The sequence below is a fragment of the Bufo bufo genome, chromosome 1 (genome assembly GCF_905171765.1).
Source record: "Bufo bufo chromosome 1, aBufBuf1.1, whole genome shotgun sequence".
NCBI lineage: Eukaryota > Metazoa > Chordata > Amphibia > Anura > Bufonidae > Bufo > Bufo bufo.
Genome location: NC_053389.1, coordinates 824,004,830 through 824,076,918, shown reverse-complemented (window position 1 = coordinate 824,076,918; position 72,089 = coordinate 824,004,830). Strand labels below are relative to the sequence as shown.

The following is a 72,089-nucleotide window of genomic DNA, read 5'->3' as shown; positions in this document are numbered from 1 at the left end:
TGTCAGATCTGTAGACAGTTCTCCTTACTGCAGCAGGAAATTGCATTTTTGAAAGCTGAAATATTTAAATTATCTGTTAAACAAACTCCAGCTAGGACTGCTGCAATGCCACTGCCACAGAGGACCCCCAGAAATGGCAGATGGGTTAATGTAGGTTCTGGAAGTCTTAGAGTGGTGGATAGAAGACATGTCCCACAGTCGGTGGTTCTCCATAATTCATTTGCAGCACTCTCAGAATGTAAGGACAACATGGATATGGACTCAAGCACAGAGGGTGAGAAACCATCGACTCCTATGTCTAATGTATGCAACAAAAAAGATAAAGTGAAGTCTCAAAGGATGCAGCTGTTGCTGGGTGATTCAATCATAAGAAGTGTGGAGCTTAAAGAAAATGCTTTTGTGAGATGTCTTCCTGGGGCTACTGCTAGAAGAGATAGAAGACGTATTATTAATATTGTTAAGCAAGCAAAGCAGGAAGGGGACGTGGATGTTCTTGTCCATCTAGGGACAAATGACCTGGCTTGCAATGAAGTGTCAGAGGTGAAAAAATCTTTTATCACACTTGGTAATGACGTACAGGATTTTGCATCTACCATTTCATTTTCTGAAGTTCTGCCTGTGCATAATGCTCAGAATGATAGGCAGAGGCGCATAAAGGAGTTCAACATATGGCTTGGTAAATGGTGTCAAGAGCAAGGATTTGGCTTTGTTTCTCATGATAGCTCTACTTGGAATAGAAAGGAACTGTACAAAAAAGATGGCTTGCATCTTTCTCTCAAAGGAACAAATGTACTTAGTGAACAGCTCCAAGAATTTGCGAAAGAGTATTTAAACTAGGAAGGGGGGGCAAAAGAGTGAAAATAAAAGAGTCCAATTGCCCCCCGAAACAATGCCAGAACAGGTCAGAAGCACAGAGGTTAAGAAATGATAAGCTCAGAGTCCTGTCTACAAATGCTCGCAGTTTAGGTAAAAAAATCAATGAACTTGGGTCAATAATGGCATCTGAGAATGTAGATTTAGTGGCTGTTACGGAGACATGGTTTAATGAAAGAAATGACTGGGACATAACCATACCAGGGTACTCTTTATACAGAAGAGACAGAGAAGGCAAGAAAGGAGGAGGAGTGGCCCTGTATGTGAAAGATAGCATTAAATCTAACCTAATACAAGTTGGTGAGGCCAACATAGAGTCAGTTTGGGTTACTTTGCAGTTTGCTAACCATGCAGTAACTCGTGTAGGTGTGATATATAGACCACCTGGTCAAGTTAAAGAAAGATGATCTACTAGTTGAAGAAATAGCTAAAATGACAATGAAAGGAGAAGTTATCATTATGGGAGATTTCAATCTTCCAGATATAAACTGGAAAACCAAAATAGCAAGTTCTACCAGGAGTACAGATATTCTAAATTCCCTACTGGGGTTATCTCTACAACAAGTGGTTGAGGAGCCAACCCGGAGGGAGGCCATTTTGGATTTGGTATTCACAAACGGGGATTCGGTATATGATGTCATTGTAGGCGAAACCTTGGGATCTAGTGATCACCAGTCAGTGTGGTTTAATATAAGAACTGTGAAAGAGTCCCACCACACAAAAACAAAAGTTTTAGATTTTAGAAAAACAGACTTTTCAAAAATGAAATTAGTCATAAATGAGTCCTTATCAGACTGGAACGGATTACATGGAGTCCAGGAGAAATGGGACTACTTAAAAGGTGCATTATTGAAGGCAACAGAAAATTGCATTAGACTCGTCAGTAAAAGCAAAAAAAGGAGGAGACCAATGTGGTACTCAGCAGAAGTGGCCCAAATCATTAAAAATAAAAAGCTAGCATTTTGTAATTATAAAAAAACCCAGAGCAATGAAGATAAGGAAATCTACAAGATTAGGCAGAGAGAGGTCAAGCAAGTTATAAGAACTTCTAAAGCGCAGGCAGAAGAAAAACTAGCTCAGTCTATGAAAAAAGGGGATAAGACATTCTTCAGATATATAAATGAAAAAAGGAAATTAAAACAAGGAATAACTAAATTAAAAACAAAGGACGGAAGGTATGTAGAAGAGAATAAAGGGCTAGCCGACTGCCTTAATGAATACTTCTGTTCAGTTTTTACAAAAGAAAAAGGAGAAGGACCTCCACTAGAAAGAATGACTATTAAATCGTTTGATGCATGTATCTTTACAGAGGAAGATGTTCTAAGTTTGCTGTCTAAGGTGAAGACAGATAAGTCACAGGGGCCTGATGAGATACACCCAAAATTATTAAAAGAGCTTAGTGGTGAGCTGGCAAAACCGTTAACAGATTTATTTAACCAATCATTAGTAACAGGAGTCGTCCCGGAAGATTGGAAATTGGCAAATGTCGTGCCCATTCACAAGAAAGGTAGTAGGGAGGAATCGAGCAACTATAGACCAGTGAGTCTGACATCAATAGTAGGCAAATTAATGGAAACCCTATTAAAGGATAGGATTGTGGAACATCTAAAATCCCATGGATTGCAAGATGAAAAACAACATGGGTTTACTTCAGGGAGATCATGTCAAACAAATCTTATAGATTTTTTTGACTGGGTGAATAAAATAATAGACGGTGGAGGTGCAGTAGACATCGCATATCTAGATTTTAGTAAGGCTTTTGACACTGTCCCACATAGAAGACTTATCAATAAACTGCAGTCATTGAGCATGGACTCCCATATTGTTGAGTGGATTAGGCAGTGGCTGAGTGACAGACAACAGAGGGTTGTAGTCAATGGAGAACATTCAAAACAAGGTAATGTTACCAGTGGGGTTCCACAGGGATCTGTACTGGGACCGATTTTGTTTAATATCTTCATAAGTGATATTGCAAAAGGCCTCGCTGGTAAGGTTTGGCTTTTTGCTGATGACACAAAGATATGTAACAGGGTTGATGTTCCTGGAGGGAAACGCCAAATGGAAAAGGATTTAGGAAAACTAGAAGACTGGTCAGAACTCTGGAAACTGAAATTTAATGTGGATAAGTGCAAGATAATGCACCTGGGGCGTAAAAACCCAAGGGCAGAATATAGAATATTTGACACAGTCCTGACCTCAGTATCTGAGGAAAGGGATTTAGGAGTAATTATTTCAGAAGACTTAAAGGTGGGAAGACAATGTAATAGAGCAGCACGAAATGCCAGCAGAATGCTTGGATGTATAGGGAGAGGTATAAGCAGTAGAAAGAGTGAAGTGCTTATGCCGCTGTACAGAACACTGGTGAGACCTCACTTGGAGTATTGTGCGCAGTACTGGAGGCCATATCTCCAGAAGGATATAGATACTCTAGAGAGAGTTCAGAGAAGAGCTACTAAACTAGTACATGGATTGCAGGATAAAACTTACCAGGAAAGGTTAAAGGACCTTAATATGTATAGCTTGGAAGAAAGAAGAGACAGAGGGGATATGATAGAAACTTTTAAATACATAAAGGGAATCAACTCGGTAAAGGAAGAGAGCATATTTAAAAGAAGAAAAACTACCACAAGAGGACACAGTTTTAAATTAGAGGGGCAAAGGTTTAAAAGTAATATAAGGAAGTATTACTTTACTGAGAGAGTAGTGGATGCATGGAATAGCCTTCCTGCAGAAGTGGTAGCTGCAAATACAGTGAAGGGGTTTAAGCATGCATGGGATAGGCATAAGGCCATCCTTTATATAAGATAGGGCCAGGGGCTATCCATAGTATTCAGTATATTGGGCAGACTAGATGGGCCAAATGGTTCTTATCTGCCGACACATTCTATGTTTCTATGTATTTTGGGGTGTCTTTTTACACATGCCCATGCTAGGTGAGATAAATATCTCTGTCAAATGACAACTTTGTATAAAAAAATGGGAAAAGTTGTCTTTTAGAGAGATATTTCTCTCACCCAGCATGGGTATATGTAAAAAGACACCCCAAAACACATTGCCCAACTTCTCCTGAGTATGGCGATACCACATGTGTGACACTTTTTTGCAGCCTAGGTGGGCAAAGGGGCCCATATTCCAAAGAGCACCTTTAGGATTTCACAGAGCATTTTTTACACATTTTGATTTCAAACTACTTCTCACGCATTAAGGCCCCTAAAATGCCAGGGCAGTATAACTACCTCACAAGTGACCCCATTTTGGAAAGAAGACACGCCAAGGTATTTCGTGATGGGCATAGTGAGTTCATGGAAGTTTTTATTTTTTGTCACAAGTTAGTGGAATATGAGACTTTGCAAGAAAAAAAATAAAAAATAAAAATCATCATTTTCCGCTAACTTGTGACAAAAAATAAAAAGTTCTAGGAACTCTCCATGCCCCTCATGGAATACCTTGGGGTGTCTTCTTTCCAAAATGGTGTCACTTGTGGAGTAGTTATACTGCCCTGGTATTTTAGGGGCCCTAATGCGTGAGAAGTAGTTTGAAATCAAAATGTGTAAAAAATGCTCTGTGAAATCCTAAAGGTGCTCTTTGGAATGTGGGCCCCTTTGCCCACCTAGGCTGCAAAAAGGTGTCACACATGTGGTATCGCCGTACTCAGAAGAAGTTGGGCAATGTGTTTTGGGGTGTCTTTTTACATATACCCATGCTGGGTGAGAGAAATATCTCTCTAAAAGACAACTTTTCCAATTTTTTTATACAAAGTTGGCATTTGACCGAGATATTTATCTCACCCAGCATGGGTATATGTAAAATGACACCCCAAAACACATTGACCAACTTCTCCTGAGTACAGCGATGCCACATGTGTGACACTTTTTTTCAGCGTAGATGCGCAAAGGGGCCCAAATTCCTTTTAGGAGGGCATTTTTAGACATTTGGATCCCAGACTTCTTCTCACGCTTTAGGGCCTCTAAAATGCCAGGGCAGTATAAATACCCCACATGTGACCCCATTTTGGAAAGAAGACACCCCAAGGTATTCAATGAGGGGCATGGCGAGTTCATAGAAGATTTTTTTTTTTTTTGGCACAAGTTAGCGGAAATTGAATTTTATAATTTTTTTCTCACAAAGTCTCCCTTTCCCTTTCACAAAGTCTCCCTTGGGACAAAAAGTTCAATCTTTCATGGACTCAATATGCCCCTCAACTAATACCTTGGGGTGTCTTCTTTCCGAAATGGGGTCATTTGTGGGGTGTGTTTACTGTTCTGGCATTTTGGACGGGGCTAAATTGTGAGCAACCCTATAAAGCCTAAAGGTACTCGTTGGACTTTCGGCCCCTTTAAGCACCTAGGCTGCAAAAAAGTGTCACACATGTGGTATCGCCGTACTCAGGAGAAGTAGGGCAATGTGTTTTGCAGTGTCTTTTTACATATACCCATGCTGCGTGAGAGAAATATCTCTGTAAATTGACAACTTTGTATAAAAAAAATTAAAAAGTTGTCATTTACAGAGATATTTCTCACACACAGTATGGTTATATGTAAAAATACACCCCAAAACACATTGCCCTACTTCTCCTGAGTACGGCGATGCCACATGTGTGACACTTTTTTGCAGCCTAGGTGCGCAAAGGGGCCCAAATTCCAATTAGAATCATTACGATTTCACAGGGCATTTTTTACACATTTGGATTCCAAACTACTTCTCACGCTTTAGGTCCCCTAAAATGCCAGGGCAGTATAAATAACCCACAAGTGACCCCATTTTGGAAAGAAGACACCCCAAGGTATTCCGTGAGGGGCATGACGAGTTCCTAGAATTATTATTTTTTTTGGCACAAGTTAGCGGAAAATTATATATATATATTTATTTTCTCTTACAAAGTCTCATATTCCACTAACTTGTGACAAAAATTTTTATTTTACATGAACTCGCCATGCCGCTCACGATACCTTGGGGTGTCTTCTTTCCAAAATGGGGTAACATGTGGGGTATTTATACTGCCCTGGCATTTTAGGGGCCCTAAAGCGTGAGAAGAAGTCTGGAATATAAATGTCTAAAAAATTTTACGCATTTGGATTCCGTGAGGGGTATGGTGAGTTCATGTGAGATTTTATTATTTGTCACAAGTTAGTGGAATATGAGACTTTGTAAGAAAAAAAATCTATTTCCACTAACTTGTTCCAAAAAAATGTCTGAATGGAGCCTTACAGGGGGGTGATCAATGACAGGGGGGTGATCAGGGAGTCTATATGAGGTGATCACCACCCTGTCATTGATCACCCCCCTGTAAGGCTCCATTCAGACGTCCGTATGTGTTTTGCGGATCCGATCCATGGATCCGTGGATCTGTAAAACACATACGGACGTCTGAATAGAGCCTTACAGGGGGGTGATCAATGACAGGGGGGTGATCAATGACAGGGGGGTGATCAGGGAGTCTATATGGGGTGATCACCCCCCTGTCATTGATCACCCCCCTGTAAGGCTCCATTCAGACGTCCGTATGTGTTTTGCGGATCCGATCCATGGATCCGTGGATCCGTAAAACACATACGGACGTCTGAATGGAGCCTTACAGGGGGGTGATCAATGACAGGGGGGTGATCAATGACATGGGGGTGATCAGGGAGTCTATATGGGGTAATCACCCCCCTATCATTGATCACCCCCCTGTAAGGCTCCATTCAAACGTCCGTATGTGTTTTGCGGATCCGATCCATGGATCCATAAAACACATACGGGAGGTCTGAATGGAGCCTTACAGGGGGGTGATCAATGACAGGGGGGTGATCAATGACAGGGGGGTGATCAGGGAGTCTATATGGGGTGATCACCCCCCTGTCATTGATCACCTTCCTGTAAGGCTCCATTCAGACGTCCGTATGTGTTTTGCGGATCCGATCCGTGGATCCATAAAACACATACTGACGTCTGAATGGAGCCTTACAGGGGGGTGATTAATGACAGGGGGGTGATCAATGACAGGGGGGTGATTAGGGAGTCTATATGGGGTGATCATCCCCCTGTCATTGATTACCCCCCTGTAAGGCTCCATTCAGACGTCCGTATGTGTTTTGCGGTTCCGATCCATGGATCCGTAAAACACATACGGACGTCTGAATGGAGCCTTACAGGGGGGTGATCAATGACAGGGGGGTGATCAATGACAGGGGGTGATCAGGGAGTCTATATGGGGTGATCAGGGGTTAATAAGGGGTTAATAAGTGACAGGGGGGTGTAGTATAGTGGTGCTTGGTGCTACTTATTACAGAGCTGCCTATGTCCTCTGGTGGGCGATCCAATCAAAAGGGACCACCAGAGGACCAGGTAGCAGGTATATTAGACGCTGTTATCAAAACAGCGTCTAATATACCTGTTAGGGGTTAAAAAAATCGCATCTACAGCCTGCCAGCAAATGATCGCCGCTGGCAGGCTGTAGATCCTGTGTGCGCGCGTTCACAGGAAATGTCGCGTCTCGCGAGATGAAGCGTATATGCGTGACTCTGCCTGAGTGAGCCGCCTCCAGAACGCGATCCTGCGTTAGGCGGTCCGGAGGCGGTTAAAAGGACTTTTGGGTCTTTGAAACGTCTTTAAAATGAGTCATTTGTGATTACAGTCTCCCTACACTCGCTCTGTCCCTTCCTAACAGCAGCTCTTCCTGACTCGCAATGAGCCGAACCCGCGTGACCGGGTGCTATATAGCACCCGATGACGTGTCTTGGCCAGGCAATCACTGTAATGCCAGTAGAAAACATGGCTAATGGCATTACAGTTATGGCAATACTTACCAGCATGTGTATTGGCTGCTTAGAAGGTGCCAAACGTGCGGGGAGGAGACTAGAGCATGGCGCTCGAGCACATGTGGTACTCGGCCAAGTACCGCCATGTGCCGAGCATAGCGATGTTCGAGCTGAACCGGTATTCGGCTGAGCATTCTTGCTCATCACTACTGCTTACGCAAAATGTATTCCTGTCTGTCATTATGTAATTGCATTTTTGTGCTACACGTTTTATTTTATTTCATATGTATCTTTTAGACTTGAAAAAGAAGCTTTGCTGCTCCGAAACACGTTGTCATCTCTTAGAAATAGAAAAATATTCTTATTTAATCCTGTGGTTGTCAAGTTGCGCCAAAGAAGTGTCAGCGTCAGCGTCTTCTGTTACTATTGACAAATTGTGTCACGGATGTCTCATGATGGAGTGTAGGACAAGGTAGAGGAGTCTGAGAAGGAAAAGAAGCAGCTGATGATGACAAAGACACTGTACTACTAGGGTATGCGGGCTGGCTGCCACAAAGAAGACCAGGAGAAGGAGGATAGACTTGTATTGATTGAGAATGCTGGCCAATTTTATTTTGCCACCGGATCCAATAATGTCACCTAATGAGCTGCAGTAGAGCTCTGGTACCTACAATATGTTTGTCTTTGAATTCCCATGGCTTATTTGAATCCTAGCAGAAGGCTGTGGTTTTGTGTGTCCGCCTTGTGTAGAAAAAAACTATTTCATTTTGTTATTCCAAAAGATTAAATGTGCCAGAAAGATATACGTCCTCATTAAAGCCAAACACTACCCCTAAATTCCTCTCCCCACCACAATATCCACCAGAAGTAGCCAAAAATAAAAAATACATTTCACCTTAAAACAAAGATCACAGGCATAGGCGTGTCTGTCTCTTATTATCTTCTGGATCTATATAAGCTGGAGTCACGTAGCGCTGCACGTCACTCTGCTGTGCTTAGTGTAGGGATAGGATGCTGCTGCTGTGAGGGAGAGAATAGGACAGAATCTTTAATCTGAAGTGCTTGTTAACTCAGCGATCTACATAGATTTTGTTGTGTGGGTGCAGTGCACAATCTTTTTACCCTGCTCTGAGCCCAGTGACAGAGAAAAATAACTTTTATCCGTCTGTTAGTTAGGTGGGCGGCGGCGGACATTTTTTGCAAGCATATGTGCTTTTGTGACATTCAAATCCTACCTTGAAATACTGCAATAATAATCTGCTGTGGACCAAGTGTGGACAAAAGAACCAGGATGGCGCTACCCCAACGCGCGTTTTGGCGTGCCGGCGTGCCTGACGAAGGCACGCCGAAACGCGCGTTGGGGTAGCGCCATCCTGGTTCTTTTGTCCACACTTGGTCCACTCTAGGTAAGTTTCAGATCTTAGTCTCCCTCCCACGGCTTTGTGCTGCCGATGCTGAGACTCCTCACTTGGCTTTTTTCCATTGCTTTGCTGATCCTACACAACTTTTGTATTATTATCCTGGTCAGCATACTATGCACTACAGCTGTGGTTGGTTCTCTCACTAATCTTTACTTACCTTATACCATCTTATATATATATATATTTTGTTATATTTGGCCCATGAGTTGGTCATTGTACCTCATACATATATTTTTCTCATGACCCTACCATTATTGCTTTATGTACTTTGTGACCAGTGTGTTCATCCAGGGTGGCGCTTGTTTTCTCCTTCCCTGTTCCCCCTACCCTGTCCTTGGCATCAACTGTATGTGTGTTTTTAATCATGTTCTTGACTCAATAAAATATTTATTTAATTATTATTTTGGTACTCTGAGCTTCCTTCCTTTTTCCTTTTACATCTGTACGTGTGAGATACAGCGTTTACATACTGTGGTTCTATTCTGCTATTAATAAAACACACATTTTGGGCAAAAATCTTTAATTGTGGCCTAGTCTGCATCTGTATGTGTGAGATACACCCTTTGCATACTGTGGTTCTATTCTGCTATTAGAAAAACACCCATTTTGGGCAAAAAAAAATAATTTTGCAGCCTTTGTTGCATATGTCATTGTAAGATACACCCTTTACATACTGTGGTATATTCTGCTATTAGAAAAACACCCACTTTGGGCAAAAAAATGTAATTGCTGCCTAGTCTGCATATGTACTTGTGAGATACACCATTTAGATACTGTGGTTCTATTCTGCTATTATAAAAACACCCATTTTGGGCAAAAATCTTTAATTGAGGCTTAGTCTGCATCTGTACATGTGAGATACACCCTTTACATACTATGGTTCTATTCCACTATTATAAAAACACCCATTTTGGGCAAAAATATTTAATTGAAGCTTAGTCTGCATCTGTACATGTGAGATACACCCTTTACATACTATGGTTCTATTCCACTATTAGAAAAAGACCCATTTTGGGCAAAACTCTTTAATTGCGGCCTAGTCTGCATCAGGCTCAGAAAAGAACATCGAAAGTTGATAGAGAAGATATTCAAATGGATGGTGGACGTCACAGGGACTTGCGATCAGGCAGAAGTTACCTAGAGTCAACAAAGCGGCAGCAGGGCCTCTCCTGGCTAACGTTTTCAAATCTAAAATATCCCAGTGACATTGCCTATTATTTTTTATTAATCATTCAAATAACAAGGCATCTTAAGAGTCCTGTTTTGTTTTTTGTCGTCACTACCTCCCCGAATCGGGAGTGGGTAATTGCCGCGCGCCCCCACCTTTCCTTAAATTCTTCCATTTTAATAGCTTCTCCCACATTTCCACTCAATCACAATTAAATTTCATCCATTGACCTCCCTTCCATGTGGTCTCCCTTTCTCATGCTCCCTCTCTGGGGTGGAAGCCTGATTCGCCGCTAACCGTGATCAACATGGTAGGCACAGAAAAGAACATCGAAAGTTGATAGATTGGATCGTGAACATCACAGGGATGTGTGACATGGTGGTTTTCACACGCCTACACGAACTGACTGATGTATCTGCCCCCTGCAACTTTTGGGTCTCCAAATTGGGCACATGGCCTGAGCTTGCCCTTTTTCGCCTTGGAGGTGCTGGCCTGCCCTGCAGCCAGTGTATTGTCTGAACGTATGTTTAGCACTACTGCAGGGGGTAATCACAGGTTATATTTCCCAATGTTTTGGGGTGTACCCTAATTTAAAAAAAATAAAAATACATTTAAAACCGAAAAGCAGTGTAGGCTACCTCCTCCTCCACTGCCGCTTCCACCTACACCGCCACATCCACCGCCTCCTCAACCTCCTACTCCATATGGACCTCGTCCTCCTAGATCAAGATTATCATTTTTTGTTTTTACGTATTTTATGTTATTTAAAGTCATTTCCCTATCCACATTTGTTTGCAGAGCACTTGCCATGCTCTTAACCACATTTTGATGCCATTTGCAGCCCTCTAGCTCTTTCCATTACATTTTTACAGCCATTTTAGTGCTCAAAAATTTGGGTCCCCCTTGACTTCAATGGAGTTCGGGTTCGGGGTCAAGTTCGGGTCAAGTTTGGGTCCCGAACTCGAAATTTTTTGTGAAGTTCGGCCGAGCCTGTCAATCCCAAACATGCAGGTGTCCGCTCAACTATAGTACATTGGAGTGAAATAAATACATTCTCAAAAAATCCCCAAACGCACAATAGTTCACATTTAAAGGAATATAAATACCACCGTTTATCGACCGTTATTAAACCAATTTGGGGCATCAACATTAGTGATGAGGGAATCAACTTCGGATGAAACATACGAAGTAGATTCGCATAAAACTTTGTTTTAATACTGTACGGAGCAGGAGCTCCGTACAGTATTAGAATTTATTGACTCCGATGAGCCAAAGTTATTACTTTGCAAAGTCTTGCAAGACTTCGCATAATAACTTAAGAAATTGATTTATACAGTAAAAATCTATTTCCTGAACTCGGGTTCGGTTCCAAGGTTTTTTACAGTATAAATCAATTTCTGAAGTTATTATGCAAAGTCTCATGAGACTTCGTGAAGTAATAACGTCAGCTCATCGGAGTCAATACATTCTAATACATTTAGGCTAATTTCAGATGAGCGAGTGTCACGCTGCAGACTCGCAACGCAGCATCTGTTCTGAACTTTCAGCACTGTTGAAGTCGCATAACATTATATTGATTTATGATGGTATGCAACCCCGGCAGTGCGGGAACTTCAGGACGGGTGCTTCGCTGCAAGTCTGCATCACGACACTCGATCGTTTGAAAGCGGCCATAGGACATTTAGATGAGTCTCTCATATTAAATGATTTTCAACCCTACAGCTGGACTTATCCATCTTTCCTCTAGCGCTGTCCCTGGCTCTCCTACAGCAAATATCTATTGTGTCAAATAACTCCCACTGAAACGACTAAAAATCCCCCACAATAAATAAAAACTTACATCAGATGTTATGGATTTTCCTGACAAACCAGTTCTGTATTGATGAGAATCATGTTGCATTCTTTTGTTTTCTTGAAAATAATCCTCTCAAAAAAGAAAAACTGATAAAGCAATGGATAAGATTTACAACACAGCAGCTTTCCGGTGTAGAGAACCTCTGTGAGATTAACAGGAGCAATGTCACTGCCTGTATATATACAGTATATAGTATATAATTACTCTAAAGGGAATGGACTGTGTGTCTCCAGTGTTCTACTGTAGATCTCTGAGGAGGAAAACATCTAAGCATCATTTGTTGTCGAGATATCACAAAAATATCCAAAGCAAAACTTTATCAAATACAGATAATTTTAAAAAGTACAAAGTTAAAGTGTACCTGAACAATTAGATAACTTTGATAACTTTTTAGAATAAGTTGCCATGTCTGCAGAGGCGCACTGTCAGTGAGGTAAAGTGAGGCAGGTGCCACAGTTGGTACAATGTAGAGGAAAGTTAAGGCAACGTTGAGATGTGAGCAATATTTTCACAGTGAAAGCGCATAGAGTTACTGTACTGTACAATACTCTACTGTATGTCTGTGCGTAACCAGCTCAGGACTACCGCCTGAACCGCTCTATTGAGGGCCATGATGTCCTGACTAAACCACCTGCAAATCAATTACATTAGTGAGTGACGGAGCACGGGGCGCCCACAGGACACAGGACTTTTGAGTAGCAGGAAGAAGGTCTGTGCAGCTGAACCTGATGCTCCCATCGTGGTGATGTCCCATGTTCAGGGATAACTATTAGACCAGTTTGGGTTCCTCCCTTAGAATGCAATGTTAAATCATTGCAGTCTAGAAGCGATCAGACAATCACATGTTACAATCTCCTTGGGGAACTTAAAATAAGTTAAAAAAAAGTTAATAAAAATTTTGAAAAGTAAAATATAAAAATTCACCCCATATTAATAAAAAATAAAGATAATTGGTATTATTGGTACAGTATTAGTCACATACCAAAAATTCCCAAACGATTGGAGGGCATTGCTACTACTGGGGGCACTCTTGGGGAACATTGTAGCTATTAAGTGTACTGTAAGTAAATCTGTATGGCACTTATTTTGCAGTATTGTATTTGGGGGCATTAGGGAGAACAGTGGGCACAGTATTGGGGGTAACTACAGGATGACAATGTTGGGGAACTAGGAAGAAAAGGATTATAGAAAAGTGAGGAACCTAGGATGTCGTCTGTTGCATCTGACATTTAGCAGACTTCCCTTCTACAGGATCCATCTTTAATTTTAAGTTATCATTGATTTGGCGGGTGGAGACTAGCTGATACAGTCCTGATCAAAAAATCATATTTTACATTGTTGGATCTTAAAAAGGTTCCAAGTAGAGCTTCAACATGCAACAAGAAGAAATGAGAGTGAGACAAAACATTTTTTGAGCATTCAATTAATTTAAAATGACGATTAAACTGAAACAGGCTGTTTTTCAGCTGATTTTTAGGACCACATGCCTTTAACCACTTCAGCCCCCAGTGCTTAAACACCCTGAAAGACCAGGCCACTTTTTACACTTCTGACCTACACTACTTTCACCGTTTATTGCTCGGTCATGCAACTTACCACCCAAATGAATTTTACCTCTTTTCTTCTCACTAATAGAGCTTTCATTTGGTGGTATTTCATTGCTGCTGACATTTTTACTTTTTTTGTTATTAATCGAAATTTAACGATTTTTTTGCAAAAAAAATGACATTTTTCACTTTCAGTTGTAAAATTTTGCAAAAAAAACGAGATCCATATAGAAATTTTTCATTAAATTTATAGTTCTACATGTCTTTGATAAAAAAAAAATGTTTGGGTAAAAAAAAAATGCTTTGGGTAAAAGTTATAGCGTTTACAAACTATGGTACAAAAATGTGAATTTCCGCTTTTTGAAGCAGCTCTGACTTTCTGAGCACCTGTCATGTTTCCTGAGGTTCTACAATGGCCAGACAGTACAAACACCCCACAAATGACCCCATTTCGGAAAGTACACACCCTAAGGTATTCGCTGATGGGCATAGTGAGTTCATAGAACTTTTTATTTTTTGTCACAAGTTAGCGGAAAATGATGATTTTTTTTAATTTTTTTTTTTCTTACAAAGTCTCATATTCCACTAACTTGTGACAAAAAATAAAAACTTATATGAACTCACTATGCCCATCACGAAATACCTTGGGGTCTCTTCTTTCCAAAATGGGGTCACTTGTGGGGTAGTTATACTGCCCTGGCATTCTAGGGGTCCAAATGTGTGGTAAGGAGTTTGAAATCAAATTCTGTAAAAAATGACCTGTGAAATCCGAAAGGTGCTCTTTGGAATATGGGCCCCTTTGCCCACCTAGGCTGCAAAAAAGTGTCACACATGTGGTATCTCTGTATTCAGGAGAAGTTGAGGAATGTGTTTTGGGGTGTCTTTTTACATATACCCATGCTGGGTGAGATAAATATCTTGATCAAATGCCAACTTTGTATAAAAAAAATAGGAAAAGTTGTCTTTTGCCAAGATATTTCTCTCACCCAGCATGGGTATATGTAAAATGACACCCCAAAACACATTCCCCACCTTCTCCTGAGTACGGCAATACCAGATGTGTGACACTTTTTTGCAGCCTAGGTGGGCAAAGGGGCCCATATTCCAAAGAGCACCTTTCGGATTTCACAGGTCATTTTTTACAGAATTTGATTTCAAACTCCTTACCACACATTTGGGCCCCTAGAATGCCAGGGCAGTATAACTACCCCACAAGTGACCCCATTTTGGAAAGAAGACACCCCAAGGTATTCCGTGAGGGACATGGCAAGTTCCTAGAATTTTTTATTTTTTGTCACAAGTTAGTGGAAAATGATGATTTTTTTTTTTTTTTTTTTTCATACAAAGTCTCATATTCCACTAACTTGTGACAAAAAATAAAAACTTCCATGAACTCACTATGCCCATCAGCGAATACCTTGGGGTCTCTTCTTTCCAAAATGGGGTCACTTGTGGGGTAGTTATACTGCCCTGGCATTCTAGGGGCCCAAATGTGTGGTAAGGAGTTTGAAATCAAATTCTGTAAAAAATGACCTGTGAAATCCGAAAGGTGCTCTTTGGAATATGGGCCCCTTTGCCCACCTAGGCTGCAAAAAAGTGTCACACATCTGGTATCTCCGTACTCATGAGAAGGTGGGGAATGTGTTTTGGGGTGTCATTTTACATATACCCTTGCTGGGTGAGATAAATATCTTGGTCAAATGCCAACTTTGTATAAAAAAATGGGAAAAGTTGTCTTTTGCCAAGATATTTCTCTCACCCAGCATGGGTATATGTAAAATGACACCCCAAAACACATTCCCCAACTTCTCCTGAGTACGGCGATACCAGATGTGTGACACTTTTTTGCAGCCTAGGTGGGCAAAGGGGCCCATATTCCAAAGAGCACCTTTCGGATTTCACAGGTCATTTTTTAGAGAATTTGATTTCAAACTCCTTACCACACATTTGGGCCCCTAAAATGCCAGGGCAGTATAACTACCCCACAAGTGACCCCATTTTGGAAAGAAGAGACCCCAAGGTATTCGCTGATGGGCATAGTGAGTTCATGGAAGTTTTTATTTTTTGTCACAAGTTAGTGGAATATGAGACTTTGTATGGAAAAAAAAAAAAATCAGCATTTTCCACTAACTTGTGACAAAAAATAAAAATTCTAGGAACTCGCCATGCCCCTCACGGAATACCTTGGGGTGTCTTCTTTCCAAAATGGGGTCACTTGTGGGGTAGTTATACTGCCCTGGCATTTTCCAGGGGCCCTAATGTGTGGTAAGTAGGTAAATGACCTGTGAAATCCTAAAGGTGCTCTTTGGAATATGGGCCCCTTTGCCCACCTAGGCTGCAAAAAAGTGTCACACATGTGGTATCGCCGTATTCAGGAGAAGTTGGGGAATGTGTTTTGGGGTGTCATTTTACATATACCCTTGCTGGGTGAGAGAAATATCTTGGCAAAAGACAACTTTTCCCATTTTTTTATACAAAGTTGGCATTTGACCAAGATATTTCTCCCACCCAGCATGGGTATATGTAAAATGACACCCCAAAACACATTCCCCAACTTCTCCTGAGTACGGCGATACCAGATGTGTGACACTTTTTTGTAGCCTAGATGCGCAAAGGTGCCCAAATTCCTTTTAGGAGGGCATTTTTAGACATTTGGATACCAGACTTCTTCTCACGCTTTGGGGCCCCTAGAATGCCAGGGCAGTATAAATACCCCACATGTGACCCCATTTTGGAAAGAAGACACCCCAAGGTATTCAATGAGGGGCATGGCGAGTTCATAGAAATTATTTTTTTTTGGCACAAGTTAGCGGAAATTGATATTTTAAATTTTTTTCTCACAAAGTCTCCCGTTCCGCTAACTTGGGACAAAAATTTCAATCTTTCATGGACTCAATATTCCCCTCACGGAATACCTGGGGGTGTCTTCTTTCCGAAATGGGGTCACATGTGGGGTATTTATACTGCCCTGGCATTCTAGGGGCCCTAAAGCGTGAGAAGAAGTCTGGAATATAAATGTCTAAAAAATTTTACGCATTTGGTTTCCGTGAGGGGTATGGTGAGTTCATGTGAGATTTTATTTTTTGACACAAGTTAGTGGAATATGAGACTTTGTAAGAAAAAAAATAATAAATTCCGCTAACTTGGGCCAAAAAAATGTCTGAATGGAGCCTTACAGAGGGGTGATCAATGACAGGGGGGTGATCAATGACAGGGGGGTGATCAATGACAGGGGGGTGATCAATGACAGGGGGTTGATCAATGACAGGGGGTTGATCAATGACAGGGGGGTGATCAGGTAGTCTATATGGGGTGATAACCACAGTCATTGATCACGCCCGTGTAAGGCTTCATTCAGACGTCCGTATGCGTTTTGCGGACCTGATCCATCTATCAGTGCATCCGTAAAAATCATGCGGACATCTGAATGGAGCTTTACAGGGGGGTAATCAATGACAGGGGGGTGATCAATGACAGGGGGGTAATCAATGACAGGGGGGTGATCAGGGAGTCTATATGGGGTGATCACCACAGTCATTGATCACGCCCGTGTAAGGCTTCATTCAGACGTCCGGATGCGTTTTGCGGATCCGATCCATCTATCAGTGCATCCGTAAAAATCATGCGGACATCTGAATGGAGCTTTACAGGGGGGTGATCAGGGAGTCTATATGGGGTGATCACCACAGTCATTGATCATGCCCCTGTAAGGCTTCATTCAGACGTCCGGATGCGTTTTGCGGATCCGATCCATCTATCAGTGCATCCGTAAAAATCATGCGGACATCTGATTGGAGCTTTACAGGGGGGTAATCAATGACAGGGGGGTGATCACCACAGTCATTGATCATGCCCCTGTAAGGCTTCATTCAGACGTCCGGATGCGTTTTGCGGATCGGATCCATCTATCAGTGCATCCGTAAAAATCATGCGGACATCTGAATGGAGCTTTACAGGGGGGTGATCAGGGAGTCTATATGGGGTGATCACCACAGTCATTGATCATGCCCCTGTAAGGCTTCATTCAGACGTCCGGATGCGTTTTGCGGATCCGATCCATCTATCAGTGCATCCGTAAAAATCATGCGGACATCTGAATGGAGCTTTACAGGGGGGTGATCAGGGAGTCTATATGGGGTGATCACCACAGTCATTGATCATGCCCCTGTAAGGCTTCATTCAGACGTCCGGATGCGTTTTGCGGATCCGATCCATCTATCAGTGGATCCGTAAAAATCATGCGGACGTCTGAATGGAGCTTTACAGGGGGGTAATCAATGACAGGGGGGTAATCAATGACAGGGGGGTGATCAGGTAGTCTATATGGGGTGATCACCACAGTCACTGATCACGCCCCTGTAAGGCTTCATTCAGACGTCCGGATGCGTTTTGCGGATCCGATCCATCTATCAGTGGATCCGTAAAAATCATGCGGACATCTAAATGGAGCTTTACAGGGGGGTGATCAATGACAGGGGGGTGATCAGGGAGTCTATATTGGGTGATCAGGGGTGATCAGGGGCTAATAAGGGGTTAATAAGTGACGGGGGGGGGGTGTAGTGTAGTGTAGTGGTGCTTGGTGCTACTTTACTGAGCTGCCTGTGTCCTCTGGTGGTCGATCCAAACAAAGGGGACCACCAGAGGACCAGGTAGCAGGTATATTAGACGCTGTTATCAAAACAGCGTCTAATATACCTGTTAGGGGTTAAAAAAAACACATCTCCAGCCTGCCAGCGAACGATCGCCGCTGGCAGGCTGGAGATCAACTCTCTTACCTTCCGTTCCTGTGAGCGCGCGCGCCTGTGTGCGCGCGTTCACAGGAAATCTCGGCCATCGCGAGATGACGCATATATGCGTGACTCTGCGCAGGGCTGCCACCTCCGGAACGCGATCCTGCGTTAGGCGGTCCGGAGGTGGTTAAAAGGCCAAATCTGTGCAAAGATGTGGATTCATTGTCATTTTCTGTCAGGTAGTCACACGTTGTGATGGAAAAGTCAAAAAAACTCTCCCTTTTTGAACGTGGTCGGGTTGTTGAACTGCATAAGCAGGGTCTCTCACAGCGCACCATCACTGCTGAGGTGGGACGCAGTAAGACAGTCATTTGGAATTTCTTAAATGATCCTGAGGGTTATGGAACAAAAAAGTCAAGTGGAAGACCCAAAAGAAATTAATCAGCACTGAGCCGGAGGATCCAATTGGCTGTCCGTCAAGACACTGGACGATCCTCAACCCAAATTAAGGCCCTTACTGGTGCTGACTGCAGCCCCATAACCATCAGATGGCATCTGAGACTGAAGGGCTTCAAAAACAAAAAACGTCTTCAAAGACCTCGTCTCCTTGAACGCCACAGAACTGCTCGTTTGGACTTTGCAAGAGAGCACCAAACATGGGACATTCAAAGGTGGAAGAAAGTTTTATTCTCTGATGAGAAAAAATGTAACCTTGATGGTCCTGATGGTTTCCAACGTTACTGGCATGACAAGCAGATTCCATCTGAGATGTTTTCTACGCGCCACAGTGGAGGGGGCGCCATAATGGTCTGGGGGTTCTTTTTCCTTCAGTGGAACACTGGAGCTTCAGGAAGTGCAGGGACGTCAAACGGCCGCTGGCTATGTCCAGATGTTGCAGAGAGCATTCCTCATGACTGAGGGCCCTCGTCTGTGTGGTAACGACTGGGTTTTTCAACAGGACAACGCTACAGTACACAATGCCCGCAGGACAAGGGACTTCTTCCAGGAGAATAACATCACTCTTTTGGCCCATCCTGCGTGTTCCCCTGATCAAAATCCAATTGAGAACCTTTGGGGATGGATGGCAAGGGAAGTTTACAAAAATGGACAACAGTTCCAGACAGTAGATGGCCTTCGTGCGGCCGTCTTCACCACTTAGAGAAATGTTCCCACTCACCTCATGGAAACGCTTGCATCAAGCATGCCGAAACAAATTTTGGAAGTGATAAACAATAACGGCGGAGCTACTTATTACTGAGTTCATGTTTGGAAGTTGGATTTCTGTTTTGGCGGGGTTTTGTTTTTTTTTTGGAGGTGTGGTCCTAAACTTTTGATCAGCTGAAAAACAGCCTGTTTCAGTTTATTAGTTGTTTTCATTAAATAGAATGCTCAAAAAATGTTTTGTCTCCCTCCCATTTCTTCTTGTTGCAATTGTTAGTTTTGGAAAAAGGGGGTCGAGGCAAATTATAAAAATGTAACAATGCATTTTTCTCTGATAATACAGTATATGATAATATATATTGCAAAGTTTTTTCCACAAGCTATCTCTGTCTACTACCACACCCCTTTATCCTCCAGATATGCATGAAATCCTCTCTTTTACACACTTCCCTAAAAAATGAAAAAACTTGATGTAGTTACTGCACAGATAACCTGGATGTCACTAAAGGGGTTCCATAGCCTTCCATTCTTTCTCTCACCTACATCTTAAAAATACAGCTAAAATTGTGATTGGCCCTGCCTAAAAAAACAATATGTGTCTGTTTATCATGCAAGTACACACAGGCATACTTTGCTCTCTATAGTATCATACAGGTTAACATCTTCACACTGGCATACAGATGGTTAACACAGCTAGGTGATTCTGTACTCTTCAGATTTGTGGGTACCTTGGGTAACAAATACAACTTGTTACATTTAATATACAATAGTCCGGTAGTGATTTCACTGTAAGATCATTCACATCATGGAACTGTACGTGCAGTCTCATTATGGCCTTCTCTACTGTAAGAGCAGTCACACTATGGAGCTATCTTCTGTAAGGGCAGTCACACTATGGAGGTATCTTCTGTAAGGGCAGTCAAACTATGGAGGTATCTTCTGTAAGGGCAGTCACACTATGGAGGTATCTACTTTAAGAGCAATCACATTATGAAGTGGCTATTGTAAAAGTGGCCACTAGAGATGAGCGAATCGAAGCTGACTAAGTGGAATTAGATCAGAATTTCCGGAAAAATTAGATTTGTACCGAATGCGAATTTCCTCGCGCTTCGTGGTAACGATTCACATTTTTTTTTAAATGGCTGCTGCATGTGTGAGGACATGGAGAAAGGAAGTCTGGGATGGCGGGATCACCCAGATTGACATGCATGCAGCCAATCAGCAGTCATCCAGCCCTGTGATGTCACAGCCCTATAAATACTGTGGACATCTTAGATTCAGACATTTTCCAGCGTTCTGAGTGCAGGGACAGAGGTGAGAAGGCGCTAGTGACAGCAATAGGAAAAACCTCATTGTGAGAAAAAAAACAGAAAAAATAACAACTATGTATAAATGCAGAAAAAAGGATAGGGGGTAATCATTTCACAGCATCTTAGTGCAGGGAGAGATGTCAGAAAGCGCTAGGGACAGTGCTAGAAAAACTATTTACAAGTGCAGGAAAATATTATTTGGGGATCCAAATAGCCATTGTAGAGCTCTGTCATTCCAGCTATATGTTCTTTTTATTGGAGTACAAGTGCTATGTTGAAAAGCCTTTAGTGACCTATTTTAGAACAAAAAGAAAAAAATACATGCACTTCACTGTTGCAGTTATTTGTGGTGATAGCGTATAGTGGCCTATTTCAGTACAAAAAAATATATATACGCAGTTCACTTTTGCAGTGAGTTGCGCTAAAAGCGTTTACTGGCCTATTTCTGTGCAAAAAGAGAAATATATATGCAGTTCATTTGTAGAAAAGAACTGATTGACACTCAAAATATATGGAATCACTTGTGTAGATACAAATATATGATTTATTATGATATAAAAATATATATATATGCAGTTCACTTTTGCAGTTCTGTGCCAAAAGAGAAACAAATATGCAAGTTTCCTTTGCAGTTATTTGCACTAAAAGCATTTAGTGGCCTATTTCAGTACAGAAATAAAAATATATACAGTACAGACCAAAAGTTTGGACACACCTTCTCATTCAAAGAGTTTTCTTTATTTTCATGACTATGAAGGCATCAAAACTATGAATTAACACATGTGGAATTATATACATAACAAACAGTAGCCACCTTTTGCTTTGATTTCTGCTTTGCACACTCTTGGCCAGAAACATTTATATAATCGTCGCTTTTAGGGGTTTTTTAATTTGCTTTTGATTTATTTAGTTCAGCTAAAAGTATGTCAGACAGAGAAGTGCCAGGCCATGCACAGAGGAGTGGCAGAGGCCTAAATGTTTCTGGCTCAGGCAGAGGTCTCAGCAGTGTAAGGGGGCGTGGCAGCAGGAGTCGCAGCGAGAGGCCCGAGCTCCAGGTGTTATCTAGCGGTCGTGTCTTGATCAGCAATCCAGCGCTTCTTGATTGGTTAACTCGGTCATCCACTTCATCCCAAGTGACATCCGACACCCCAAGCCAACAGTCGGTGGGTTCATCAGACACAACCCTTATTTAGGATGGCCCGGGAGCAGGTCCTGTGCCCTCATCTGTCCTTAAACTGCCTCTGTCCTTTTCTGTTCCCTCACTCACAGAAGTATTGTATGCTGTGGGCTCAGCTCCACTATATAGCGAGGACGAGCAACTAGATGACAGTCAGCAGCTACTGCCCAGCCAAGATCTGAAGAAGACATCCACCGCTTCCTCCGCTAGGTGGCAAGTAGTGATGAGGAGAGTGGCGTGGGAGCTAGTGTTGCGAGCGGTCAGGCCCCTGACCCAGAGACCGTTGAGGAGGACATCAGTGACGTGCAGACACTACTTGATGATAATGTAGCCGATAGCACTTAGGAGCTGGGTGCAGAAGGGGCTTCATCATCATCAGTAGAAGAGGATGACAGCTTGCCCATGAGGCAGTGGCTGAGCCAGCAAGTTGGTAGCATGGTTGGGAGTCAGCAGGGTGGCAGCAGTGGGAGGTCGGGAGCCAAAAGTGCCCGGGGTAGACCACCTGCTTCGCAGCAGCCTACCTGCTCGGGAAGTAGTGGAGCAGGGGTTCACGGAGGCAGCGACGGTAGCAGTCAGTCAGTGCAGACTGTTGGGGGGAAAATCACCTGCTCGGCAGTGTGGCAGTTTTTTGTCAAGCCGCCGGAGGAGGTTAACATGGCCATATGTATAATATTTGGTGAGAAGGTGAAGCGTGGCCAGAGTGCCGATGTTGGCACCACGGCCCTGCGTCAACATATGCAGCGTCACCATAAAGTGGCCTGGGAAAACCGTGGCTCTGATGTGGTGGTCCAGCCTGCCGCAGCAACCGTTGCATTGCTCAGTGGCAATCATCCGGTTTCAGGCAGTTAATGCTTCACCAACTCAGCCGAAGGGAGCTGTCTGTCATTCCCATCTGCTGTTGGTCCAGATGCTCCTGCATCTCCTTCTCCAACTCCTCGTCAGTCATGCTGGCAGCAATCGATCACCGAAGCGATTGCCAAGAGACAGCACTATGTGTGCACTCATCCAAAGAGGCAGAAGTTGAATGTGCTCCTAGCAAAGTTGCTGTAGCTGCAGGTGCTGAGTGGTGGACTCTGCACCTTTCAGAGAACTGATGGCTTGTGCCGAGTTGAGGTGGAGAGTTGCAAGCTGTCATTTCTTTGCGATAAAGGCAGTACCAGCCCTGCACAAATATGTAGAACAGAAAGTGGGACAGTCCTTGAGCCTGTCAGTTTCTGGCAAAGTGCAAGGCAGCAACAACGTGTGGAGCTGTAACTACAGTCAGGGACAATATATGTCCTTTACCGCCCACTGGTGAATGTTGTTCCTGCACAGCCACAACAGTAACTTGGCCAGGTCACACGGCTTCCGCCTCCACGTTGTCAGGCCATTTGTCCTGCGACAATGTCCGCCTCTGCCTCCTCATCCTCCATGTCCTCAGCCTCCACTGCAGGGACAAGTTACAGTGCCCGTCCAGCATATCACATGTGCAGGTCACACAGAGGAGGAACTGCTCTGTGTCCTCCATCAAGAAATCGAATCCTGGCTTTCTCCGCGACAACTAAAAAAATTGGAACAATGGTGACAGACAACGGTAAGAACATGGTGTCGGTGCTGCATCAAGGAGGGCTGAGCCATGCGCCCTGCATGGCACACGTGTTCAATCTGGTTGTCAAGAGGTTCCTGAAGTCTTCTACCCATCTGCAATACATCCGAAAAATGGCCAGAAAACTTTGCATGCACTTCAGCCACTCGTACTCCGCAAAGCACACTCTCCCTGATCTACAGCGGCAGAACAGCATCGCCATCATAGGCTGATATGCGACGTTTCCACTCATTGGAATTCCATTCTTTATCTGATGGACCGACTATACAAGCAGAGAAAGGCCATCAACGATTTTTCTGATGATCCAAGCGGATAGGAGTACTCCCCTGTGTAACATTGATGTCAACCAGTGGCAGCCCATGCGTGACACCTGCTGTTTTCTCAGGCCCTTTGAAGATGCCACATTATTTGTCAGTCGAAAGGAGTATGGGATGAATGACGTCATTCCACTGCTTCATGTCCTGGAACAGGTGGTGGTAGCAATGGCTGGTCAGGGGACAGGAGACGTAACGCCTAGATCTCATGGCCACATGAGGCCTGTGGGGGATGAACTGAATAAGGAGGAGGAGGGGTAGGAGGACATTGGAGCACAGGCAATGTGTATCGAAATGGGTGGTTTTTCTACTCAGCTGACAGGAGAGGAGGACCAGGAGCAGCCAGAGGAGCTACAAGGCGATGAGGAAGACGAAACAGAGGACCCAGAAACAACGTGGCAGTATGCAGTGGAGATGGAGACAGGGAGTCCCTCTGAGTCACTTGCACAAGTGGCATGATGCATGCTCACTTGCTTTCGTAGTGACAGCCGAATTGTCACCATTCGGCAGAGGGATGACTTCTGTCTCTCCACCTTGTTGGACCCTCGCTACTCGTCCAAAATGGGGGCCTTTTTTACACCCACTGAGAGGGAGGACAAGCTGAACTACTACAGAGACATCCTATGTAGTCAGTTAGCCACTGCCTATCTGCGCCATCATCCATCCTCTCGCAGGTCTGTCTGGGGTGGCCATCTGCTCTAACGTTCCACTGCCATGGATGCTGGCGAGGGGTGAGGTGGCAGGAGCAGTACCAACTCCATCAGCAGCAGTCTTAGTCTACAGTCGCTGATGAGTAGCTTTCTTAACCCGCATAGTGAAGAAACTACTCACCAGCAGCAGCAGGTAGACCTGGAGCAGTGCCTGAACCACCAGGTGGTGGCACCCTGCCATCTCACATTGAAGATCCGCTGGAATACTGGGCAGCCAAAATGGATTTGTGGCTGCAACTAGCAGAGTTTGCCCTGGAAAAGCTGTCCTGCCCTGCCAGTAGTGTGGCATCAGAGCATGTGTTTAGTGCGTGGATCAGCCAGGATTTCCAACCTACAATGCCTGATGCATCTGACTAAATCATCCATGGTGCCACACCAACACTTTGACAAAAGAGACTGGTTTCTTCTGGCAACCTGCATTAGCTACTATTCTGATGCTGCCACACGCCGGAGGCCACACATCTGATGCCAAGTGCTCCTTCTTTCGCCCACCTTTGTCAGCGGGTACTGGTATTGCCACCCAAGGCCCCACTCTGTCACTGGGTCACTTTGAGATCTCCTGATGCTGATGCTGCTGCCATCTTCACACTATGTCACCTTGCCACTCTGTGGTATCCTGATGCTGCTGCTGCCATCTCCACGATATGTCACCTTGCCACTCTGTGGTATCCTGATGCTAATGCTGCTGCCATCTCCACACTATGTCACCTTGCCACTCTGTGGTATCCTGCTGCTGCCATCTCCACACTACGTCACCTTGCCACTCTGTGTTAGCCTGATGCTGCTGCCATCTCCACACTATGTCACCTTGCCACTTTGTGGTATACTGATGCTGCTGCTGCCATCTCCACAATATGTCACCTTGCCACTCTATGGTATCCTGATGCTGCTGCCATCTCCACACTATGTCACCTTGACACTCTGTGGTATCCTGATACTGCTGCTGCCATCTCCACACTATGTCACCTTGCCACTCTGTGGTATCCTGATGCTGCTGATGCCATCTCCACACTATGTCACCTTGCCACTCTGTGGTATCCTGATGCTGATGCTGCTGCCATCTCCACACTATGTCCCCTTGCCACTCTGCGGCTTCCTGATGCTGCCACCAACTCCAAACTCTGTTATTGTGCCCCTCTGCGGCCTTCTGATGCTGCTGCTACCTCGACACTCTGTCATTGTGCCACTCTGTGGTCCCCTTATGCTGCTGCCACCTCCAGACTCTGTCATAGTGCCGCTGTGTGTTCTCCTCATGCTGCTGCCACCTCCAAACTCTATCATTGTGCCGCTCTATGGTCTCCTTATGCTGCTGCCACTTCCAGACTCTGTAATTGTGCCTCTCTGTGGTCTCCTCATGCTGCTTCCACATCCACACTCTGTCATTGTTAGTGTTGATCGCAAATATTCTAATCGCAAATTTTTATCGCGAATATCGGCACTACGAGAATTCCTAAAGATGTAGAATATATATAATATATATTCGTAATCGCGAATATTCTAGATTTTTTTTCATCATTAACCTCCCTTCTTGGTTGTGGGCCAATGAGAAGGCTGAAATATTTTTGTCAGAGCTTAGCAACATCCCAAGCAACCAATAGGAAAGTGGCCTACCCTTTTACTATATAAGAAACTCCCCAGCAGCCATTTTCTGCGGTTTTCTTTTACAGTTCTAAGAGAGAGAGCAGTAACATTGCTGTGCTCTATGCTTTCATCTGGATCCTATTCCTTATCCAATTACATTAGATAGTTAGTTAGCTCACATATATAATTAAAGTTGAGCGGACACCTGGATGTTCCTGTTCGACAGGTTCGGTCAAACTTCACAAAAAAGTTTGAGTTCAGGACCTGAAATTGACCCGAACTTGACTCTGAACCCAAACCCCATTGAAGTCAATGGGGACCCGAACTTATGAGCACTAAAATGGCTCTAAAAAAGTCATGGAAAGATCTAGAGGGCTGTAAATGGCATCAAAATGCGGATAAGAGCATGGCAAGTGCTCTGCAAACAAATATGGATAACGAAATGACTTTAAATAACATAAAATCCGCAAAAAGAAAAAATTATAATCTTGATCTAGGAGGACGAGGTCCATATTGAGTAGAAGGTTGAGGAGGCGGTGGATGTGGCGGTGTAGGTGGAAGCGGCGGTGGAGGAGGAGGTATCCAACACTGGTTTTTGTTTTTGTTTTTTATTTAATTTTATTTATCTTTTGCTCAAATTTGGGTTGCCCCCAAAACATTGGGAAATATAACCTGTGATAACCCCCTCCAGCCGTGCTAAACTCACGTTCAGACAATACACTGGCTGCAGGGCAGGCCAGCACCTCCAAGACATAAAGGGCAAGCTCAGCCCATGTGCCCAATTTGGAGACCCAAAAGTTGAAGGGGGCAGACCCATCAGTCAGTACATGTAGGCGTGTGCACACATACTGCTCCACCATGTTGCATGTTCCTGTGATGTCCACGATACAATTGGATATCTTCTATATCAACTTTCAATGTTCTTTTCTGCGCCTACCATGGTGATCACGGTTAGCCGCGAATCAGGTTTCCACACCGGAGAGGGAGCGTGAGAAAGGGATACCACGTCCAAGCGAGGTCAATGGATGAAATTAAATGTGATTGAGCTAAAATTTGGGACAAATTATTGAAGCCAAATCTTCCAAGTAAAGAAGGGGGTGCGAGGGAATTACCCACTCCCGACTCGGGGAGGTAGTGACAATAAATAACAATACAGGACTCTTAAGATGCCCTGGAATGATTAATAAAAAATTATTGGGAATGTCACTGGGGTATTTTGGATTTGGAAACATTAGACAAGAGAGGCCCTGCTGCCGCTTTGTTGACTGTAGATAACTTCTGCCTGATCGCACGTCCCTGTGACTTCCACGATCCAATTGGATATCTTCTCTATCAACTTTCGATGTTCTTTTCTGCGCCTACCATGTTGATCACGGTTAGTGGCGAATCAGGGTTCCACGCCGGAGAGGGAGCGTGAGAAAGGGATACCACATCCAAGGGAGGTCAAAGGCTGAAATGTGATAGAGCGGAAATGTGAGACAAGTGGATAAAGCGGAAAGATCGAATGAAAGGAGGTGGCGCGCATCAATTAAAAATGAATTTTAGAAATTTAAATCCCTGTCACCTATGCAGAGCAGGGGTTTTTCATCGTCAAAAATGGGTTAATGTCACCCATCAATGGAACAGACAATTTTAAAAAATTTCAGTCCCTGTCAACTATGCAGAGCAGGGGTTTATTCACGGCAAAACTGGGTTCATGTCACTCACCAATTGAACAGATGATTTTACAAAAATTAGGTCCCTGTCACCTATGCAGAGCAGGGGTTTGTATATGGCAAAATCGGTAAAATGTCACCCAAGAATGTAACAGACGCTTTTGCACCCTGCTCCCTCTTTTGCTGTGCTGGTGCCTCTGTGCGACCATTAGTGATGAGCGGCAGGGGACATATTCAAATTCGCAATATTTCGCTAATATTTTGTAGAATATTCGTCAAAAATTAGCGATTTTTTTTTTCTTGAAAAATCGGAAAGGTAATGATTGTGTAATATGCAAATTTTCGGAATTCGAATTTTCGGATTCAAATTTTTTATTGAGAATTTTTCAACTCACAACTATTAGACAAAGAAGATTATAGCACTATATTAGCTAAATTGCTCTATATTCGATTTTTTCGAATATTCTCTATATTGCTATAGCTTAGTTTTTTCGAATATTCGTAATATTCTAAAACAAGAATATATAGCAATATAGCGGATGTTCAAAAAAAACGAATATAGAGCAAAATTCGCAAACACTACTACTCCTAAAGTCAAGTATATTGCAGCCTTCTTATTGGCCCACAAGCTAGAAGCAGTGAGGGATCATGTGTACTGATAAAAAAAAAAAATCGAAAAAAAATCGAAAAAAAATCAGAAAATAAATTCGAATATTCGAAATTACGAATATATATAACTATATTCGAAATATTTGCGAATTTTCAAAGTGCCTATATTCGCGATAAAAATTCGAAATTCGAATATTCGTGATCAACACTAGCGACCATCGCCTCTTCCTCCGAACTAGACAGGTCACTTGCATGACCTTGATTCCATGTGGGGTCTAGTATCTCATCATCCTCCACATCATCTTCCACCCACTCTTTACCCCTGCCCTCCTTGTTGGTCTGCATACTGCAGAAAGCCACATCAGTTGGCACCTGTGTTTTGTCATCATCAGAGACGTGCTGAGGTGGTCTTCCAATGTCCTCATCCTGAAACATAAGTGGTTGGGTATCAATGCACTCAATCTCTTCCACTTCTGGTGCAGGGCTATGTGGATGGCCCACGGAAATCCTGCCAGCAGAGTCATCAAAAAGCATAACAGACTGCTGCATGACTTGTGGCTCAGACTGCTTGCCTGATTTGCAATGGGGTGAGTTGAAAGACAGAGGGCCATGGGCTGTAGGTGCCAAATCTGATCTTTCAGCAGGGGACTGGGTGGGAGATAATGCGAAGGAAATGTAGGCACTGTCAGCCCCACAATCTACTATAGTCCATACTTGTTCTGGCCACACCTAATTCGTACTGTCCTAAATGCATTGTAGGCCGCAAATGTACTTTCTAGTTTAAAAGATGAGCATTTGTCACCCAATAATGTAACAGACGAATTAGTGAAATGTATTTCCTTGTCCACTAGGTAGAGCAGGGGTATATCACAGCCAGAAATTGGTGAATGTCACCCAACTATGTAACAAACTAGTGCAATGTATTTACCTGTGTACTAGGGAAAGTAGGGGTATATCACAGCCAAAAATTGGTGAATTTCACCCGACAATGCAACAGACAAATTAGTGAAATTTATTTCCCTGTCTACTAGGTAGAGCAGGGATATATCACAGCCAAAAATTGGTGAATTTCACCCAACAATGTAACAGTCAAATTAGTGAAATGTATTTCCCTGTCCATAATGTAGAGCAGGGGTATGTCACAGCCACAAATTTGGGATATGTAACCCAACAATGTATCAGACAATTTAGTGAAATGACTTAAAATAAAATACGTAAAAAAAAATAAAAAATTCTTGATCTATGAGTTGGAGGTCCATATGGAGTAGAAGGTTGAGAACGTTTATGCCTCACTTCAGGCTCTGATTGCACAGCATGCAAACCACTCGTGTCTTGTCATCAGCACATTGTCTGAAGAACTGCCATGCCAGGGAACTCCTTGGAGCTGGCTTTGGTCTGCTCGGTCCTTTGGTGTGGTCGGCAGTACCAGGCGTACTGTCTAGGGGACGGCAGCTCCACTTTTGCACCCTGCTCCCTCTTCTGCTGTGCTGGTGGCTCTGTGCGACCACCGCCTCTTCCTCCGAACTACACAGGTCACTCGCATGACCTTGATTCCATGTGGGGTCGAAGACCTCATCGTCCTCCACATCATCTTCCACCCAGTGTTCACCCCTGCCCTCCTTGTCGGTCTGCACAGTGCAGAAAGCCACAGCAGTTGGCACCTGTGTTTCATCATCATCGGAGACGTGCTGCGATGGTCCTCCCATGTACTCATCCTGAAAAATAAGTGGCTGGGCATTGGTGCACTAAATTTCTTCAACTTCTGGGGCAGGGCTATGTGGATGGCCCTGGAAAACCCTGCTAGCAGAGTCATCAAAAAGCAGAAGAGACTGCTGCATGACTTGGGGCTCAGACTGCTTGCCTGATTTGCGAGGGGGTGAGGTGAAAGACTGATGGACATGGGTTGCAGGTGCCAACTCTGATCTTTCAGCAGAAGACTGGGTGGGAGACAATGTGAAGGAACTGGAGGCACTGTCAGCCACCCAATCTACTATCTCCTGTACTTGTTCTGGCCTCAGCATTCGTAGAGCTGCATTCGGCCCTACCAAATACCGCTGAAGGTTCTGTCGCCTACTGGCACCTGAGGAAGGTGTTTCACTTGTGCGTGTAGCTGGCACAGATCGACCACGTCCTCTCCCTGCAACAGGAGCTCCACCAGCAGCACCACAACCTGGGCCACATCCCTTATTTGACGCTCTCCTCATTCTTTGTATTCACCCACCAAACTTACAGATGGTTTATGTCAGGCGACAATGTAACCGCCAATAGTCAATAATTAAGTTCACTGAGAGTAAGGCAGTGCCAGTGTCATAAAGAGGAAAAATTACAGCAGTATCTAACGCTAGTATTTGACTGTGACAAATGCAGCAAAGGCCCCAGATGTAGGGTTGTTCAAAAAACTAGTGTTTTTTTAAACCCAGAATATAACAGCAGTATTTAAAGTTTGTATTTGACTGTCACAAATGCAACAAAGGCCTCAAATGTATTATCTTGCCCAAAATTGTGTTTTTTAAAATCAGAATATAACAGCAGTATCTAACGCTTGTATTTCACCGTGACAAATGCAGCAAAGGCCCCAGATGTAGGGTCTTGCAAAAAATTGGTTAGTTTTTGACTGTCACAAATGCAACAAAGGCCGCAAATGTATTATCTTGCCCAACATTGGTGTTTTGTTAATACCAGAATATAACAGCAGTATCTAACGCTTGTATTCGATTGTCAGAAATGCAGCAAAGGCCCCATATGTAGGGTCTTGCAAAAAATTGTTTTTTTGTAAGCCCAGAATATAACAGCAGTATCTAAAGTTTGTATTTGACTGTCACAAATGCAACAAAGGCCGCAAATGTATTATCTTGCCCAAAATGGGTGTTTATTTTAAACTAGAATATTACAGCAGTATCTAACGCTTGTATTTGACTGTGACAAATGCAGCAAAGGCCCCAGATGTAGGGTCTTGCCCAAAATGGGTGTTTTTTTAAAACCAGAATATAACAGCAGTATTTAACACTTGTATTGGACTGTCAAAAATGCAGCAAATCCAGCAAAAGAAATCCCAGCAAGCGTTCTTGTCTTCAAAATGTTCTACTCTTTATTACACAAAATAAACAGGATGCGTTTCAGACCGTCCAGCCTTTCTCAACTGCAGTTGAGAAAGGCTGGACGGGCCAAAATGCGTCCTGTTTATTTTGTGTAATAAAGAGTATAACATTTTGAAGACAAGAACGCTTGCTGGGATTTCTTTTGCTGGATTTTACATGGGTGTTGCCCTTTCCCGTGCAGCATGAACTTGGATCGCGAGCTGTTGATTTCTCTCCTAGAAATGCAGCAAAGCCCGCAAATGTATTATCTTGCCCAAAATGTTTTTTTTTTTTTATACCAGAATATAACAGCAGTATCAAACGCTTATATTTGACTGTGCCAAATGCAGCAAAAGCCCCAGATGTAGGGTCTTGCATTATTTTTTTTTTTTATACCTAGAAAATAACTGCAGTATTTAAAGTTTGTATTTGACTGTCACAAATGCAACAAAGGCCGCAAATGTAATATCTTGCCCAAAATGGGTGTTTTTTCAATACCAGAATATAACAGCAGTATCTAACGCTTGTATTGGACTGTCAGAAATGTAGCTAAGGCCGCAAATGTAATATGTTGCTCAAAATGGGTGTTATTTTAAAACGAGAATATAACAGCGGTATATAACGCTTGTATTAGACCTTGACAAATGCAGCAAAGGCCCCATATGTAGGGTCTTGCAAAAAATGGGTGTTTTTTTAAACACAGAATATAACTGCAGTATCTAAAGTTTGTATTTGACTGTCACAAATGCAACAAAGGCCGCAAATGTATTATCTTGCAAAAAGGGGTATTTTTTTAAACCCAGAATATAATTGCAGTATTTTAAGCTTGTCTTTCACTGTGACAAATGCAACAAAGGCCTCAAAAGTATTATCTTGCCCAAAATGGTGTTTTTTAAAATCAGAATATAACAGCAGTATCTAAAGTTTGTATTTGACTGTCACAAATGCAACAAAGGCCGCAAATGTATTATCTTGCCCCAAATGGGTGTTTTTTTTAAAAACCAAAATATAACAGCAGTATATAGCGCTAGTATTTGACTGTGACAAATGCAGCAAAGGCCCCATCTTGCAAATTTTTTTTATTTTTTTAAACCCAGAATATAACAGCAGTATTTAAAGTTTGTATTTGACTGAAAAATGCAGCAAAGGCCTCAGATGTAGGGTCTTGCAAAAAATTGGTGTTTTTTTTAAACCCAGAATATAACAGCAGTATTTAAAGTTTGTATTTGACTGTCACAAATGCAACAAAGGCTGCAAATGTATTATCTTGCCCAAAATGGGTGTTTTTTTTTTAAACCAGAATATAACAGCAGTATCTAACGCTTGTATTTGACTGTCACAAATGCAACAAAGGCCGCAAATGTATTATCTTGCCCAAAATGGGTCTTTTTTTTAAATAATAGAATATAACAGCAGTATGTAATGCTTGTATTAGACTGTCAGAAATGCAGCAAAGGCCGCAAATGTATTATTTTGCCCAAAATTTGTGTTTTTTTTAAACCAGAATATAACAGCAGTATCTAACGCTTGTATTGGACTGTCAGAAAGGCCCCAGATGTAGGGTCTTGGAAAAAAATAGTGTTTTTTTTAATACCAGAATATAACTGCAGTATTTAAAGTTTGTATTTGACTGTCACAAATGCAACAAAGGCCGCAAATGTAATATCTTGCCCAAAATGGGTGTTTTTTTAATACCAGAATATAACTGCGGTATATAACACTTGTATTGGACTATCAAAAATGCAGCAAAGGCCGAAAATTTATTATCTTGCCCACAGCGGGTGTTTTTTTTAAACAAGAATATAACAGCAGTATCTAACGCTTGTATTGGACTGTGACAAATGCAGCAAAGGCCCCAGATGTAGGGTCTTGCAAAAAATGGGCGTTTTTTTAAACACAGAATATATCTGCAGTATCTAAAGTTTGTATTTGACTGTCACAAATGCAACAAAGGCCGCAAATTTATTATCTTGCAAAAAAGGGCTGTTTTTTTTAAACCCAGAATATAATTGCAGTATTTTAAGCTTGTATGTCACTGTGACAAATGCAGCAAAGGCCCCAGATGTAGGGTATTGCCAAAAATTGGTGTTTTTTTTAAACCCAGAATATTATTGCAGTATTTCAAGCTTGTATTTCACTGTGACAAATGTAGCAAAGGCTCCAGATGTAGGGTCTTGCAAAAAATGGGTGTTTTTTTAAACCTAAAATATAATTGACAGAAAAATGCACCAAACGGATATGCCACTGACTATACTGGCTAGTCATAAATGCAGATATTAAAAGCTGAGACTTTCGCCAATATATTCCTGTCAGGAAAATATCGGAGCCCATCATTGCACCACGTCACGGTCACTCAGCATGGCAAAGGGTCCTACCACTACGCTACCTATGGTGTGAACACGGTCTGAAGGCGATGTAATCCAGCTCGCAGCCAGGCTTCCACACAAACGCCTAGCAGGACAACTAGTGCAATGTGAACAAAGCCAAGACTGCAAGCCACGCCCATATCAGACCCTGTGATGGAGGTCACCAGGTGCAAAAGAGTGTTTGAATGCCAGGTAACGACACATGCACTACATATAAAACAAGACAAAAACACAGAAATATAGTGGCAATACTGGAGGAGCGGCTCAACCCCTAACACTGTAGCGTGTTTTACATTGGGGGAGCAGCCCCACCGCATGTGGACCGCAGCAAACGACTATCCCCAGCAAAAAATGCATACGGTGGAGGATGTCGGCGCGGTCCACATGCACCACAAGGGCATCCTACACAAAACGGAGCATTGTGCGGATGTAAATACAATCATATAAATCACAGAAAAATGCACCAAACGGATATGCCACTGACTATACTGGCTAGTCATAAATGCAGATATTAAAAGCTGAGACTTTCGCCAATATATTCCTGTCGTGGTGCAATGATGGGCTCCGATATTTTCCTAACAGGAATATATTGGCGAAAGTCTCAGCTTTTAATATCTGCATTTATGACTAGCCAGTATAGTCAGTGGCATATCCGTTTGGTGCATTTTTCTGTGATTTATATGATTGTATTTACATCCGCACAATGCTCCGTTTTGTGTAGGATGCCCTTGTGGTGCATGTGGACCGCGCCGACATCCTCCACCGTATGCATTTTTTGCTGGGGATAGTCGTTTGCTGCGGTCCACATGCGGTGGGGCTGCTCCCCCAATGTAAAACACGCTACAGTGTTAGGGGTTGAGCCGCTCCTCCAGTATTGCCACTATATTTCTGTGTTTTTGTCTAAAATATAATTGCACTATTTAAAGCTGGTATTTTACTGTGACAAATTCACATATGCTGTGCTGGTGCACTGAATTTGCATAAAATGGCCACCAATGCCCACCTAACTAACAGACGGATAAAAGATCTTTTTCTGTGTCACTGGGCTCAGGGCAGGGTAAAAAAATTGTGCACTGCACCCACAAAACAAAATCGCTGTAGATCGCTGAGTTAACAAGCACTTCAGATTAAAGATTCTTTCCTATTCTCTCCCTCACAGCAGCAGCATCCTCTCCCTACACTAATAACAGCAGAGTGACGTGCAGCGCTACGTGACTCCAGCTTATATAGAGGCTGGGTCACATGCTGCACTGGCCAATCACAGCCATGCCAATAGTAGGCATGGCTGTGATGGCTTCTAAGGGCACACGAGTTAAACGCTTGTTGATTGGCTGCTCTGCAGCCTTTCAAAAAGCGCCGTTAACTTGCCGAACACCAAACTCGAACTCAAACTTTTACTGAAAAGTTTGGGTTCGGGTCCGGGGTCCAAAAATCCTATATATTGCTCAACCCTATATATAATACAGATAGTTAGAGGGAGATAGTCAGTAGTGTTGATCACGAATATTCGAATAGCAAATTTTTATCGCGAATATAGGTACTTTGAAAATTTGCGAATATTTAGAATATAGTGATATATATTCGTAATTTAGAATATTCAAGATTTATTAATTGCGAATTTTCATAATGCTAATTTTTATCGCAAATTTTTCAATTGCTGAGTAAAAACATGATTCATCCCTGCTTCTTGCATGTGGGCCAATGACACATTGGCCACAAGCAAGAAGCAGGGAGGAATCCTGACTTTAAATGGGATAAATTATGAATATTCTAAAAAACAAATATATAGCACTATATCGAATATATTAGTTTTTTTGAATATTCGTAATATTTTAAAACAAGAATATATAGCAATGTAGCGAAAATTCGAAAAAAATCGAATATAGAGCAAAATAGCTAATATAGTGCTATAATCTTCTTTGTCTAATAGTTGTAATTTTTTTCTCATCTGGAGTTCAGATTGGAAAAAAATTACAATTATTAAAAAAAAATTATAGCACTAAATTAGCTAAATTGATCTACATTCGTTTTTTTCGAATATTCGCTATACTGCTATATATTCTTGTTTTAGAATATTACGAATATTTGAAAAAACAAATATATTCGATATAGTGCTATGACTCATTGGCCCACAAGCAAGAAGCAGGGAGGAATCATGTTTTTGCTCGGCAATTGAAAAATTTGCAATAAAAATTAGCATTACGAAAATTTGCATATTACGCGATTATTACCTTGTCGATTTTTCAAGTAAAAAAAATCGTTGAATATAACGAATATTCGAATTCGCTAATTCGAATATGACCCCTGTCGCTCATCACTAATAGTCAGTGTAGGTTAGATAGTGATATAGTGTAGCTGATAGGTACCAGTGCAGGGTGTTAGGTAGTGTAATAAGAATTAAAGTTTCTCTGCTGTCCATACATACATGCTACAGACACAGTGCTGTGATATCACAAAAATACTTAGTGCACCAATCAGTAATATCTACTGAGTCCTGATAAAATATGAAGTTGCATGTATTGAGCAGAAAATATGTGCATCATTAGTGCCGATTTGAGCAATCACAAAAATAATGAGTGGAGATCACTAATTCTAGAATTTGCGAATTTATTGCGAATATTATGCAAAAAATTAGCTAAATATCTCTGTCATTGTGCCGCTATGTGGTCTCCTAAAGCTGCTGCCACCTCCAGGTTCTGTCATTGTGACACTCTTCGACCTCCTGATGCTGCCGCCACCTCCAGAATCCGTCAATGTGCCGCTCTGTTATCTTCTCAGTTCTCATGCTGCTGCCATCTCCAGACTCTGTCACTGTGCCACTCTGCGGACTCCTGATGCTGCCGTCACCTCCAGACTCAATCCTTGTGCTGCTCTGTGGTCTCTTCATGCTGCTGCCACCTCCAGACTCTGTCATTGTGCCGCTCTGTGGTCTCCTCATGCTGCTGGAACATCCACACTCTGTCATTGTGCCGCTCTATGGTCTCCTCATGCTGCTGCCCCATCCACACTTTGTCATTGTGCCGCTCTGTGATCTCCTCAGTCCTCATGCTGCTGCCATCTCCAGACTCTGTCATTGTGCCGCTATGTGGTCTCCTAATGCTGCTCCCACCTCCAGACTCTCTCATTGTTTTACTCTGCGGCCTCCTAATGCTGCAGCCACTTCCATACTCTGTCATTGTGCCGCTCTGTGGTTTCCTTATGCTGCTGCCACCTCCAGACACATTCATTGTGCCGCTCTGTGGTTTCCTCATGCTGCTTCCACCTCAAGACTCTGTCATTGTGCCGCTCTGTGGTCTCCTCATCCTGCTGCCACATCCACACCCCTTCATTGTGCCGCTCTTTGGTCTCCTCATGCTGCTGCCACATCCACACTCTGTCATTGTGCCGCTCTGTGGTCTTCGCATGCTGCCGCCACCTCCATACTCTGTCATTGTGCCGATCTGTGGTCTCCTCATGCTGCTGCCACACCCAGACTATCTTATTGATTTACTCTGCGGCCTCCTAATGCTGCCGCCACCTCCAGACTCTGTCATTGTGCCGCTCTGTGGTCTCCTCATGCTTCTGCCACCTCCAGACACTGTCAATGTGCCGCTCTGTGGTCTCCTCATGCTGCTGCCACCTTCACACTTTGTAATTGTGCGGCTGTTTTGTCTCCTCATGCTGCTGCCACCTACAGACTATGTCATCATGCCACTCTGCAGCCTTCTGATGCTGCCACCACCTCCAGACTCTGTCAATGTGCCACTCTGTGGTCTCCTCATGCTGCTGCTACCTCCAGAATATGTCATTGTTCCACTCTGCGGTCTCCTCATGCTGCCTCCACCTCCAGACTCTATCTTTGATCCGCTCTGTGGTCACTTCATGCTGCTGCCACCTCCAGACTCTGTCATTGTGCCGCTATGTGGTCTCCTAATGCTGCTGCCACCTCCAGGCTCTGTCATTGTGCCACTCTGCGGCCTCCTGATGCTGCCGCCACCTCCACACTCTGTCATTGTGCCGTTCTTTTGTCTCCTCATGCTGCTGCTACATCCACACTCTGTAACTGTGCCGCTCTGTGGTCTTCTCATGCTGCCGCCACCTCCATACTCTGTCATTGTGCCGCTATATGGTCACCTAATGATGCTGCCACCTCCAGACTCTCTCATTGTTTTACTCTGTGGCCTCCTGATGCTGCCGCCACCTCCAGACTCTGTCATTGTGCCGCTCTGTGGTCTCCTCATGCCGCCACCTACCTCTAGTCTCTATCTGTGTGCCATTCTGTGGTTTCCTCATGCTGCTGCCACCTTCAGACTGTCAATGTGCCGCTCTGTGGTCTCCTCATGCTGCTGCCACCTCCTGACTCTGTCATTGTGCCACTCTGCGGCCTCCTGATGCTGCCACCACCTCCAGACTCTGTAATCGTGCTGCTTTGTGGTTTCCTCATGCCACTGCCACCTCAAGATTCTGTCATTGTGCCACTCTGCGGCCTCCTGATGCTGCCACCACCTTCAGACTCTGTCATTGTGCCGCTCTGTGGTCTCCTCATGCTGCTGCCACCTCCAGACACTGTCATTGCCCAGCTCTGTGGTCTCCTCATGCTGCTGCCACATCCATAACCTGTCATTGTTCCGCTCTTTGGTCTCCTCATGCTGCTGCCACATCTTGACTCTGTCATTGTGCCACTCTACGCCCTCCTGATGCTGCCACCACCTCCAGACTCTATCATTGTGCTGCTTTGTGGTCTCTTCATGCTGCTGCCACCTCCAGACTCTGTTATTGTGCCGCTCTGTGGTTTCCTCATGCTTATTCCACCTCCAGACTGTCATTGTGCCACTCTGTGGTCTCCTCATGCTCCTGCCACCTCAAGATTCTGTAATTGTGCCACTCTGCGACTCTTGATGCTGCCGCTACCTACCTCTAGTCTCTATCTGTGTGCCACTTTGTGGTTTCCTCATGCTGCTGCCACCTCCAGACTCTGTCAATGTGCCGCTCTGTGGTCTCCTCATGCTGCTGCCACCTCCTGACATTGTCATTGTGCCACTCTGGGCCTCCTGATGCTGCCACCACCTCCAGACTCTGTAATCGTGCTGCTTTGTGGTCTCCTAATGCCACTGCCACCTCAAGATTCTGTCGTTGTGCCACTCTGCGGCCTCCTGATGCTGCCACCACCTCCAGACTCTGTAATTGTGCTGCTTTTTGGTCTCCTCATGCTGCTGCTACCTCCAGACTCTGTCATTGTGCCGCTCTGTGGTCTCCTCATGCTGCTGCCACCTCAAGATTCTGTCATTGTGCCGCTCTGTGGTCTCCTCATGCTGCTGCCACCTCCACACTCTGTCATTGTGCCACTCTGTGGTCTCCTCATGCTGATGCCACCTCCAAATTCTGTCATTGTTCCACTCTGCGGCCTCCTAATGCTTCCGCCACCTTCAGACTCTGTCATTGGTGAAGAACAATGCATTTTCCAGCACGATGGAGCACTGTGACATAAGACAAAAGTGATAACTAAGTTCACATTTTGGGTCCATGGCCTGGAAACTCCCCAGATCTTAATCCCATTGAGAACTTGTGGTCAATCCTCAAGAGATGGGTGGACAAACAAAAACCCACTAATTCTGACAAACTCCAAGAAGTTATTATGAAAGAATGGGTTGCTATCAGTCAGGAATTGGCCCAGAAGTTGATTGAGAGCATGCCCAGTCGAATTGCAGAGGTCCTGAAAAAGAAGGGCCAACACTGCAAATACTGACTCTTTGCATAAATGTCATGTAATTTTCGATAAAAGCCTTTGAAACATATGAAGTGCGTGTAATTATATTTCACTACATCACAAAAAACAACTGAAACAAAGATCTAAAAGCAGTTTAGCAGCAAACTTTGTGAAAACTAATATTTGTGTCATTCTCAAAAATTTGGGCCACGACTGTACATGGATGGTTTGTTGGATTACCTTCTTAGAAGCAGAAGAGGCAGTAGGCACTGACTGGTGCAAGGCTTCCAGCATCTCAACATAACAGTTCCTGAGGACATTCATTCCTAGGACTATTGGAGGGTTGTTGTTATTTTCTTTGACTTGTACCACAATAATGCCTTGACGAGATAGTGTAGTTCCTCCTACTCGAATAGTAGGTTCCCAATAACCAAGTATTGATACGGGTTTGCCATTACTGGCTATGAGACTCAGCCTGGATTCTGGGGGCTGGGAGAGCTGATTTTGGTCCCAGTATTTTTCAAATGCTGCTTGTTGAATGGTAGTGACTTGGGATCCTGTGTCAACTAGGGCAACAAAAGGAACTTCATTTATTTGAAGTGTCACTTCTGGACGGGATCCTACATATCTTGGCATCCAATAGGGATCTTCTGGACCTATTGATTTACCTCCTGAGGGGTGGTCCTTGGCCTCGGGGGTCGCCCGTTTAACTGCCAGCAGGTTGCTTCAGTAGGGCCTGGCTTGTTACAGTACATGCATATAGGGCGCTTAGGGGTACTAGTGCGGTCAGGAGGGCGTCCGCCCAAGTTTCTGGAATAAGTCTCTTTATAGTAAGGAGAGAAGAGCCTTCTGAACACAGGTTTCTCATCCTCCAGCAATAATGTTTTTTTCCATTGTTCTAACTTTTGGTGGACTTTCTCCAGACTTTTAGTCAGGAATTGGACTTGCTCAGTAAGGGCAGCAACTGCGTCAGGAATTGGGGCTTGGGTTGCCTGACTGACGACAGGTAAAGGTTTTACAGGGCTGACCAGGTGTGTTGCTGGCACTACAGCGGATCCAGCAGGTTCTGTTGGTGGATTTTTTCCCAGTATACTGATAGCTAATTCTTTAAAATCTAAGAAGGCAGCACTTGGATGCTGAGCGGCTAACATTCTTAGCTGGCTCTTTAAATTGTCTGTATTGACGCCTTCAATAAATTGCTCTTTCAGGGTTTTGTCCTGATTCTCTGCCTCATGGGGGTCTACTTGCACAACAGCTCTAAGGGCTTCCTGCAAAGATAATGCAAAGTCTCTGAGTGACTCCACGATTGCTGTTTCTTACTGAAGAACCTCATCTTGACCTCTGACACAGTCCTGGGTTCAAAGGTGGTGTAGAGACATTCAAATATCTGCTCCAGTGTCCTCCTCTCTGAGCTTGGCCAGGATTTCACTTCTCTGAGAGCAGCTCCTTCCAATTGCGCAAGGAGAATCTCCATCTGTTGTTCTGGGGATACAGGGTACAAACTGAACACAGCAAGAATTTTCTCTCTAAAGTCTCTTAAAGTGTGAATTTCTCCGGAATATCGTGGGAACCAGGGGGCCCCAAAGTAATAAGGCATGGTTAAAGGCATTAAGCTTGGTGCTGCAGCAATTGATATTGCGCTGGAACCGGCTTCGGCTGCCGCAGGGGGTCTGCGGAGGTCAGGCTGCACGTTATCTTCCTGCACAGACATGGTAACAGCAGGTGAATTATGATTAGGTATGTTAACTATGGTTGTAGACACTTTTGTTCCTGTGCGGCGTTGCTATGGGCAACCGCTATCTTGCGGGTGTATGGCCCTTTAAGGAACTTCGTGCTGGCTGAATACAGTGTTTGAACAGCGCTAGTTTAAGTCTCTGACAGCGCTCCTGGCTATCGATGCTCCCTTATGCTTAGTAGGGGTAAATCGGAGTACTCACAGGTTGGGATCTCTACTTGGGGACGGCAGGCAATGCGATCCTTTCCTCTCCGTTAGTTTTCATGTGTAAATCTCGCGATGTTTAGGATACACGCACGTCACACTCTCCTCCTGTGCGCACCGTCTCACTCTGATGTGGCTGCAGGCAGAGGAGGCGGCGCTGCATTTGCATACAGGGTTGGCCTCTCGGAATTGACACAGCAAAGGTAGGACGGGCTTGGCCAGACAGTTTTGCATAAAGGGCGGTTTTCCCGCTCTTCAGGGGGTGTTACTAACTTATCCACAGTGATGGTGCTGTATTTTTTTTTCAAACAAGGCCTCCGGCGGCCATCTTAAGTGTAAAGAAACAGTCTATTTAATGAAAGCAAGCCATTTTAGTGACACACAAATATCAGCTTTTCTCACTTTTAACACTGCAATTTCTATGCTGGTGACTAGTATAGCACTTCCATGCAATTTTCCAATCCAATACAGTGCACAACAAGAAAAAGTCTCTCAATAAAGTAAAGGGGCTTATTCACATGTGACAATGTCTCAAATGGCGCAGGGGTTAATATCCTGTTCGTGACGCCAAGAAAAGATATGCAGCCAGACAGAACTGCTAGGGCAATACGTGAGGTGCACGGTGGGCCGATGAGGGGCCAAATATTAACACAGTTCATCAGTTTACTCACGGTTAGCAGAAAGCCTCCCTGGGCCGGCAGCACAGTGTTGAGGAAGACAGCACGAAATCCTCCGGGGCACGCTCTGTGGTAGGGAAGCACCAGCCTAGATGGAGGTCGAGGTGCCCTTGATGGCAATGGTGTTTAGGGTGCTTGTGGCGGCTGGGTCCCTTGGTGTTATTTGTCGTGACGCCAGTACCGTTAATGGTGGTACAACCAGTACTAAGAATGAAGTAGACAGTGGTAGGATACAACTCACAACTTTTACTGATGTTGGTTCTAGTTGCGGCATATACATCCAGACAGAATACAGTTCTTTGCAATTTTGAGGAATTCTGTTGATCCACTTTTAATAGGTTTGGCTGGGTTTAGCTTAGCTTGAAGGTTCTGTATTAGTATTTCTGGTAGGTGACTTTGCTTCAGGTCCCTAGTAAACCAGAGTAATTTGGTGAGGTTGCCCGTGGCTAAAGTATCCTTCACCTGGATTCCCAAAGGTCTTTGATGCCTGGATAGTGGCTTTTATCCTTTGCATGTTAATCTTTTCTTTATTTTGTCCCTTTCTGGACTAGACTTTTTGCTGAGCAGAAGTGCTAGATCTGCACTCTTTCAAAACTAACTACAGACTAACTGATTCCTTCCTTTTACACTAGGCCTGACCTAAGTATATATATAGCCTAAGTACCACCCCCATCTAGTGGTGGGATGTATAAATTACACCAGACCAGCCTATAAACAGGGATACAACAGGTGTTGCAATACAAAATGACATGCAGTAGGATAATGCTGTTTCACAGTAATCTTGCAGTTCCCACGTGTCCTGAGTGGGACGCTGTAGATCCACTCTTGGTTTTTTTGGCATTAGCAATACTGATGGATTACTGACCAAATGCTGACCGAGTGAAGGCGGATGCTCCACAGACAGGATCAGTTTTTTGGGGGTTATTGTTCTGACGGATCAGAGGAAGGGCAAAATAATCAGTGACGTCAACACAAACTTACTGCTGACCCCCTCTCCACTCTGTCGGGGGCTCTACTTGTATAAGTGTTTAATAGAAATGGTTCTGTAGACATCTATGTGGAATCAGCTGACGACGGTGTAAAAGGAGTGCGTATCTTCTTATTGGCGCTAACATCGACCTGTAAGGCGGAGTTCACACTTGAGTTATTTGGTCAGTTTTGGCCCCGTGACTGCCCAAATAAGTTAGGTGTGCAGTGATTCTAAGAGCGACGCCTGTCATCTGCATGTCATGCTGACTCACAATATTGTTTCACTACCACAGCAGACTTCCTATGCGTGTAACTGCAAGGCACAGTGTTCTACACAACTATAAAGGCTCTCAGCAACCTGGAAATAGCAGTTTTTTAACGCGTTTCGTAGCGAATATATAATCGGACCAAAGCAATTTTTTTTTTCAAAAATTCTGTGAAACGGCCGAATTTAATTTTTGAAAAATTCGCTCATCTCTAATTATTATTATTATTACTATTATTATTATTTATTTTGAGCATCATATTACAGTTGACAACAGAGTTAAAGACTTGAATCTTTTTTTTTTTGCCTTATTGAATTGTCCTGTGTATTTATTCACTAATTACCGGCAGTTGTATTTTTACATTTCATTATTGTATTTATATTTATATAAGTCTCCACAGATTTATTTTCCTCTATGGGCTTTATCTTCTCTATATCTATGTGAAGCTGCTCAATTTCCTTTTCCTTTTTGGTCTCAGATCAATATTGGAAGAAGACATTCCTTTTAATTACTAGGAAAAATAACATGAATATTGAGGTAAGTGTTATTAGAAGCAAAGCCGGGTTCACATATTTCCTTTTCTAAAATTTCTGATTGGAATCTGCACTGCGACCCCACAAACAATAGAAAATTCACAACAGTGGATTCACAGACGGGCTGCAAATTTCAGTTGTTTCGTTTCACCTTCAATTTTGTAACTAAAAACTGCAGTAAGGTCTGTTTCATAATATGCAAGTTCCTCAGTGGTGGATATCCCTGTCTTACACTTCCTGGGAAGTTATCCGAATAGTAGCCAACAAATTGGGATTAAATAGCCATGAGATTATGTTCTCAAATTTACTCTGATTCGCTCATCCCTAAATGTAATGTTATAGTACATGCTATCTTATACTTAATACTTACACATTCTATTCGTATTCTTGTAGTTTTACCAATCAATCATACTGTATATACAACCTGTTGACCAATAAACAAGTTAGACTACAAAGAACAGTCCTCTCATTTGGAAGACAGGAATGGTTTATGCTGAATGTCAGACTGCACACTGTGTGAACGTGTATGAAGACAGAACAGTAAAACAGATACTGGTCACCAGCGATAGTGGATCTGACTATACGGAGCCACCATCACACATGCGGTCCTGCGTACTAGATTGCAGCGGCTGTCATGCAGTCACAAGAAGCGAGAGTGCAGCCCCCAGCAAGTGCAGCACGATCCAGACCACAATGAAGTCCATTTCTACATGAGTCCACACAGAGACATTAAGCAGCCAGCAAACAGGCACACAATGTCCACTAGCCGGGCATCATCATACAGGACGAGGTCAGAAGAAAGCCGCTCTAGTAAGTCCTCAATAAAGGAAATGGCTGCTCTTGTCTGTGCAGAAGCTGAGGCTGCAAAAGTAGGATCATTAACATAAACTATCCAGGTAAAGGCCTGCAGATGGTGTGGGAAAGACTTGATGAGTGTTATGGGCCAATAGAAGCTATAGAAAATGCTTTCTATAAAAGAATTGATAATTTTCCCGGAATAGTTGGTAGGGGTTACCAGAAGTTCAGGGAACTCGGTGACTTATTGCTAGAGGTACAGGTTGCTCAGGCAGAAGGAGATTTGTGAGGGTTAGCATTCCTGGACACCGCCAGAGGTGTTAATCCGATTGTCCAAAAACTCCATTATAACCTACCTTTACTTGGCTGTCCATGACAGTTCCACACTTCAGTAGAGTGGCCTCTACTCCCCTTATTCCAGTTACAGTACACAGGGTCTCTATTCTTGAGACCGTTTGGACCCCTGACCATAAGACACTTATCATCTATCCCATGTTTATGGGATGTATTTATAATGGGACAACCCCTTTAAAGTTTAATGTCATTAGATATCAGAATAAACACACGTCATGATTTACTTGTGCTAGTAAATAAGCAGGCAACTAATTCCTAACATGTTTATTGTTATCTACGCAGGAGAAGAACATGACTACGGTCACTGAGTTTTTCATTGTAGGATTTCAAAGCAGTGGACATTTAAGAATTGACCTAATCTGTCTCATCCTGATGATATATTGTGGGACAGTATGTGGGAATCTACTGATCATCACCCTGGTGTCCACCAGCAAGAACCTCCATGCCCCAATGTACTTCTTCATCTCGCAACTTTCCATTTGTGACATCTTATTGACAACAGATACTACTCCCAGCATGCTCCACATCCTCCTGAATAATGGGGGGACCATTCCTTTTATTAATTGTATGACTCAATTGTATGTCTTTGCCGTTACAGAAGCTTCTGAATGTCTTCTCCTCACAGTGATGTCTTATGACAGATATGTGGCCATCTGTAATCCCCTCCGTTACACCTCCATCATGACAAACAACCACTGTCTGATTTTGGCCATTCTGTGTTGGGTCATAGGTTCGTCCTGTTCATTCATTGAAATCTTAACAACATCAATGTTGACATTTTGTGGACCAAATGTTATTGACCATTTATTCTGTGATCTTATGCCCTTAATAGAAATTGCCTGTTCTGGTACTTCTACCATTGACATAGTGAAATATATACTGAGCTTTCCTGTACTCCTCATCCCCATCACGATAATTATCATATCTTATATTAATATTATTGTCACCATCTTGCGGTTCCCATCTAATATCAGTAGACAGAAAGCCTTCTCCACCTGTAGCTCCCACCTCATTGTAGTCACCATATTCTTTTTTACTATACTGATTGTTTATATTTTCCCCAAAGGCGAACAAACCTCAAATTCTAATAAGTTAGTATCACTGATATATACTGTATTTACCCCATTCATCAACCCCATAATATACAGCCTGAGAAATAAGGAAATTAAAAAGTCTGTTCAAGAAATAACCAATAAATACAAAATTTGTGGTTATAAAATCTACATATAAAGAAATGTGTCACCACATTTTTTTCTGTTAGTTTAACCCCTTAAGGACCTTCGCCATACATGTACGGCGCTGGTGGACGTGACTTAAGGACATTCGCTGTACATGTACGGTGGGCTGATCGGGCGGGAGCAGGAGCTGCACCTGCCCAATAAGCAGCACTGACCCGGGCAGTCACTGACAGCAGGGCCCCTGCTGCATACACCGACATAGGTGAAAACACAGATGCCGGCGTATTAACCCCTTGTATGCCTCGGTCAAAGCTGACCAAGGCATCCAGAGGGTTTGCGGAGGGTACAGGTGCTCTCCGCATCTTCATAGGGTCCCCGCACTGCAGGGGTGGGGACCCGATGGCAGAGAAGGCAAGCCTGATGCATTCCATAAGCATCGGAACTTGCCATCTACGGAAGCCTGTGAGATCCAGCCCTTAGTCTGACATCCAATGCATTGTAATGCATTGCAGAGGGGATCAGACCCCAGAAGTTAAAAAAGTAAAAAAAAAGTGTTTTTCATAATAGAAAAATAAAAGCCAGTTTCCCAAAATAAAACACATAAAATTGTAAAAAAAATAAAAACCGAAATATTGGGTATTGCCGCATCCGTAACGACCGGCTCTATAAAAAATATTGCATGATTCATCCCCTCACCTGAACGCTGTAGAAAATAAAATAATAAAAAGTGTGCTAAAACAACAAATTTTTTGTCACCTTACATCACAAAAAGTTTTTTTGTTTCAAAAATGCTTTTATTGTGTTAAAAGTGAAAAAATATTAGGTATCACCGTGTCCGTAACAAACAGGTCTATTAAAATATCACATGAACTAACCCCTCAGGTGAATACCATAAAAAAATTAACAAAATGGTGTCAAAATTTTTTGACAAAACAAGACTGCTGAGTGGAGCAAAATACAACGGGGTGCTGATTAATATCTTTCAAGATCTAGCCCCAATGACCCTTCAGAAAAGAAGGACCCTGAAGCCTCTTACAGATTGGCTCAGAAGCCACAAAATTTTATACCGTTGGCAGTTTCCATTCGGTTTAGCCTTTTCTTACCAAGGCAGGAAGATATCCATCAAGTCTCACCTGGACTTAGGCCCTGCATTCGATATCCTGGACATTCCTCCCATAGAGATCTAGGACTGGGACGCTGTCCAAGATCTAACATCATTACCGGAGCTCCCCAGGATTCTGCCATTTGAAACGAGGTGCACCCCCAAGGCCCAAAGACAAAAGGAGAAGAAGAAAAACCAGCCTCTTACCCCAAGACGCATATCTACAGACGTCTTCTGAAACATAGGAGGACTACTTCTCCCTTTTCTTAGCTCCGCATGCTGAGTATAAAGTTCAAAACCTTCTCTTTCTATATCCCTTTTCCCACTTCCCTTATTTACATCTCTAGGTATTCTACCTGACTTTCTCTCTCTTTCGTTTTCCTTGATAATATGCCTAATATATCCGGACTATTATCAAGGGAAATACCCAGCGACACAATGCCGCTCTTTCTGTCTTCCACTATTTTAACTCTTCGAGGTAATAAGTACTCTATTTTGTGTGCAAGGCCTACCCATGCCTCTACAGGGATGTTCCCGATAACAAGGTACCTTGTGACACACTCTGACCCTTCACTTACCCTCCGGTGTACTGCCTTGTGGAGTCCTTAGGGCCGCCAGGCTGTTTTGAGCGCTCAACATTTCCTGGTCGCTGCGTTGCGAAATATCCGAAGGTGACATGCGGTGCGATTTCCTGGCGCATGATGTGGCTGGTACGGGATCGCCCTGCAGCTGTCTTAAATTTGCCAGGTTGTGTTGAGCTCTCGAAATTACATTATATGACGTCCGATGACACATCACCTCATGGTATGTTTCCCAATGCAATAATTTAATGTTCATTTGATGTTATATTGCCATATGGTGCTTTTGATACCTTGAATTTATGTTATTATATGTATTCAGCTTTCTTTGACCACTATGATGCGATTTACCTATAGATATATTTCCAGAGCAATTAGGCTATGATATGTACTCAGCGGTCCCTGACGGTGTCCCGACTACACATTGCCTCTGTGCTCTCTTTTCTCTGCGATGATTCAATGTGTAGCCGGCATCATAATGTCATACTATGTTCGCATCGCCTATGTTCTCTTTTTTTGTATTCAGCGGCCTCAGGCTTAAATTTAGACCACCTATGAAGTGTAAACTTTAGGATGTTTCCCAATGCAATAATCTAATGTTCATCTATTATTGTATTGTCATATGGTGCTTTTGGTACCTTGAAATTATGTTATATTTTGTATTCAGCTTTCTATGACCACTATGACGCGATTTTTCTATGGATATTATTTCCAGAGCAATTAGGCTATGATATGTACTTAGCGGTCCCTGACGGTGTTACCGGCTACACATTGCCTCTGTGCCCTTTTTTTTTTTTTTTCTGCGATGATTCAATGTGTAGCCGGCATCATAATGTCATACTATTTTCGCAACGCCTATGTTCTATTTTTATGTATTCAGCGGCTTCAGGCTTAAATTTATACTACCTATGTAGTGTAAACCTTAGGAGTACCTACCCGGATCCTAAATATCCTTACCTCTAGGGAGAAGCGTCTCGGAGATCTCCATTAACTTAGTGTACTCGTTGATCTTTTTGAACCCTTCTCCCTTATCTCTTTTCACTCCCCACGTCATCCTTGCCGCCCCCTTTACCTCTGTCACTCACCAGGGTGCATCTCTCCCTCTCTCTCTCCTTGTACTGCCCAACTAGATAACCTATTAAAGGAGCTAAGGGTACAACTTGCCCATTCCTATTTACCCTCAATAATATATAGCTTTAGCCTTGTGGCTCCTTTGATATTTGTAATTGTGAACCGGGTCCACAACTGGCGACTGCCACTTTCCCCCTCTCGCCAGGTCCTACAAGACCTATTCTTTATGGTTGCTCTTGTTTTTCTTTTGTTCATTTTGTGTTTGTTTTACTATGTTTTACTCAGGTCTTTCAATATCCAGTGGTGTGTCCATCCGAGGCGGGCCATCTCATCACCGAGGCGGCGACCTTCATTTTCACCATTCCGACTAGACGTTAAGTACCCTGAACAGTTCACTATTGCAACAAGCTCTCATGCTTATTTGACTCAGCATTTTGCCTCTCCTCATCATCCCCATAATGGCTATTAGCATTGCTTTCTATAAGGTTAAGGGTTGCAACTCACCATCTAAGCGGAGCCAGATATTTGGGATATTGAGGAGAGATAAAGCGAACTTAGTTTTCCTACAGGAAACACACTTTAAGATCCAACACTTTCCTAACCTGTCCTTCTCATTTTACCCTACTTGGTACCATTGTGGTTCCCCTACGTCAAACTCTAGAGGAGTGAGTATTGGCTTCAAGGGCAAGGTCCCCTTTATCTTAGATGATCAATTATGTGATCCTGAGGGTCGATTCATAATGATTAAGGGTAAGATAGGTCAACACCTGTATACCTTTGTGAATATCTATGCCCCAAACAGTCGCCAGATACCCTGGCTTAAATCAATTTTACTAAAATTGGAGTCTTTTAGAGGTGGCGTTACTGTGGTAGGAGGAGACTTAAACCTTGTCCTAAACCCCCTTATTGACTCCTCTTCACAAAAATCGGTCCAATCCCAAAGGGGCATTTGTTCACTATTACGTGCACTAACCAAAGCTCACCTAATTGATGTCTGGCGAACTATACACCCAGACTCCAGAGACTATACCTTTTATTCATCACTACACAGGTCATATCAACGCCTGGATTATTTGTTTGTCTCAAAGGAACATCTCCATTTGTGTTCCAGAGCTTAAATGGGATCCATAATTTTATCCGACCACGCCCCCATATATTTACACATGAATTCTCCCTTTAACCATAAACCCACTAGCCACTGGCGATTTAATGAACAACTCACCAGCTTACCAGTCATTAAATCTAAACTGAAATGCATACTCGAAGAATACTTCACTACAAACTGCACCCCTGAGGTTTCACCACAAACAATTTGGGATGCCCATAAAGCGTATATAAGGGGCCATTGTATTAGTATTGGGGCTCATCCTAAAAAAGAGAGACAAAAACAGATAGACTTCCTTCATGAAAAAATTAGTTTCCTGGAAAGTGCCCACAAAAGGTCCCAGTTGGAATCACACTTAAAGGAACTTTCCTCATGTAGGGCCTCTCTCAAGAACCTTTTAAATATGGCTTCTGCCAAACTTTACTTGCACTCCCAATACAAAATATTTGCACACGGAAATAAAGCCTCCCGATAGATGATGTCCAGACTCAAGCGTAGAAAACAAAATAATTATGTACATAAACTGAAGACCCCAGAAGGTGCATTAACCTTTGAACCTAATAAAATTGCTTCCTAATTTAGGCATTATTACAAATCCCTTTACAACCTCAACTCGCCGCAATCTCTTTCGGGTGACATGGTAGCTCCGCCACCTCTTGATCCATATTTTGCTGGCTTAGCTCTCCCCTCTCTCTCGGAACAGGATAAAATTCACTTAGCTTCCCCTTTCTCTTCTGAGGAACTTTTAGAGGCCATTAGAAATTCCCCTAAGGGGAAATGCCCAGGTCCTGATGGGCTCCCTATACCCTACTACATGTCTTTTCATGAAGTACTGATCTCGCACCTCCTACCAGTATATAATGGCACCTTGCAAGGGATACCATTATCGACTGATATGACCAAAGCTCACAATACTCTAATTCCCAAGGAGGGTAAAGACCATTCTTTATGTCCCAATTACAGACCCATCTCTCTTTTTAATATAGATCTAAAACTCTTAGCCAAGATGCTTGCAAACAGGTTAGCAAAATTCCTCCCTTCACTAATCCACAGAGATCAAGTGGGTTTTGTGAAATAAAGAGAGGGGAAGGATAACACGGCCCGTATTCTCAACATCATCCACTATGTCAAGAGAAAAGGCCTCCCTCTGGTCCTTCTCAGCACTGATGCTGAGAAGGCCTTCGACAGAGTCAACTGGTCCTTTATGTACTCAGCGTTGCAGTCTCGCAATTTTCCCCTTCCCTTTATATTTGCAATAAAAGCAATGTATCATCATGCCTCAGCTTCAGTTACGGTCAACGATACCTTATCTGATCCCTTTAGGATTCGTAATGGTACCCGTCAGGGCTGTCCTCTATCTCCCCTCCTGTTTGTCCTTGCCCTAGAACCCCTTCTACAGACTATTCGGTTGAATAGTGACATCCAGGGAATAACTCTAGGTGACCAACAACACAAAATAGCCGCCTTTGCGGATGATTTGCTTTTAATAATAAGCAATCCCGAATTAGCTCTCCCTAAGATTTACGGCCATCTGGAAACATATGGATCACTTTCTAATTTTAAGGTGAATCACAATAAATCACTAATAATTTCAACTGGCCTTAAAAGGTCTTTGAAGAATCATCTAGAATCGTGTTCGCCTTTTAATTGGTCTTCCCCTTTCCTAACTTACTTAGGCATTAAAATGAGTACAGACCCCAATCAACTCTTTAACTTGAACTATATCCCTCTCCAAAATAAACTGGCTGAAGACTTAACTTCCCTCGATGTCCCTACACTTTCGTGGTTTGGGAGGAAAAATATATTACTTTCTCTCGTCATCCCTAAACTTACTTACCTCCAACAGACCTTACCAATACCCATCCCCTCCACGTACTACTCTAAACTTAGGTCCATGTTCCGTTCATTTATATGGAATAAGAAAAAGGCTAGAATGTCCTATAAATCTTTGTCTTACCCGAGAGAGATGAGAGGTATAGCTTTACCAGACCCTGAACTTTATGGCAGAGCTATTTTACTCACTAGAGTAGTAGACTGGTTGACGGCCCCCAAACAGAAATCCTGGGTCCCGATGGAGGAAACCTTGCTGGGGCTTCCTTTCAGAGCGGCTCTACTGGGACGCATGTCTCCATTGCCCCCTCATCCTAATATCACCCCGGTTATGAAAGCCACCCTAAATGCGTTAAACGCCTTGCAGAACTCACCCCTAAGTTCCCCACTCCCATCTCCTATCCTTAAAGTGGGAGATATATTTAATTTAGCTCCCATGGCCTTACAGAGCAGCCTTCCCACTGATATTGGTCAGTCTAAGCTGAAATTGATAGATCTCTATAACGAGGATCAATTAACTCCCATAAAAGAAATGTGCGATCTCTTGAAAATTCTGTGTTCTAGCTTTAACGGGCTTCACTTCCTGCGGGCATACATGTCTCAAAATGTCCAATTACATACGTTGCTACGCCCTATTACATGATTTGAACATATTATTTCTCAGGATTCTACCCCACATAAATTGATCTCACAATGGTATAACAGATTGAGAACTCCTCCTGCTGCCCTAACGCCAGCTTTCATTAGACTTTGGGAAAAAGACCTAGATAAAAGTCTCTCCCCAGAAGACACCCTCATCATTTATAACTCTTCACATAAAACCTCAAGATGTGTCAAGATTCAGGAGAATAACTATAAAGTCATCACAAGGTGGTATAAAACCCCTGACAAGACATGTTTCTACTCAGCTTCAGCATCAGACACATGTTGGAGATGCTCAAAAGAAAGGGGCGCTTTTATCCACATATGGTGGACATGCCCAATTTTACAAAGATGGTGGGAAAAGATTTTTCAAATCTGTAATGAAATTTGTAAATCAGATATTATTCCATCTCCGGAAGTTGCCCTCCTGAATCTTTTGCCTCGTAACCCCCCCCCCCCCAATCTACCTCTTTTTAAACATCTAGTGAATGCTGCAAAACTGTTGATCCCTCTATTATGGCTATCCTCTGAGGTTCCCTCTTTGGATCAATGGTATCAGAAAATTTATCAAATTTACCGACTAGAGGAGCTGTCCTCATGAGAATTGAGATCTCATCATAAGTTTCTAAAGGTCTGGAATCAATGGATTTCCTTTAGAGGCTATTAGACTAGTGATAACGTAATTAACGGTCTTCCAGGGTGTACAGTTTTTAAGGGTTTACTCCATCTATTTACCCCTTTACATCCTCCATACCTCCTCTCATATTAACTATTTACAAACTGTACAGAAGGTACTATTTTTCCCGATGTGGCCCGTCTCGGATGAGTTATAACACTCGGTTTTGAGGTAACTCTTAGACATATTGTGACAATCAATGACACCTCAATGAATATTTTCCATCTGATGTTTTTCTACTGATTAACCTTATGGACTTTGCCACATTATAATTATTGTATATCTGACAGACCTGTATTCTGTTTTAACCTATGAAAGAGTAGTGGAGCTTTGTCACTTCTCCTCTGCTCTATTTTTGTATTGTATTGATTTATTCAATAAAATCTGCTAAAAATAAATAAAAAAAACAAAAAAAAGCCATTTTTGGCACCTTACATTACAAAAAGTGTAATACCAAGCGATTAGGGATGAGGGATTATGGATGGCTCCTCTCCATAACTTCGGCGGATCCACTGCCAGTTTAGGGGTTTATTAAGACCGGCGTCTTAAATGCCTGTCTTAATAAATGTGCCGCATAATGTTTTCTAATTTAGTTTTATTTTCTGATTGCAGATTTTTAATTATGTCTCTTGGAAATGACTATGGGGGCAGCCATCTTGTCTGAGCTGTCCTTAACAGCATTTACAGATATGCTTTACGGCAGCCACCATGGTCCATAGACACAATAGTCAGGAGGGGACCTCATATGTGAGAGTTTTTTAGGCATGCTCTGTGATCTGTGCAGAGGTCATTGATAGGGATGAACGAACCCGAACTGCAAAGTTTGGGTTCGTACCGAACTTTGCGAGTTCGGTTGGCTGGACATTTTCACTGAAGTCTGGGTTCGGGTACAGTGTTCGAGTGATTTTATTATTTTCCATTATAACATAGTTATATCAGAAAATAATAGAATTCTTAAGACAGAATGCAAAACAATATGGACATTTAAGGGTTGAAAAAACAGAAAACAACTCACCTCATCCACTTGATCGTGCTGCAGCAGCTTCTTCTATCTTCTCTGAACAGGACCTGCAAAATTGCGATGTGCGCAATGACGTCACTGAGCTCTCCTATGTAGTGACGTCCTCACGCATATCGCCGGTCCTTTGGCAGGTCCTGTTCAGTGAAGATAGAAAAAGCTGCTGCAGTGCGATAAAGTGGATGAGGTGAGTTGTTTTTGTTTGTTTTTTTAACCCCTAAATGGCCATATTGTTTTACATTCTGTTTTAAGAAAGCTATTATTTTCCGATATAGTCAACAAAAAAGGTAAATTCCAGCTCACCAAATACTCCCCATGCACGGAACGAACCGGACAAGTCCTCTCAACTAGAGATGTCGCGAACATAAAATTTTCCATTCTCGAATGGCGAACGCGAACTTCTGCGAATGTTCGCGAACTGGGCGAACCGCCATAGACTTCAATAGACAGGCGAATTTTAAAACCCACAGGGACTCTTTCTGGCCGCAATAGTGATGGAAAAGTTGTTTTAAGGGGACTAACACCTGGACTGTGGCATGCCGGACGGGGATCCATGGCAAAACTGCCATGGAAAATTACATAGTTGACTCAGAGTGTGGTAAGTTGAATTCGCAATGCGATTAATATAACCTGCATTAATCGCATTGCGAATTTTAACTTAGATCTGAGTTCCTAATGGTTGTATTGCTAGAATTGACGAATATAACGAATATAGCACTATATTCTCAATCTTCGTTATATTCTAGCAATACAACCATTAGGAACCCAGCTCTAAGTTGAATTCGCAATGCGATTAATATAACCTGCATTGCGATTACAACTTAGTCAAATTTGTGACACTGCAGCTTCCGAATAATTCTAAGATGGATGCTGTCCTTGCTTTTTGATAGGAGGTGGGAGGGTCTGGGAGGGAGGGTCTGCTGCTGATTGGCTGGAATGTGTCTGCTGACTGTGAGGTACAGGGTCAAAGTTTGTTCAATGATGATGTATAGGGGGCGGACCGAACATCGCATATATTCGCCCGCCGCGGCGAACGCGAACAAGCTATGTTTGCCGGCGAATAATTCGGGACATCTCTACTCTCAACATGCAAAATAAAAGGAAAGGTTCCAGAACTTCATATTCCGGTTATTGCTTTGTCTTTATTTCATTACTGGTTGCAGATTACATCTTGTGGAAATCACATCCCGCCAACGCAACAGGTTAACATGTTTCGAACTCCAAGGTTCTTAATCATAACCCTGTGTGGTGTTCAGCTTCAGGGGTAAAAATGGACATCAACCTCCAATAGGCGAATAGGGAGGGTGGAAACAAAACATGGGAGGGGGAGGGAAGGAAGGAAAAAGGAAAAAAACATGAGGATAGGGGGATGGGAATTCACCCTGGGCTGAACACCTCATAATCAATCAACTGTCACACTTATATTTGCGGTATGCCAGACCAAACAGGGGAATTATACGTGAGGTCACGGTGTGAGCAATAGGTGGGACGAGGTCAATACAGTTCTGGTTACTCACGGTTATGTCGTCCCTGGGCAAGCTCGCACAAGTGATGAGGAGAACGGCACAAGAATTCTCTGGGGCACACTCTGGTGTAAGAGACACAGGCCAGATGGTGGTTCGAGGTGCCCTTGATGGTCTGTATTAATGTGCCTATGGAAAGGTCCCTTGTAGTCGTGACGCCAGTACCTTTTATGGTGGTACAACCATTTACTGCAGTGTTAACTGAGGAATTGGAGACTAAGACAAGGATGGTGCAATACAGCTTATAACTTTTACTGAACGTTGCTCCTGATAACGGTTACATCCAAGTATAAAACAGTCTCTCTAAAATGGACAGAAGTAAAGCTGCAACAGGTCCACCGCTGACTAGAGATGTCCCGAACTATTCGCCGGCGAATAGTTCCCGGCGAACATTGCTTGTTCGCGTTCGCTGCGGCGGGCGAACATATGCGATGTTCGGTCCGCCCCCTATTCGTCATCATTGTGTAAACTTTGACCCTGTACCTCACAGTCAGCAGACACATTCCAGCCAATCAGCAGCAGACCCTCCCTCCCAGACCCTCCCACCTCCTGGACAGCATCCATTTTAGATTCATTCGGAAGCTGCATTCTCAGTGAGAGGAGGGACAGTGCTGCTGCTGCTGCTGATTTAATAGGGAAATCGATAGCTAGGCCAGTGTATTCAGTGTCCACTCCAGTCCTGAAAGACTCATCTGATCTCTGCTGTAAGGACAGCACCCCAAAAAGCCCTTTTTATGGCTAGAACATCAGTCTGCTTTTTTTTCCCTGTGTAATCTAATTGCAGTTGCCTTCCTGCGTGTGTGTCAGGCTCACAGCGTATACTGTGCCCAATTGCCCAGTGTCACCACTCATATCTGGTGTCACAGTAGCTTGCATTTAAAAAAAAAAAAAAAACTTTTTTGACTGTAATATAATAGCAGTCAGTTGCCGGCACGCACGTGTGTTTCATGCCCTGCAAGTGCACAGTGTCACTTCAGCGCAACTCATATCTGGTGTCACAGTACCTTGCACGCATAGTACAACTTAACGAATCAAAAAAAAAAATGACAGGCAGAGGCAGGCCACCCCGCAGGGGCCGTCGTGGTCATGGTGCTGTGATTCCCTTTGGCCCTAGAATAATGCCCAGTGTTCAGAGGCCACGTACCCTGAACTCGAAAAGTTCTGAGGACATAGTTGACTAGCTTACACAGGACACCCAATCTTCTACAGCTTCCGCTCTGAACTTTGACACACCATCCTCCTCCAGCTCAGCTTCGGGCACCTCTCAAGTTACCACTTGCCCGCCTGCCGCCACCACCAACACTAGCACCACAGCCGCTCCACTTGATCTGTCAGAGGAGTTATTTACACATCAGTTGGAAGAAATTAGTTATGCGCAACCATTATTGCCAGAGGATGTAGATAACAGGGATATGTCTCAGTCAGGCAGCATTACACACATGGACGTACGGTGTGATGATGATGATGTTGTACCCGCTGCTTCCTTTGCTGAGTTGTCAGATACAAGTGAAGTGGTTGATGATGACAATGTGTCCGTGGATGTCACGTGGGTGCCCGCTTGAAGAGAAGAAGAACAGGGGAAAAGTTCTGATGGGGAGACAGAGAGGAGGAAGAGACGAGTTGGAAGCAGAAGGAGGTCGTCGCAAGGAGCTAGTGGCACAGTCAGACAGCATGCATCGGCACCCGGGGTCAGCCAGACAGCACGCCAATCAACGCATGCTGTTGCCACCACCAGAATGCCGTCATTGCAGAGCTCAGCAGTGTGGCATTTTTTTGTGTATCTGCCTCTGACAACAGCGATGCCATTTGCAACCTGTGCCAAAAGAAACTGAGTCGTGAGAAGTCCAACACCCACCTAGGTACAACTGCTTTGCAAAGGCACATGATCGCACATCACAAACGCCTATGGGATCACACATGATGACGAGTAGAAGCAGCACACAAACTCAAAGCCACCATCCTCCTCCTGGTCCAGCATCTTCAGCCACGTCAACCACTGCTGTCCTCCTTGCCCCCTCTCAACCATCTGCCACTCCGTCTCTCGCCTTGAGCAGTTCCTGCTCATCTGCCCTGTCTGTCAAGGACATGTTTGAGCGTAAGAAGCCAATGTCACAAAGTCACCCCCTTGCCCGGCGTCTGACAGCTGGTTTGTCTGAACTCTTAGCCCGCCAGCTTTTACCATACAAGCTAGTGGAGTCTGAGGCGTTCAAAAAATTTGTAACTATTGGGACACCGCAGTGGAATGTACCCGGCCGAAATTTATTTGCACAAAAGGCAATCCCCAACCTGTACTCGATTGTGCAAAAGGAAGTAATGGCATGTCTGGCACACAGTGTTGGGGCAAGGGTCCATCTGACCACTGATACCTGGTCTGCAAAGCACGGTCAGGGCAGGTATATCACCTACACTGCGCATTAGGTAAACCTGCTGACGGCTGCCAAGCATGGAATGCGTGGCTCTGCAGAGGAGTTGGTGACACCACCACGACTTGCAGGCAGGCCTGCTGCCACCTCCTCTACTCCTCCTACTCCATCCTCTTCCATAACCTCCTCGGCTGAGTTCTCTTCTGCTGCTGCGTCTTGCTCCACATCAACGGCACTCCCCCAGCTCCCCAGGGGCTATTCCACATCCCGGATACGGCAGCGTCACGCCGTCTTGGGGTTGACTTGCCTGAAAGCAGAGAGTCACACCGGACCAGCACTCCTGTCCGGCCTGAACGCACAGGTGGATCAGTGGCTGACTCCGCACCAACTGGAGATCGGCAAAGTGGTGTGTGACAACGGAAGCAATTTGTTGGCGGCATTGAATTTGGGCAAGTTGACACATGTGCCGTGCATGGCACATGTGTGTAATCTGATCGTACAACGCTTTGTGCATAAGTACCCAGGCTTACACGGCCATGGCGCACTTTTCCGATATTCAGCGGCGAAACAACATGCCGGTGAGGCGCTTGATTTGCGACAGCCCGACACGTTGGAATTCAACACTCCTAATGTTTGACCGCCTGCTCCAACAAGAAAAAGCCGTCAACGAGTATTTGTATGACCGGGGTGCTAGGACAGCCTCTGCGGAGCTGGGATTTTTTTTGCCACGTTACTGGACGCTCATGCGCAATGCCTGTAGGCTCATGCGTCCTTTCGAGGAGGTGACAAACCTAGTCAGTCGCACCGAAGGCACCATCAGCGACATCATCCCATTTGTTTTCTTCCTGGAGCATGCCCTGCGAAGAGTGCTGGATCAGGCCGTAGATGAGCGTGAAGAGGAAGAATTGTGGTCACCATCACCACCAGAAACTGCCTTATCAGCATCGCTTGCTGGACCTGCGGCAACGCTGGAAGAGGATTGTGAGGAAGAGGAGTCAGAGGAGGAATGTGGCTTTGAGGAGGAGGAGGAGGAGGAAGACCAACCACAACAGGCATCCCAGGGTGCTCGTTGTCACCAATCTTGTACCCGTGGTGTTGTACGTGGCTGGGGGGAAGAACATACCTTCAGTGAGATCACTGAGGACGAGGAATGGGACATGAGTAGCTCGGCATCCAACCTTGTGCAAATGGGGTCTTTCATGCTGTCGTGCCTGTTGAGGGACCCTCGTATAAAAAGGCTGAAGGAGAACGACCTGTACTGGGTGTGCACGCTACTAGACCCCCGGTATAAGCAGAAAGTGCCTGAAATGTTACCGAATTACCGGAAGTCGGAAAGGATGCAGCAGTTCCAAAACAAGTTAAAAAGTATGCTTTACACAGCGTATAAGGGTGATGTCACAGCACAACGGGAATCTAACAGGGGAAGAGGTGAAAGTAATCCTCCTCCTCCCACGACCACGTCGGCAAGGACTGGACGCTTTACAGACGTGTTGTTGATGGATGACATGCAGAGCTTTTTAAGTCCTACGCATCGCCACAGCCCTTCGGGGTCCACCCTCATAGAACGACTCGACCGACAGGTAGCAGACTACCTCGCCTTAACTGCAGATATCGACACTCTGAGGAGCGATGAACCCATTGACTACTGGGTGTGCAGGCTTGACCTGTGGCCTGAGCTATCCCAATTTGCGATAGAACTTATGGCCTGCCCCGCTTCAAGTGTCCTGTCAGAAAGGACCTTCAGTGCAGCAGGAGGTATTGTCACTGAGAAGAGAAGTCGCCTAGGTCAAAAAAGTCTAGATTACCTCACCTTTATTAGGATGAATGAGGGATGGATCCCGAAGGGACTGACAGTGGGCGATACATTAGACTAAAAAAGGCCTGATGAGATGAGCTGCCTTGGGCTAAAAATGGTCCACACGCTGCTGTATTTTATCTCTGAATGCCGGATGACTTGTGTGACTTATGCGCCACCAACTAGGGTTCAAGCCGCAATGTTTTAGGGCACTTTCTGCCTGGGAAACAAACATCAATTTTTCTGGCTGCTGCTACAGCAGCGGCTGCAACAATACCTAATTTTTCAGGCATGTGTTCATGCCTAATTTTTCTGGCCTCTGGTGCTGCTCTGTGGCTGCAAAAACCAAACCAAAAAAAAGGCACACACATGTGTCAATTCCCCTTCGTGATCGTTACCTTGTTGTGGTGAAGGGGCTTGAGTATAACAATGAAGCAACCACCTCTATGATTGTGTTGGCAATGTTGGCACACCCCAGATGATAAGGTCGTTGTTTCATTGTGAACAGACCAAAAGCGATCGGCTGTATAATTTTGCATAGAAAAAACATTAATTTTCTTTGTGATCATCTAAGGTGATCATTAAAGCCTACTAGGCCAACAATGGGCCGACACTGCAGAATCATTGTTTTCTGGGTCACTTAACTGTCACTGAACTACCTCAGCACGACCATAGGCTTTGAAAACCTCCCATCGCCTGCAATCTCCCAAACGTGCGCACGAGCACAGTCATCACTACACCAAGATTGACGCATAGAGGAATAAAATTTATGTCATGAGTGTGTCAACTATTGACAACTCTTTGCGGTTGTCTTAAATCTATTCTATAGACGGCCCCTGATAGGGGACGTAACAGGGATTAAACTGATAGGAATAGTACTACTTAACACACCACTCATATCTGGTGGCACATTAGATTGCACGCGCAGTGCCCCAAATTGGAATTAAGAGGACCGACCAAGCATCTTTTTCCATCTACCGGTTCCTAAAATCGATTCCATATACACGTCCCCTGATAGGGGACGTAACAGGGATTAAACTGATAGGAATAGTACTACTTAACACACCTTATAATAATAATAATACTAGTAAACGTAACAGGGATTAAACTGTGATAGGAATAGTACTACTTAACACACAGTACTGTGTTACTTTATGTTGTATTGCTAGAATTTCTAGAATTGACGAATATAGCACTATATTCTCAATCTTCATTATATTCTAGCAATACAACCATTAGGAACTTAGATCTAAGTTGTATTCGCAATGCGATTAATACAGGTTATATTAATCACATTGCGAATTTAACTTACCACACTCTGCGTCAACTACGTAATTTTCCATGGGAGCTTTGCCATGGATCCCCCTCCGGCATGCCACAGTCCAGGTGTTAGTCCCCTTGAAACAACTTTTCCATCACTATTGTGGCCAGAAAGAGTCCCTGTGGATTTTAAATTTCGCCTGTCTATTGAAGTCTATGGCGGTTCGCCAGGTTCGCCCGTTCGCGAACATTTGCGGAAATGTGCGTTTGCCGTTCGCGAACTGAAGATTTTATGTTCGCGACATCTCTACTGCTGACAGGTGTAATGTCTGTCTAGCTCTTAAATGATATAGGTTTGTAGCCTTACTGGTAGGGGACATCTAGGCTAGTCCTGGTTTCCCAGGGCAGGTTAGTAAGGCTGCCGGAGGCTGGTGAATCCTTCACTTTTGAATCCAAAGGTCCTAAGGCGCTTGTGGAGATGGCCGTAACCCTTTGGGGGTCTCCTTCTTTAGTAATCTCTGAATTAATATCCTGCTGAGTGAAAAAGACTGCTAGACTGCACTCTCACTATAGACTGAACTGGACACAACTGGTCTGAAACTAACTGGCTAGGCCTGAGCTTGATTATATATATGGGAGGTGTTATCTCCTCCTAGTGGTAGGCTCAGTGTAATGCAATCTAAATACACCTGTAAGCAGCGATTATACATGAAGATGCATTGCAGCATTAAAACAGGCTATATATGGAATGCAAAGCAATACACAACAACTTTGCAGTACCCACGAGGGTAGTGGGACACTGCAAAAATACTGCAGTTTTCTCTCCAGTCAAAAATCCTGAACACTTGCCGGAATGCCAGATCTGGCATCAATTTCAATTGAAATGTATTAGTGCCGGATCTGGCATTAAGTGTTCCGACAAAACGGATCCGGCTTTCTGGTCTGCACTAGTGTTGAGCGCGATATTCGAAAAGCAAATCTTTATTACGAATATTGGCACTTCATGATTTAGCGAATATTTCAAATATAGTGATTTACAGTATATTCGTAAAAACAAATTAATACACAAATTCACAGTACACATATTCTTGATTGTGTCCAAAAAGTCCAAAGGCTCCAATCTTACTTACATTGATGAGTAAGTGATTGAAGCTCGAATCTTCGTAATGCAAATTTATTTGCGCTGCTGCGAATATCGGCACTTATACATGAAGAGAGAGGCAAAGAGCTTAGCATTTATATAGCACCATTTTAGCGAATATGTAGAATTTCGAAATATTCGCTTTACGAATATTCAATTATTATAATTTTTTTTTTGTTTCCACAGTACACATTACAATGATCTGTACTGTGTAATGTCATCCCCCTGTTTCTTGATTGTGTCCCAAAAGTCCAAAGGCTCCAATCTTACTTACATTGACGAGTAAGTGATTGAAGCGTGAATCTTCATAATGCGAATTTATTTGCGCTGCGAATATCGGCACTTATCCCTGAAGAGAGAGGCAAAGAGCTTAGAATTTATATAGAACTATTTATAATACACTGCTCAAAAAAATAAAGGGAACACAAAAATAACACATCCTAGATCTGAATTAATTAAATATTCTTCTGAAATACTTTGTTCTTTACATAGTTGAATGTGCTGACAACAAAATTACACAAAAATTAAAAAATGGAAATCAAATTTTTCAACCCATGGAGGTCTGGATTTGGAGTCACTCTCAAAATTAAAGTGGAAAAACACACTACAGGCTGATCCAACTTTGATGTAATGTCCTTAAAACAAGTCAAAATGAGGCTCAGTAGTGTGTGTGGCCTCCACGTGCCTGTATGACCTCCCTACAATGCCTGTGCATGCTCCTGATGAGGTGGCGGACGGTCTCCTGAGGGATCTCCTCCCAGACCTGGACTAAAGCATCTGCCAACTCCTGGACAGTCTGTGGTGCAACGTGACGTTGGTGGATAGAGCGAGACATGATGTCCCAGATGTGCTCAATTGGATTCAGGTCTGGGGAACGGGCGGGCCAGTCCATAGCATCAATGCCTTTGTCTTGCAGGAACTGCTGACACACTCCAGCCACATGAGGTCTAGCATTGTCTTGCATTAGGAGGAACCCAGGGCCAACCGCACTAGCATATGGTCTCACAAGGGGTCTGAGGATCTCATCTTGGTACCTAATGGCAGTCAGGCTACCTCTGGCGAGCAAATGGAGGGCTGTGCGGCCCTCCAAAGAAATGCCACCCCACACCATTACTGACCCAATGCCAAACTGGTCATGCTGGAGGATGTTGCAGGCAGCAGAACGTTCTCCACGGCGTCTCCAGACTCTGTCACGTCTGTCACATGTGCTCAGTGTGAACCTGCTTTCATCTGTGAAGAGCACAGGGCGCCAGTGGCGAATTTGCCAATCTTGGTGTTCTCTGGCAAATGCCAAACGTCCTGCACGATGTTGGGCTGTAAGCACAACCCCCACCTATGGACGTTGGGCCCTCATATCACCCTCATGGAGTCTGTTTCTGACCATTTGAGCAGACACATGCACATTTGTGGCCTGCTGGAGGTCATTTTGCAGGGCTCTGGCAGTGCTCCTCCTGTTCCTCCTTGCACAAAGGCGGAGGTAGCGGTCCTGCTGCTGGGTTGTTGCCCTCCTACGGCCTCCTCCACGTCTCCCGATGTACTGGCCTGTCTCCTGGTAGCGCCTCCATGCTCTGGACACTATGCTGACAGACACAGCTAACCTTCTTGCCACAGCTCGCATTGATGTGCCATCCTGGATAAGCTGCACTACCTGAGCCACTTGTGTGGTTTGTAGACTCCGTCTCATGCTACCACTAGAGTGAAAGCACCGCCAGCATTCAAAAGTGACCAAACATCAGCCAGGAAGCATAGGAACTGAGAAGTGGTCTGTGATCACCACCTGCCGAACCACTCCTTTATTGGGGGTGTCAGGCTAATTGCCTATAATTCCCACCTGTTGTCTATCCCATTTGCACAACAGCATGTGAAATTGATTGTCACTCAGTGTTGCTTCATAAGTGGACAGTTTGATTTCACAGAAGTGTGATTGACTTGGAGTTACATTGTGTTGTTTAAATGTTCCCTTTATTTTTTTGAGCAGTGTATATATATATATACAAACCCTCTCCTCCCCTCTCCTTGCCCAGCTCTCTATAGTTTTATCACCATTTTTGTTGTTGGTATCATTGGGGCTCATGTTTATTAATATTTTAAATTATATTTTAGATGTGACATTAATAAAGGTTAACTTTTATGGCACTTTTAGTGAATCGACTATTTGAAGCTACCTTTGGAGAACATCACTTGCCACTAGGGTATATTTCCTGGATTGAAGACCTATGAGACTTTATTGATCATATGGGGGTTGGACCTCAAAAATAATTTCTTCTGATGGGTCCAAAAAACTGGAATTTGACCTTGATCCTAACATCTCCATAAGGCATATCAAGGATATTTAAAAAAAAAATTGCACTAAAGGTAGTGAACATAGAGTCAACAAATTCCTTTATACTTAAATTATATAACTGCAAATTCGACATTTATTGAATATTTCCTGCAGAGATTTTTTGATTTCCTTATTCCTCAGACTGTATATGATGGGGTTGATGAATGGAGTAAATACAGTATACAGCAGAGATAGGAGTTTACTAGTATTCAGGGTTTGTCCTTCTGTTGGGAAAACGTAAACACTCAGTATAGTAACAAAGAATATGATGACTACAATGAGGTGGGAGCTACAGGTGGAGAAGGCTTTCTGTCTACTGATTCTGGACTGAAACCGCAAGATGGTGACAATAATATTAGTATAAGATATGATAATTATCGTGATTGGGCTCAGGAGTAAAAGAAAGCACAGTATATAGTTCACTAACTCCATAGTATACACCCCCGAACAGGCAATTTTCATTAGGGGAACTTGATCACAGTAGAAATGGTCAATGACATTTGGTCCACAAAACGTCAGCTTTGATGTAAATAAGGTTGCAATAAATGACAAAAAGAAACTTAACACCCAACACATGGCGGCCAATATCACACAGCGTTTTTTTGTCATGATAGAAGAATAGAGGAGGGGATTACAGATGGCCACATATCTGTCATAAGACATCACTGTGAGAAGAAGACATTCAGATGCTTCTGTAGTACCAAAAACATAAAATTGTGTCATACAACTAATAACAGTAATGGTTGACCCATTATTCAGTAGGATGTGGAGCATGTTGGGAACAATATTTGAAGTTAAGAAGATATCAGTAATAGACAGCTGTGAGATGAAGAAGTACATTGGGGCATGGAGGTTCTTGCTGGTGGACACCAGGGTGATGATCAGGAAGTTCCCACATATTGTCCCACAATATATCATCAGGATGAGACAGATTAGGTAAATTCTTAAATAACGGCTGCTTTGAAATGCTACAATGAAAAACTCAGTGACCGTAGTCATGTTCTTCTCCTGCATAAATAACAATAAAAGTGTTAGGAATTAGTTGTCTGATTATCGACCAGAACAAGTAAATCATTAAATGCATTTGTCATGATATTTTATAGGAGTAAACCTTAAAGGGGTTGTTCCATTGTAAGCACATCCCCTATACATGGGGTAGGTGAGGAGTACCGTATCGGCAGGGGTCCAAACAATCTCAGAAATAGAGGCCTTGTGTTCTCCGAATGAATGGAGTGATGGTCACTCCACCAAACTGAGGGACTGCCAGAGACAGCTAAGTAAAAGAGCTCGGCTGTCTGTGGCAGCCCCATATATTGGGATAATGTAGAAACCATCATTATATTCAAGGAACACTGGGCCCGCATTATGGTGATCGCTGATGACCACAGTAGTTGGACCCCAACCAACCAGACACATCTTGTGGATATGCTGTAAGGGTTTGTAATGGGACAACCCCCTTAGACAATTGGTAGGCCTAAGGCTACTTTCACTCTAGTATTTTTGCTCGATCCGGCAGGGTTCAACAAAACCGCTTCCATTACTGATAATACAACCATCTGCATCCGCTATGAATGGTTCCGGTTGTATTATCTTTAACGTACCCAAGACGGATCCATTACGAACTACATTGAAGGTCAATAGTGGATGGATCCGTTTTCTATTGTGGAAGATTGTGGCAGTGAAAACGGATCTGTCCCCATTGACTTGCATTGGGGGTCATGCCGGATCCGTCTCGCTCCGCATCCCAGGACGGAAAGCAAACTACAACATGTTGAGGTTTGTTCTCCGATATGGAAACGCAACTAAACGGAACGGAATGCATTTTGGAGCATTTTATTCTGTTCAGTTCAGTTTTGTCCTCGTTGACAATGAATGGGGACAAAACTGAAGCGTTTTTTTTTTCCGGTATTGAGCCCCTATGATGGATCTCAATACCGGAAAACTAAAACGCTAGTGTGAAAGTCGCCTAACATATGTGGTATCAGGATAGTTCTTTTATGTGAGGGGATTCCAGGGACATGTCTTCATTTTATGTGAGTGACAAATGTTACAACTGACGTCCCGCTGCAATAGCTGGGATCAGAGAGAATTCTGATGCTGCATGTTTAACCCCTTAGATGTCACAGACAATAACGTGCTTCAGAAGGATAAACAATAAAGCGATTTATTCTGTCGACAGGACTATTTTTTCCGTTATGTATAACAGAAAAAAACTGAACCGTTAGGTGCCCCCATAGACATATATTAGGACAGAGCAAAACAGAAGGGTTCCGTTTTGTATTATGTCTTAAAATTCCATTACATTCCGTTATAACGGAACCTATAACGGAATTCGTTAATGTGAATGTGAAACCACCCTAACACTGATAGGCACAAAGCATAGGAACTGAAAAATTTAAAATCAAAGTCGCAAATAAATAAATGAGTCAAGTTTATAAAAAATAGGAAAATGTATACTTTGGGCTATATTCACACAACGGTGAAAAAAAATGGCTATGAAAAACAGACACTCAGTTTTTCATGTTTCTTTTTAAACCAGTTTTGCTTCCATTTTCAGATTTTCACTGGCTTTTTTTTAAATCCCAATCCCTGCATTATACATGATGTCCCCCATAGTGGCCCCAGCAGTAATAATGTGTCTAAGAAGTAAAAATTTCCCCTCAAGTGGGCCCCAATATCCCCCATAGTGGCCCTCAACTCTAATATTGTGCTTTTTTTTAAAAGCACAAAATAAAATAAAATAAAGTGAATTACCCACCTCATCCACTTGCACATGCAGAGGCAGACACTCCTCTCTTGATACTGAAGGACCTGCATGATGACATCACCATGCGCTCCCAGCATGATCGCTGAGAGCAGATGATGATGTCATCACATTTGGAATGTAGGTCCTTCGGCAGGTCCTTCAGCATTAAGACAGGAGTGACGTCCTCTGTGTGTGAAAGTGGATGAGGTAATTTTTTTTTAGTCGAATTTGCGAATTATTAATGAATATTCACCCAAAAATTTGCGAAATATCGCAAATTTGAATATTGCCCCTGCCTCTAATCACTAATATTGAATCATTAAACTGAAGATTAGAAATTTGACTGAGGAATAATCTATTCTGACTCTGGTACTGAGGGCCTTACACACTGCAGACGGTGAGTGTTCTGAAGTTAGGGAACAGTGCTTGAAAGAGGAGACTCTTCCAGACTACTGGAGCAACCACAAGAAGACCACACCTTACCATCTCTTCCAGAGAGCAGCAACACATGGTGACACCTCAACTGTGTCCGGGGAACCAAGCATAGAGTTGGGGCCACCCAAAACCTGGCCACTGCAATTTCTACAATGAAGGTTTCAGAGGAGATGCAGGAGAGGAGCATTGACTTGGTGGCGTAGACACAAAAACATCTGTTTGAGCGGATGAGGAGGAGCGCTGTTTGCTGCCTTCATGCTGGCTACCCACCAAGCCCTGTAGAGCACAGGCAACCAGTGTCCAGCACACAGACCCTTTCTGCCCGCACACTGCACAGCAACATCACAAGTCATTACAGACAGTAAGTGTAGACCAGTGGTTCTCAACCTTTTCACACCAAGTGACAAGCTGTACGAAATGAGCACGGAAGGAAGCGAACAGTCATAAATATTAACCAAATAAGGTTCATGTAAAATGTAGAGCAGATAACCAGTGGCACTACACCAAACCTAAAATTGTCAGGATGCGACTGCCGAGGAGTGGTGCCTCACGGAGGTGCTCAGCTTGTAGCTGCAGTGAGCATATGTGACAAAAAGAAAAAGAAAAAGTTTCTGGATGTAGTGGTATTAGTGGTGGAGGGGGAGTTGGTGACGGAAGGTTTTCGCAAGCCGACCACCGCCAACTCCCTCCTCCATTTCTCCAGCTATCACCCAAGCACAGTAAAACAATCAGTGCCATATGGCCAATTCAGAAGACTTGCGCGTATAAATACCACCTCAATGAGTTATGATAAACAGGCGCAGGATCTGCGCGCTAGGCTGAGACGTAGAGGGTATCCCCCAGACTTGTTGAATCAAGCTATGACAAAAGCGTCACAAGTACATCAGACAGAAGTAAGGGAGGGTAAACCCTCAATAAAAGGGCCCCCACCCTTCGCCTTTTCCTTTAAATTCAGTCCTATGGCCGATAAGATAAAACAGGTCATAAAGAAAAATTGGAGTATCCTAGTGAGGGACGATTCCCTAAAACAATTGAAAGATATGAAACCAGTGATAGCGTTTAGAAGATGCCATACTATACGCGATCAAGTGGTAACTAGCCATTTCAGGAAAAAACGTCTCACATGGCTGTCTGAACAGAGACCAAAAGGGAATAGGAGTTGCAGAAACTGTTCCTTCTGCAGCTTCAATTCCCAACTACAAGTGATCTCTGTTGCAGGGATAGAACATAGGGTTTTTCCACTTATTACCTGCCGCAGCAAATTTGTGGTTTATATAATTTTATGTAGATGCGGACGCTTCTACATCGGAAAAACTATCCGCTGCTTATTTGAAAGATTCCGCGAACACCTAAACTCCTTAAAAACAGGAAAGGGTGTTCCGCGGTTAATAGATCATGTGAACAGGGCACATAGTGGAAATCCCAATGTGCTGACTTTTGCTGGCCTTGAAGTAGTTAACCGCACTGAAAGAGGTGGTGACAGAGAAAGGGAGCTTCTGAGAAGAGAAACTATATGGATCCTACGCACGGATGCATTGGGTCCGCTGGGACTAAATGAAAAAATAGATATGAGCGTATTTTTGTAATGAACCACTCTTGCTTATTGTATTTTCGTAATTTGATTTGTTCTTATTGGTTTATGTATGTTCACATATGCACCTTACATCATTGAAGAGGTCCCGCCTGACTGTAATCCCTGCCCTCCCTCTTGAGAGGCCAGGTGTTGATTACTTAGTAATTAAGCATATTACTGCGATGATGCGGCTTCCTGTGCACTATAAGAAGGTGCCGTGACCTCTTCAGTGTTGGAAAGCCAGAAGAAGCGCATACACGCGCGAAACGGCTGTTGCTTACTTGCTGCTGTATCTGCAACCCTTGCACCCCCCTCCTGCCATGGAATAAAGTTACCTGCCTATCAACGGTGAGTGCCGCTCGTTTTGTTTTCTTTTTCTTTTTGTCACATTAACCAAATAAGGCTGTCCTCATGCCACTGGCATGCTCTGTGCTAATCCTCTGTCAGAATTTCCTTTAGATTTGAAAGAGAGATTAGCGCGACATTCAGCACTAAGCTGCCTGTTAAAATGACAGACACCACATTAGGACCCATGATAGATGACTATTACTATCTAAATTACATACCACACTACCAAACATACAGGAGAATACAGAACTTCATACTTCTTACATCCTCTGATATAGATGTTCTCTATTCTCATCTTGTCCATTCAGACCAGACTGCCATTATAAATTCTTTCAGCCACATCCAGTCTCTGCAGATTTTGTCAAACAGACATCTTAGGTTCTTACTTTTCTATCATCATCCCCACTTTTTAACCCCCCCCCCCCTCCTGCCACCCCTCCATACTGTGCCCACTGTGCTCCCCAATACTATACTGCAGAAACAGAGAGACCCCTTGAAAATATTAGTACCCCACAGACCCCCAGTGCCTCCTTCAATAATTATGGATACACAGTGCATTCAAAAATAATTGTGCCCAGCAAATACTGCCCCTGACAATAATAGTGCTGTAAACATTGTGTCCCCCCAAAATAATTGTTGTAAACTGATACTGTGCCAGGCTGCCCACAGCAACAGTATTCCCACCAATAGTAAAAAATTTCTACCAGAGCACCCTTAGTGTTAATAGTGCCCCTACAGTGCCCCAAATAGTAACAATTTATCCCTCATTAATAATAAAGCCCCAGATAATGCCCCCAGTAGTAATAATGCCCAATAATAGTGACCCCAGTAGACCCATAGTTCATCCACCCTCCATTGTGGCCCAACAAGCTATCAAAGAAATTATAAAAACACAAATACTTGCCCTTCATACTGCTGTCAGTGATGCAGTGCAGGACACAAACCTCTTCAGGTCTGTGATCCGAGCTGTATCTTGATTGGGCTTAAGCCTTGCAATGATGATGTCATTGTGCCGTCTGTGCTGGCCTCTGATAGGCTACAGGCACTAGGGCTAAAGCCTATCAAATTGGCACAAATAGGGTTGCTACACTTTTGTTTCCAACTTGCTTGAAAATTGGGCTTTATGGGAAAGGCTTAGGGCTCTTTCACACTTGCGCTGTTTTGTTCCGGCATAGAGTTCCGTCGTCGGGGCTCTATGCCGGAAGAATCCTGATCAGGATTATCCCCATGCATTCTGAATGGAGAGAAATCCGTTCAGGATGTCTTCAGTTCCGGAACGGAACGTTTTTTGGCCGGAGAAAATACCGCAGCATGCTGCGCTTTTTGCTCCGGCCAAAAATCCTGAACACTTGCCGCAAGGCCGGATCCGGGATTAATGCCCATTGAAAGGCATTAATCTGGAACCGGCCTTAAGCTAAACGTCATTTTGGCGCATTACCGAATCCGACGTTTAGCTTTTTCTGAATGGTTACCATGGCTGCAAGGACGCTAAAGTCCTGTTTGCCATGGTAAAGTGTAGTGGGGAGCGGGGGAGCAGTATACTTACCGTCCGTGCGGCTCCCCGGGCGCTCCATAGTGACGTCAGGGCGCCCCACACGCATGGATGACGTGATCGCATGGATCACGTCATCCATGCGCATGGGGCGCTCTGACGTCATTCCGGAGCCCCCCGGGAGCTGCATGGACTGTAAGTATACTGCTCCCCCGCTCCCCACTACTACTATGGCAACCAGGACTATAATAGCGTCCTGGCTGCCATAGTAACACTGAACGCATTTTGAAGACGGATCCGTCTTCAAATGCTTTCAGTTCACTTGCGTTGTGACGGATCCGGCGGGCACCTCCGGCAAATGGAGTACACGACGGATCCGGACAACGCAAGTGTGAAAGAGGCCTTAGATGTTTTGCACCAAAATTGCACCACAATTCTGGTATAAAATTCTGCCTCAAAGTAAGCCAACCAATAGCAGTTATAGAGTCAGTGTCTATCCCTGTGCCACATTTATCAACCAGCCCGAACCCCTCTGATATATCCAGTGCATGTCCAGACCGCCAGTCTAAATATACTCCATTGATAGGAGTAGTAAACCTGAGCCATTGTGTGTATTTACAGCTCGCCATTCACTGATACGAGGTCAAACCTGCTGGTAACTCAATATCAGACAAAAAATGCAGGAAAGTGGTAAATATACACTGGCTGTCCAGTAACACATGAATTTGGATTAATTAAAATGTTTAATAGTAGAGAATATTAATAGTTTTGAGTGAATCAAAGTCCATGAAG

At 43.6% G+C, this 72,089-nt stretch overlaps 1 protein-coding gene across 1 annotated transcript; it reads left to right on the top strand.

Annotated features, from left to right (window-relative positions):
- The first annotated feature begins 44,704 nt into the window (after positions 1-44,704).
- Positions 44,705-46,328, top strand: LOC120989555 (olfactory receptor 6B2-like). Its single transcript, XM_040417745.1, has 2 exons — positions 44,705-44,818; positions 45,381-46,328. The coding sequence occupies exons 1-2, from the start codon at positions 44,705-44,707 to the stop codon at positions 46,326-46,328; spliced, it is 1,062 nt and encodes a 353-aa protein (XP_040273679.1).
- Positions 46,329-72,089: the final 25,761 nt, after the last annotated feature.

Coding starts and splice junctions, on each gene's coding strand:
- LOC120989555 (XM_040417745.1), top strand. CDS start 44,705: ATGTCCACTAGCCGGGCATCATCATACAGGACGAGGTCAGAAGAAAGC. Junction 44,819..45,380: donor CAGAAGCTGAGGCTGCAAAA/GTAGGATCATTA, acceptor TTATCTACGCAG/GAGAAGAACATGACTACGGT.